The sequence below is a fragment of the Gracilinanus agilis genome, chromosome 6 (genome assembly GCF_016433145.1).
Source record: "Gracilinanus agilis isolate LMUSP501 chromosome 6, AgileGrace, whole genome shotgun sequence".
NCBI lineage: Eukaryota > Metazoa > Chordata > Mammalia > Didelphimorphia > Didelphidae > Gracilinanus > Gracilinanus agilis.
The window spans coordinates 12,195,617-12,267,705 of record NC_058135.1 but is presented as its reverse complement, the minus strand read 5'-3'; positions in this window follow the sequence as shown (position 1 = coordinate 12,267,705).

Below are 72,089 nucleotides of genomic sequence, written 5' to 3'. Positions count from 1 at the left end.
GTTTTGCAAATCTTGTATCATGACAAGAAGTGAATTACAGTACTTCGTAGAGCTTTTTCCTTTCCCTTCTCACAAGAAGATGCATTCATAAAATTCATGAAACTCATTTTTAATGTCCTTTTTTGAAATCCTTTCCATGTTCAATACAGATTTCTTGACAGAGTTGCCCCATTTTCTTTCCCTGCCTTCCCTCCAACTATGCAAATTCTCCACCAAGAGAAGGCATTTAGAATAGCAATTTTATCCAATCATTTTCCTCTGGGGAAATAAAGATTTGCCGGTGTTTAATCGAGTCTAGGAAGTGTCCTTGGGTTGGAAACATTGGCCTGCAAGAAAATCACCACCTTTTTGGGGTCTGTCTGGCCTCAAACTCTTAATGCTCTAAATGCAGGGAGCTGCACACAGAACTGAGGCGATCAGCGAGGAGGAAGTTGGAGACATTTCTGGAACTGAAATGGTTCCTTTCAGGGAATGTAAACTGTCTGCTGGCAAGATAGGCGAATGGATGTAATGTTCTGATATGAGGCAAGGAGGAAATGATGTGGAGAGAGATAGAGAAAGAATCAACTTCTCCTTCCAGTAGCAATAATCATTTCACAGCACAAGCCAAATTAGGAGGTCTGGGGAGGTGTTAGGTTGAGGGAGAATGAGGAAGGAGTGTAGAAATCTAAGCTAATGAAGATAAGCAGGTGGGCTTCTAGCCAGTTCCATTCCACTTGGGACCAAGTTCTTGTCAAGGGCTCTTATCTTTCTAATATTCTTTCTTGCTCTTTTACTTATTTTAGTGCCGGGTGTGGGGTAGGAAACAAATTGAAGCACAGGGACTCTAGGGCTCTGGGTTTCATTCTTATCTCCTATACTAGCTACATTGTCATAATGTAGTCATTGAATCTCTCTGAGCCTTAATGGCTACATCTAGATTGTTAGGCTAAAAATAATTAGCATTACTTAACTTTCTAGGGTTGCTATGGATGAGCATCTGCACTTGATAAAGTATTCTAAGGATCATGGAAATATGAGATGCCATAATCGATCTTTGCTGCTGTTACTTTAGGCAGGCTGCTTTATTGAAATAGTTGTAGGATTGTTTATTTTCATTGTTGTTTTACCATTTGGTTCTGGAACTATATGGAATCTGGAGAGCAAGAATCCCAGATGCTGGATGAAGACAATATTACCTTCACCGATAAGAACACCAATTATTAAAGGGATCAACACTGAACAAACCAAACGGGACAGAAAATGATTAAAACTGAGATAGAGTTGGCAGCACAGTCTGAATATAAGAGGCCAACTATGGACAAGGTCATAAATGTTGGACTCTTCCTTCCTTCATATGCAAGTAAAAGGGAAGAATCAGTAATGACAAACCAGTACATATGCTTGATTGGTTAATTAATGAGACTGGTAATAGATAGTATGAGTTTGTAATAGCTTATTTAGTCATGACCCACTCTTCATGACCCTATTTGAGATTTCTTGTCAGATTCTGGAATGGTTTGCCATTTCATTCTCCAGAACATTTTTACAGATGAAACTGAGACTAATGGGGTAAAGTGACTTGCTCAGGGTCACACATCTAGTAAGTATCTGAGACATGACTTTTAAGGTGGAGGAATAAATCCTTTGGAGTTGAAGTTTCTTGATGGTATAAATACCTTCCATTTAGGCAGTACATAGAAGCGAGGAAACACAAAATGCCAAGCTCCTACATCTAACGCCTAATATTTAGGAGGGGCTAGATCTTAACGTCAGCGTACACAGAGGGATTCTGATTCATCATTTTTGCAGACATCATTTTGCCAAGCCTTGGAAGATGGACATATAAAATTGGCATTCCATGATTTTTAAGTGAAAAATGAGCAGTTTTGGAGAGGGTCCAGTGGCATAAGCTCTAGTATGGTGGGGAGTGATTGAATTTGAGAGTGTGTTTGAATGGGTCAGTGAGAGCACCCATATGGCATTGGGGTTTATGGTTGCTCTGCTATTCAAGAGTCTTTTAATTTTCCTTTTTTAATAAAATAGTCATCTACAACATAGTGATCTTTGATCATACCAAATAGGGAGTTGGCATCAACACGATGGGGGTCCCATTATTACATTTTTTCAGGTTTTCTGGGTAAACAGTATAATTTGAGGGAGAGGCAAAATGGAGACCAAGTCTTTCATATCCTGAGATATGACAATATAATAATCGTTCATTTATATACAGTGCTTTGCAATTTGCAGCAAGTTGATAACTTGCCAAGGAAGAAGAAATATATTAGATGAGATGCTACAAGGAAGGAGGGTGTTGAGATGAACAAGTTATTTTTCTTTACTTTTCCAATTTGTGTCTTTGCATACTTCTATACAGATGTCATGGTTGTGATATGCCCTTAGTCAGTCCATTACAGTGCAGGTCACTCCTCATTGCTTTTGGATTCCTAGCCTCTCTCTCTTTGCTACTCCAATGAAGCTCACTTGTGCTCAGCACCATTTCTCCATCTTCTTATAGCACTTTGGCACTGGCCTTACTCTCCCAGTGCAAGGTAGGGCTCATCTCTCCTCTCAGACACCTACACATGTCTTCAACACACTCCTGTTAGATTGAGTCCTCATTATGTTGTGTTTTCTCAACATGCACACACAATTAGCTGGCAGTGATTAGCAACCCAGCTTCATTTAACCAATTAACATTAATTAGTTTTTACAAAGGGATTTTACCTACCAACCCAGTAAAAACAGAAGTTATAAACACTTAATCCCCAATCATTCACGGCCACTCTCTCACTTGAACAACCTCAGAGCCTGTTGAAAGTGGGCTTGTAGATAATTTAGGTTCTACATTGATTGATCCCATCAAGTTCATGTGTAAATGCAGCATCATTTCTGAATGATCCCATTTCTCAGCTCCCCTTCCAACATAGATTAGCTGGCTACAAAGCTTGGCATGACTTCAACTCCCAGCCCTCCTGATAGCTTGTTTCTCTAAACTTTTAAAATGTACAAAATCAAATAAAGCCATGAATCCCCTAAACCAAATTGCAAACATTGAGATGAAGAACCAAAGCCCTCATGAACCGGCCACATGTCAGCCTCCGATGATGAGGACTCAAGGTCGCTCCCTTTTTAGCAATATCTCTTTTCTCTCAATGGGTCAGTATCAGTCAGGAAGAAGATGGCTCCATAGAAGGAGTGCTCGGGGCAATTCATTCCTCCTGAATGTACCTCATGTTCTGGCTTCATGGTCTTTCAAAGTGCTTCAACTTCACCACATGGATCACAGATTGGAGCCTATTACAAAAGATCTCTATATGCTCAGAAATCCAAGTGTATCCAATTACGTCAACAGACAACTGTGCACATTCTTACTAAGCTGGATTCATTGGCAGACCTCCTGCCATATACTTGGCATGTGCTCTCAAGGTTCATATTGGCTATAGACGAGAGAAGGACCATCCTCATTTCGATTTTCCCACACATTTTCCCATTGTCCCTGAAAGAAAAATTGCATTAAAAGATTATATTAAACATAACACATTATACATTAATATGCAATATACTATATAATAAAGTATATAATGAATATATATTAGTATTGATAAATATCATGGTATATATATCTATGTAATGTATTATATTTAGTAATATAATATTTAATTATATAGATATGTATATCTATATACTGTATTATATTTAGTATTATGCACGCATATGTGTTTATGTGTGTGCACGTGAATGTGTATAATTGGAAGCAGAATTAGGGAGCTAAGAAATGGAGAAAACTGTGCCCAGCCATGCCCTACCATTTGAATGGTTAGGTGCTGTCACATTCTTGGGTTCTCACTAAGAACATGAGAATTTCAAAGGACCATCCAGGTCCTGAACCCTCATTCATTCAGGATTGAGCACCCCATGTCTTTCAAGGTAACAATTAGCAGCTAGGCGGCATAGTTAGATAGAGCACCAGGCCTGGAATCAGGAAGACTTGGGTTCAAATATGGCCTCAAACTATAAAATATAAAACTGTATAGATCTTCTGACCCAGCAATACCATTAGGTTTATTTCCAAAAGTGATCAGGGGAAAGGAAAAGAACTTCTATGTTCTAAAATATTTATAGCAGTTCTCTTTGTGGTAGCAAAGAAGTGGAAATTGAGTGGATACCCATCAATTGGGGAATGACTAAACAAGTTAGGGAATATAATTGTGATGGAATGTTACCAGGCCATAAGAAATGATGAGAAGGTTTTTTTAATGGAAAGACTGGCATGAAGTTATGAAGAGTGAAATGAGCAAAACCAGGAGAACACTATACACAGCAACAGAAATAATATTTGAAGAAGGACTTGTGTATGTTCACCTATAGAGAAAGAACTGATAAATAGAAACAAGCAAGGTTTGATAGCAGCGGAGTCAGGAGAGATGCTAGTGAGGCTGGCTGGAAAGCGGAATGCCTAACCCAGCCCAGTAGGATATTGACTTTAAAAAGTTATCTTCTATTGGAAGAAGGGATCAAATCTATCCATGAGCTCTATTTGTTGTTGTTGTTCAGTCATGTATGATTCTTTGTGAAACCAATTGTAGTTTTCTTGGCAAAGATACTGGAGTGCTTTGCCATTTCCTTCTCCAGCTCATTTTACAGATGAGGAAACTAAGGCATACAAGATTAAATGACTTGCCCAGGATCACATGGCTAATAAGTATCTGAAGCCAAATTTAATGCAAGAAGATGAATCTTCTTGACTCCAAGTCCAGCACTGAGTCCATTATGCCACCTAGCTGCCACTTATTACATGGGCTATGCCATATTTGAAAGACCTTGGTGGGGTGGATGCTTTATAGCAGTGGTTCCCAAACTTTTTTGGCCTACTGCCCCATTTCCAGAAAAAAATATTACTTAGCACCCCTGGAAATTAATTTTTTTTAATTTTAATAGCAATTAATAGGAAAGATAAATGTACCTGTGGCCATGGCCATCACCGCCTCCCCTGGATCGCTGCAGCACCCACCAGGGGGTGGTGGCACCCACTTTGGGAATCACTGCTTTATAGCAACTGATCAGGTGGGAATCCACCATCCCCAAAGACCCAAGTGGTCTAAGCAAAAGTATATCCCAGATTCAGAGAGATATTCTGTACTTCTGTTCATGCTGTATTCTCACTGAAGTCAGATTTTTTTATAAACTAATTTATATAAACTATAATTTTTTATAAACTAATTATTTTTATAAACTAATTAATGTTAATCAGCTAAATGTTACTAAAATGCTAGCCAATGCCATTGATTGTACTACTACTGGCATTGGTTGGATGATACTGAAGAAATAACTGGTGACTGATATGGGGTTATATATACCAGAATGTGGGCTTTGGCTGATTGAATTGGAGAAAAATACTCCACATACTCAAGGGTACCACTACAACTTTATGGGGGACACATAGCCTTTGATCTTGGGACCCAAGTTTCCAGCCAGAGTAGGAGTTGAGACAAAGTTACTCTGAGTCTATAATTAATACATCCTTAGATTATTTGACTTACCAGTGAAAAGGGCAATTGGGATAGATTGGCCAGATTTTATAAAGACTGAATCTAAAGGATAGGCTTGCAAGTAGAGGCAGTCAGTTGCTATAGCCTAGGGAAGGGGATTGGAGGATGATGTATCACGTATAGTTTCCTAGATTTCCCAGGAAGGAACTTTGAAACAAGAGTAAGAAAATCCCTCAAAACATACCAAGGCTCTTCAAGTCATGGTAGAATCTCTGGCACAAGGTTATAGGATCAAGAAGAGTTGATAAATTATGGCTCTCTTGGGGGCTCCAAAATACTTATATAAAGTAAAACATTTCGAGGTTCAAATAAAACAAAACTGAACAAATTATCTAAGGAAAATATGCCAAACCAAGCTGATTTTTTTTATTCCCCTGGAAAACTTACTCTCAAAATTTCCTTTAAACCCTGCTTTGGCCACATTCTTTTCCAATTACAATATACTTCTCCAAAAGTGATGATTTCATTTGTGTGGATAATTAGCTTCACTGATGCTGATCACAAACCCTTTGAGCCTTAGGAGATGGCTTCATAAGTTTCTACAGCCACAGAATAATTTCACCACACCACCCACTTGCTGACCTACTGATGATGAGATATCATCAGCTGAATATAGCTACAAGGGGCCTCAGGTGACGGACGTTGTGTCAGTCACCTAGTCCATGTAAATTATAGATTCTAATCAGTTATTGTGCATTTATGCTCCAGTAGACACACACATTCAAATAATTGTACATACACACACATACACACAGAGGACTTAGAATAGTTGTGGCAAACTGGATGAACAAGTCATCATGACAAAGCTGAGTCCCTTCCCTTTTCTAGCTCCAGCAGGAACAAAGGCACCAAATAAAGTAAGGGAACAAAAGAAAGATGTGGAAAGAGACCCTATCAAGGAAAATTGCCATAGAGAAAAACAAGAAGTCTGCATGTAAAAAATTAGTAATTTTTAAAAATCCTCATTAAAATTGTTAAAAATTTTGATGAAAAGTCTCCAAAAGTATAGAGTGATCAAAGGATAAGAAACCCAGAAGCCAAATGGAATTGGCCATAAGAAGTTTTACAATGGGCAGTTCCAAGAAACTGGGCTTAAAATACTAGTGATCCTTGAATCTCAGGAGCTATTTTGGTAATTTGAGGAGTTAAGGATGGAAGTGTAAATCTGAGAGTGATATTACTTGAACCCTTGGGAGTTAATGAGAGAACCCAAGAGTCAATATATAGCTAAAGAGGAAAGATTTCAGGATAGAACAGGTAAGATATGGATGATGAATGTCCAAAGAAAACCTGAAAAGAATGATCCAAAAGGGAAGAAGAGAATGACAATAGACAAATGTCACTAAAATTCAGAGGAAAGAATATTCAGAAAAGGAGATAATCATCCTGACTGAAAGGCACAGAAGTCAAGAAGGAGAGGTATGAGGAAAAGTCATTGGATTAGCCTTTTAGAGACCCTTGACTACCTTGGAGGATGATGTTTCACTTAAATGATAGGAACAGAGCCAGATAACATAGAGCTGAGGAGTGAGAAGTCAGGTAGTGGGGCCAATTAGTGCAGACAGTTGATGTTCCCTCTTCTCCACCTTTGATTCTGGAAGATAGGCAGAATTTGGGCAGCTGGAGGGGAGTGTAGGAGCAAGTAAAATCTTTTAAGAATACAAGACATCTGATCATGTTTGTGAGCAACAGTATTTGCCTCCTATTTATTATATATTTACTTATCTGTTGTCTCTCTAGAGTAGAATGCAAGTTTCCTAAGGGCAGAGGCCATTTGATTTTTGCCTTATATCTCCCAAGCATCCTACCTCCCCTGAGCACATGGGTTTGCTTTATAAATATTTTATGATTTGATTTGACTTCAAGATCAGAAGGAAGAAAGAGTCAGAGGGACTCATTCAAAATCCCTTTAATTTTATGAACCAAAATAATCCTGGCTGCCCACTATTCTCTTATATGCATTGTCAGATCCTCTTGAGGGCAAGGTCCTCCTTTCCCATTATATTTGCCTCGCCAATACTTAGTATAGGGATTGGAACATAATAAACTTAATAAATGCTTTTTTCATCCCTTCCTTTCTTTGTGTGTGTGTGTGTGTGTACATGAGGTAAAGTGAGTGGTCAAGGTTAGGAGAAGGGTATGGACAACACTTCCCGTAGGTTCTTATCAGCACCATAAGTAACCATGACTCTGGAGCATGGATGGTGAAGAATAGTATCCATGACTTGACAGGGAGATGATACATTCAATAAGTAGAATTTGAAACCCATCTTCACATATGGCCAAAGAAGGAATTTGGTTTTCTTGTGTATAATTAGAGAATTTTGTAACTTTTGAACTATGTTCCCCAGAATTCCTTTCATCTCCCAGCATCCTTTTCCCTTCCCCCCATGTTTGCATCTTCACATATTCTTTATAAGTTCTGGGACTCCACCTCTCTCGCGCTCTTCTCTCGAGACTGGGGCTGGGTTAGCTAGCTTTTTTACTTTAGCTATTGTTAATAAACTTTAAAAAATATAATACCTAGAGTTTGTATGTTAATTTTTATCTTCACACTTGACTATGCTTACTTGTTAAATGACAGTTTTTTGTTCTTTCTTTTGGGGAGTGGGAAGGCAGGTTATGGGAGGAAGAAAATCATTGAAAGAAATTAAATTAAATTAAAAAGAGAAAAGCTTTGTTTAAGAGATGGGACCTGATCTGATGGTGGAATTTAGTTCTGATTTGGATAGGCAGAGAATAGGACAGAAGTTTTTCCAGGGGCAAGGAGAGCTGAAAAGGTTATAGGTATATCCATGGCTTGGGGAGCTTTGTACGGGAGCAGTTGGAGTAGAGGATAAGTTTGGAGTGCTAGATTGGAGCCACGGTGGGAATAAATATCCCATAATTATCCTTTAATGATTTAGGATTGCACCCATGGAAGTTTTTCACTTACAATCTTCTCCATTAAAACATTCCTATTTTTTCAAGCTTTGCAGATATAAAATCCCCATAGGGATCCAGGTAAAACAAAAGTAAAATTGCCCTGAACAAAAGAAAATGCTAGTTTTCATTCCCATCTATAGCATCAAGAAAAACCTGGCTACCTCAGTGTGATTACACTGCATGGCCCCAAGTCCTCCTGCTAAATGGTGACTCTTTAATAGGTGTGAACTTTTCTAAGTGAGCCATTTTAAAGGACCAGAAAGAGGATGGGAAGGAGATCAGGCCAGAGGAGAAGGACCTCCCACTCCTGCAGGACCTTCATGGAGAGGTTCAAAAAACCTGAAGCCATGGATCACGGTATTAAGTACATCCAGGTGTTGGTAGGTGTTTAGCAATGCTATTCTGTCTGTCTCTGCAGTTAGCTTTTCTTTGTTTCATCAGAGGAGCCCAGTAAGCTGTCCTGTTTAGAAGTTTCTATGGATTATGTGAGTGCATTGAAAGACAATAGAGATCTGGTCTCCAAGTCAGGAACACTTGGGTTCAGGGTACATTTTGGTTAGACGGAGCAAGTCACCTAGCCAGTCAATATTGCAGGCAATCCTCTGAGATTATAAATTGCAGAGAAAGTGCTATCCTGAATCAACAGAGGGTGTTTCCTCACCTGGGAATTTCTTAAACCAATACCTTCATAGTCCCTACCCTGCAGATCATAGAACAATATATTTGAAAGGAATTTACAGTGCTTAGAATTAGAAGAGACCTTGGGAATCACTTCAGTGAATCCCATTACTTTACCAAAAAGAAAACTGAGACCCAAATTGGGGAAATGACCTATCTATAGACACAGGGTTGTTCATTAAGTAGCAATGTGGGGGAAACACAGGTTCCCTGAGCCCAAATTCCAGGGTTCTTTCTGTTCCAACAAGTTGAGGCCATCTAGTCTTTCTTCAACTTTTCCACAGTCTCTGGGAGATGGCCAAGCACTCTACTTTGGGTGAATAGGCTAGATTTTCGGGAGACTAAGGAATAATGTCCCTATCCGAGGCTATAAATGATAGCAAGAGAAGCATTGTTTGTGTTCTCCCTCAGGAGTACTGTATCTTGATATCTGAATGGCTAAGAAATATAATGTACTAATTGGTTAAATAACTTACAGACTTAGATAGGAATGGCAATGCAATATGAAACCAAGAGTACTTTAAGAATACTAGATTTAGAACCAGGAAATCTTGGTTCAAAGCCCAGCCCTGCAACTTACTGGGAAGCCTCAGCTTAGTCATTTAAGATTCTCCAAGTTTCAGGTGTTTCATATGTAAGATGGAAATAATTCTATTTCCATTACTTTTCTTGTGAAGAAAATGCTTTTCCAGCAGCTATGGAAATGGGAACTGGTCCTTTTAATCTCATCAGAAATATGTGTGGAAACAGAACTCTAGGATGCTTCTCAGGGCAAAGGAAGGCCACATTGAAAACTTGAGATCCTCATACCAAATCTAAGGGAAATTATTCAAGCTAGATCATAGATTTGTCTGAAAACTTAAAGCCAGGAGAGACTTGACAGGTCATTTGGTCTAACACCCCCAGTGCTCTTCACGATTTTACAGATTGGGAAACAGTCTCAGAAATGTTGGGTGATTTTTTTCTGTACAGGGGTTTTGGTCTGGAATATGGGAGTCCCTGATTAATACAAGCAGAAACCCAATTGACCTGATGAGTTGATTGGGAACTATCCATTGTTTGGCAACAATGATAGGACATAAGGAACTTCAGCTCTTTGACTCCTGGTACTGCTCCCTGTCCAGACTCCCCATCTTGGAAGCCAATAAGAATGAGTGAGCTATGCTTCCTAAGAAGGGCTTTTGGTTCCTAGCACTTTGACATTCCTGAACAGTGCTCCATATGTGCAGGGACCATATTGTCTTTGCCTGTGATTGGTGGTGTTCTTGTGATTTTTGGATGTAATGTTAGCAGGATGAGGGGGTATCTCTGAAGCATTGTGGAGGGGAAGAGAGCCAATTGACTTCTCACTTTGGAAGACCTAGATTCAAATCTTATCTCTTACGTATTCTATGTTATACTAGGCTAGTCTTACTCTCTCGTTGCCCCCAGATAACTGGCACAATTTCAAGAGTTCTTAACCACTGGTCTGGAAACTCATTTAAAAACACATTTTGATTGTATGTTGATATGCTTGTAATCTTCTGTATTTTATTTTATGTGATTAAAAACATTTTTCTGAGAAGGGCTCCACAGATTTCATCAGACTGCCCCCAAGAGTTCTATGACACAAAAGAGTTTAAGAAGTCCTGGCCTAAGGCTACATTTCAGAATCCATGCTGATTTGGACTGATAGAGAAAATGTCCTCACCAGGAGTTTCTTCTAACAACAAAATCACAATTCTAGGTTTTTAAAAATAAAGTTTGGTTATAATGAGTTTTTAGAGAAGCATATTGTTATAGCCTGGAGTCATGAGTGGGGTGGTGAGGAGGAGAATGTGTTGTTTAATTTTATTTGTTTATACATGTAGTTTCCAATTTTCCTTAACTTTGGGAATTCGGCCAGAAACAACAAACACATGGATCAACTCCCAGCTCAGAGGTTATGGACCCAAGCCTAAAAGTGAAGGGGAAAGCTTGGTCAAGGAGATAGGGCCTGGGTAGCAGCTAAGGGTCATTAGGACAGTGAAAAGACCACAGTGCTGCCAGCCATGGAGGGAACTGGAGACAGAAAAAAGGAGTCCTTCTAGCTCCTTGACTTTTCCAATAAACTGTTGGGGTATGTAGGGGAACACTCTAAGTAAAGGCTGAGGTGGTTACCACTGGTTTAATTGGGAGGAGATTAAGCTGAGGGCAATTCCATGATTTAACAGTCCTCAGAATGCTCTAGCCTTGAAATGGTGATTCTGCAAAGTAGAAATGTGAGTTTATTTGCCTACCCAGCATATATTGATGTGACAAATTAATGTTTTCCAGTCTCAACTGGGATCTCATTGCGACTTGCCAATTTTTTTTTCTCTTCCCAGATCAACTTTCTATCACACCCACTATAGCAACTACACTAACCCTTCTCTTCTCAGACCACCTACACCAGCTCCTTCCCCCTCTTCTTCTCAGAGGAGGACCTTACCTCATACTTCACTGAAAAAAAAATTAATCCAACTATCCTGAGCTCTTTCCTCTCCACTGCCACACTTCTAAACATTCTCAGCATCATCTTTTCTCTCCTCTTCTATTTAATAACACAGACTTACCTTTTTTCCTTGCCAGTGCCCTCTTCTTGTGTCCTTTATCCCAAACCCTTCAGTCTCCACCAGGAGCTTGCCACACTGATCATCTCTTCTCTCTCCCTAATTTTCAGGCTCTTTTCAACTGTTTATGCCTTCCTTGTTTCCCTTAAATCATGCTCAAACAATAATGTGAGGGATGATAGCTTCACTTGACTGTACCATCCCCTCAAGTTATTGTCCTAGATCTGCCCTCCCTTTCCTAGGGGAAAACAATAACAATAATAACTGTCTACACTCAAGCCTTCTACTTTCTCACCTCCCACTCACTTCTCAAGTCATTGCAATCTGGCTTGCATCCCCATCACTTTAGTTATCTTTACAATTACCAGGGATCTCAATGGCTAAATCCAGTGTCCTTTTCTTAGTCTTCATACTGCCTGCCACTTCAGATTCTGCTGGCCAGTCTCTCCTTCAGATACTTCCATGGGTTTACATGATACTATTCCATTGTTGTCTTCCTACCTGGTTTGTTTATTGTCTAGACTTAAAGTGATGCAGAAAATATCAACAATGCAGATTAAACGTAAAAGTATCTCAAACATTTTTTTCAGAAAGCCAGTTGTTAAACATCTACCAGAATTCCACTGATCACAAGGCTCTTTCCTGGACCTTCTTCACCTTTTCCTGTATACCAGTGGTTCCCAAACTTTTTTGGCCTACCGCCCCCTTTCCAGAAAAAAATATTACTTAGTGCCCCCTGGAAATTATGAAACTATTTATTGAACTCAGAATAGAATGTAATACAAAAAAAGTTGGCCATCACTGCCTCTCTGGATCACTGCAGCACCCACCAGGAGGTGGTAGCACTCACTTTGGGAATCACTGCTCTATACTTTCTCACTTGGTTTTCATTAACTACCACCATTTCAGTTATCATCTCCATATAGATGATTCTCAGATCTATATATCCAACTTTATCATCCCTCTCGACCTTTAATCACTAAGTTCCTATCAGATCACCATATTAAACTCAATACATCCAAAACACAACTTAATTTCTTTCTTTCCAAGTCCTCCTCTCTTTCAGCTTCCCTGTTATAGTCAAGGGCACCACCATCCTCTTGGTCACTGAGGTTTTCAACCTAAGCACAATTTTTGACCACTTACTTGTATTCACTCCACTTATCTAATCTGTTGCCATGGCTACTTGTTTATGTCTTCACAACCTCTCTTTTTTATACCTACTTCCCTCCACTCACATAGCCACCACCCTGGTTCACCCTAGACTATTACAATAGGTTTTTGGTTGGTTTCCTGCCTCAAATCTCTCCCTACTCCAATCCATCTTCCACTCAGCTACCAAAGGGATCTTCTTGGAACACATTATTCCCCTCCTCAGTTATTGGCAGTGGCTCTCTATTACCTCTAAGAACAAATATTATATCCTCTATTTAGCTTGTAAAGACCTTCACATCCTGTCCCATCCTTACCTTTTCAGTCTTCTCAGACACAATTTCCTTCTAAATGCTCAGCGTGCAGTAACAATGAATCTATTTATGTTTAGAGCACAGGACGCTCCATATTCTGATTCTTTGCTTTTCCCTGGCTGTCCCCCATGCTGAGAAGGCATAGCTCTTCCTCCTCACCTCTGCTTCCCAGCTTCCTTCCTTCCTTCCTCTAGCACCACTCCCAAATGCTGGATTCTTCCTTCTAAGATTACCCCAATTTCCATTTGTGTTTATCTTGTATGTGTGTAGCTATTTGTGTGCTGTCTCTTTCTATAATATTGCATGCTCTAGGAGGGTAGGGATCAAGTTTTGCCTGTCTTTGTATCTCCAGCACTCAGTCAACAATCATTTATTATTTACCTACTACATACAATAATGTACAGTTATTGGGCTATTTTATGCATTTAAAATCATTATTCTGAGAAGGGAACCATGGACTTTACTAGATTGGCAGAGTGGTCCATAATAACAAAAAGGTTAAGAACTCCTGGATTAGAAGATCTTAAAGATTCTTTTTTTTTTCCAGTCCTATTATTTTTCCTTTTTTCACAGAAAGTAAAATGGGTCAAAAAAGTCACTAATCTGAGTCTTAGAATCACATATTTCCAGGTCTTAGAGATCATCACGTCCAATGTCTCATTTTACAAAACAAAACAAAAAAGCTGAAAAAGACATATAATGATCTATTGTGAAGAGCTTAGTCCAGTAGTTCCCAAACTTTTTTGGCCTACTGCCCCCTTTCCAGAAAAAATATTACTTAGCACCCCCTGGAAATTGAACTCAGAATAGAATGTAATACAAAAAAAGTGTGGCCATCATCGCTCTCCTAGATCGCTGCAGCACCCACCAGGGGGCAGTAGCACCCACTTTGGGAATCACTGGCTTAGTCCATGGAATCAAGAGGTACTCAACATATATCCTGCCTCTGGCATTTCCTACCTATGTTACCATAGGCAAGTGACTTAGTATTACTCTGCTTCATGTTCCTCATCTGTAAAATGGGTATAATGAAAGCATCTATAAAACTTACTCCTCCAGGTTGTGGTTAGGCTTCAATGAAAAATTCATGCAGGGAGATTGGTAAACCTTTAAAATGATATAGAAATGCTAGCTAGCATTAATTTATCTCATCTGAATATTCTACAGAGAAGGCACTAACTTTTTAGTGACTAAGTGGTTGGTTGTTTTTTGTTTTGTTTTTTTAAAACCAAATAGCTGGCTATAAATACCTGAGTCAGGATTTGAACCCACATCTTGTGTGACTCAAAATCAAATGTTTGTTTCATTGCACCAAGTGGTCAAATGGCAGAAATACATTCTGGGTTTCACAGAACCCTTGAATATCAGTTAGAATAGACATCAAAGACTGGGCCATCTGAAAACAGGCAAAAGAATCCCTTTGGACAAGAAAGATGCCTGCTCAAACCCCACTGCTGTCTCCATTTTCATGGTGTGCTTCTTTGGAGTTCTGTACACTCTGGAGGCGCTTTTCTCTTTGGTCTCACCTGGCTTTTTCCATGGGTGCCTGCTGCTACATATGTTTTCATGATGCTGAGGCTTAGTTTTACAGGGTTTCACTTTATTCCCTCATTGATCTTAAAAGCAGGACAGGAATTATTTAAAGGCGTAGAGAAATTCTCATCTCAATTTAAGAGTCCCCCTGGAGAACAGGATATAGAGGAAGTGTCAAGAGTACCGCATTCCTCCTATTGAGTATGACTCAAAAGCCACCCTCATTTTACACTTCCCTCTCTTTATGATATTACTCTTTTCTAAACGTTCTTGGACATGCACAACAACTAATCCCTGTAAAACAGAAACCACACTTGAGATATAAACCTCAGCCCTATTGTCCTGGTTGGCTGAAGTTCTCATGAACAGAAATGAAAAAGATTGCCCTTGCTTCAGGAGCACAATAATGTCATTCCCATTCTACTCCATTCTGTTCAATCCAGTGCAATTCAGCAACTGTTTATTGGGGTCGGGATTGCTACAAATCATATAATAGTGGGAACATCTATTTAAAAAATCTGTCTTGGTAGTTGGTACCAAAAATATAATACTTTTTTTCCAATCACTAATAAGTGTACTCCATTCATGGAAGAACTGACAAGTCTTGATCTTGACAGTTTTGTCCTCAGTGAAACCAAAGGAAGAAGGAAGCTCAGCTAACTCATAGGATGGTTCACAGATACTCCTTATAGAGCTAAAGAAAGAAATTCATGGAGTACCTTTTATTATATGCTTAAATGTAGCAAGAAACATTTCCCAAGCCACTTACATAATGCTTCTAGGAAGTATTTACAAAATCTGGCCTCAAGTACTTCCTAGCTGTGTGACTCTGGGTAAGCCACTTTACCCTAATTGCATATCCCTTGCTACTCTTCTGATACTAAGGAAACACGGATTAAAAAAAAGAGTCATTTACAAAAAAAAACCCTTGAAAATAAGTATAATTAATTTGTTCACATCAGTTGCACAGAATAAAGAAGGAGAAATATTATGGGAAAACTTGATTATTCTTTTAAAAAATTTTATCTTCTTAGAATCAATACTATATATTGGTTCCAAAGCAGAAGAGCAGTAAGGGCTAAGCAATGGCAGTTAAGTGACTTGCCCAGGGTCATACAGCTGAGTAATATCTGAGGTCAAATGTGAATCCAGAACCTCCTCTCTTTAGGCCTGGCTCTCAATCTATTGAGTCATCTAGCTGCCCCGTGCTTGATAACTCTTGGAATTAAACCAGCATTTACTTGAATAAACAATGACTTAAATCTAAAGGTAGAAATAAATGAGCAATCATTAGTTAGGAAAGAGGAGCAAAAGAGGCTATAAGGTGTATATAATATAAAAGCCTTAAGCCTTTACATCAGAAGTGCTTTCATTGAGAAAAGAATCAGGAGTGAAGTCTTGAATAATAACATGAACAAGGAAATTGATTCTAATTTAACTGGGAACAAAAGACTCATTATTGACTATGTAGGAATTATCACTGAATTGGCTGTCTGAGGAGAATCAGATCACAACTGTTACAGTACAGATTAGAATTTGTGAAAAGCTAGAAGAAATAAGAACAATGAGAAAACAAGGATGCAGGCTATTAAAATGATTCAATCCTGAGCTATTTAAACAAGTAATTGATAATGAAAACATAGTAATGGACACTAGAAATGACATTGACACCAATCACAGTAATTTACAAAGAAGTGACTGGTGTTACTGAAAGACCTCAAAAAGAGCTTTAGCCATCAAGACCTTGACTTACTTTCCAAGAAAATATAGGAAAAGGAGCCAAATTGGACTGAATACATATAAGAGATCTTTGCTTGAGTTGACACAACTGTCAGAGAATTAAGAGACCAATTCACGAAGTTGAGGTGAAGATTCTAAAAATGTGTGTGTCTGTGAAACATGGACATTATTAATCCTGAAAAAGACAACCACAAGAAGATCAGCAATTATTCCTCTATTTTCCCAACTATACAAAATTTTTTTTCATATTTATTTTTTTTTGAATTTTATTTTGAATATTTTCTCCTAGTTACATATTTCATGTTCTTTACCTTGCCCCCAATCCCCCTTAACCCCCCCCTTAGCAGATGTACAATTCCACTGAGTTTTACATGTATCATTGATTAAGACCTAATTCCATATTATTGATAGTTGGACTAGAGTTATCGTTTAGTGTCTACATCAACAATAATATCACCAACAGCCTATGTGTTCATGCAGTTGTTTTTCTTCTGTGTTTCTCCTCCCACAGTTCTTCCTTTGAATGTGGCTAGTTTTCTCTCTTATAAGTCCCTCAGCCTTGCTCTGGATCCTTACATTGCTGCTAGTAGAGAAGTCTGTTATGTTCAATTGTACCACAGTGTATCACTCTCTCCCCTGCTATTATTTCAGCCAATCTGCTAGGTGTGAGGTGGTACCTCAGAATTGTTTTGATTTGCATTTCTCTAATTATTAGAGATTTAGAACACTTTCTCATGTGCATATTGATAGCTTTGATTTCTTTATCTGAGAATTGCCTATTCATGTCCCTTGCCCATTTATCAATTGGGGAATGGCTTGATTTTTTTGTACACTTGATTTAGCTCCTTGTATATTTGAGTGATTAGACCTTTATCTGATTTTTTTGTTATAAAGATTTTGTTCCCAATTTGTTGTTTCCCCTCTAATTTTGGTAGCATTGGTTTTGTTTGTACAAAATCTTTTTTAGTTTAATGTAGTCAAAATTATTTATTTTACATTTTGTGATTTTTTTCTAACTCTTGCTTGGTTTTAAAATCTTTCCCTTCCCATAGATGTGACAAGTATACTATTCTGTGCTCACCCAATTTACCTATAGTTTCCTTCTTTATATTCAAGTCATTCACCCATTCTGAGTTTATCTTGGTATAAGGTGTGAGGTGTTGATCTAGGTCCAATCTCTCCCATATTATTTTCCAATTTTCCCAGCAGTTTTTGTCAAATAGTGGGCTTTTGTAGCCAAGGTTGGCTTCTTTAAATTTATTGAAAACTGTCTTGCTGAGGTTGCTTACCCCCAAGTCTATTTCACTGATCCTCCTTTCTGTCTCTTTGCCAGTACCATATTGTTTTGATGACTACTGCTTTGTAGTACATTTTATGATTTGGTACTGCTAGGTCACCTTCCTTCATATTTTTTTCATTATCTCCCTTGATATTCTTGGTCTTTTGTTCTTCCAAATGAACTATGTTATAGTTTTTTTTCTAATTCAGTAAAAAAGTTTTTTGGTAGTTTGATTGATATAGCACTAAACAGGTAAATTAATTTGGGTAGGATGGTCATTTTTATTATGCTAGCTCATCCTACCCATGAGCAATCAATGTTTTTCCAGTTGTTTAGATCTAGTTTTGATTGGGTGGAAAGGGTTTTTTAGTTGTGTTTGTATAATTCCTGTGTTTGTCTTGGCAGATGGATTCCTAAGTATTTTATATTGTCTAGGGTGATTTTAAAAGGAATTTCTCCTTCTAACTCTTCCTACAGCAATGTGTTGGAAAATATAAAAATGCTGATGATTTATGTGCATTTATTTTGTATCCTGCAACTTTGTTAAAGTTGTTGATTATTTCCACTAACTTTTTAGTTGAATCTCTAGGATTTTTTAAGTAGACCATCATATCATCTGGAAAGAGTGATAGCTTGGTCTCCTCATTGCCTTTTTTAATACCTTCAATTTCTTTTTGTTCTCTAATTGCTACTGCTAGTGTTTCCAGTACAATGTTAAATAATAGAGGTGACAATGGGCATCCTTGTTTTACTCCTGATCTTATTGGGAAGGCTTCTAAGTTATCCCCATGGCAGATGATGTTTATTGTTGGTGTTAGATATATACCATTTATTATTTTTAGGAAAGGCCCTTCTATTCCTAAACTTTCTAGTGTTTTCAATAGGAATAGATGTTATATTTTGTCAAAAGCTTTTTCAGCATCTATTGAGATAATCATGTGGTTTTTGTTGGTTTGCTTGTTGATATGGTCAATTATGTGAATGGTTTTCCTAATGTTGAACCATTCTTGCATTCCTGGTCTAAATCCCACCTGATCATAATGAATAACCCTCGTGATCAGTTGCTGGAGTCCTTTTGTTAATATTCTGTTTAAGATTTTTGCATCTATGTTCATTAGGGAGATAGGTTTGTAATTTTCTTTCTTATACAAAATTTTTAGGAAGCTTTTCTATACACAAATCAAGGGCATCCTCTAGATGGGTATCAGCGGGGATCACAGAGTTTGATCAGGTCTCAACCAATGAAACACATTGTTACCATCTTAGAAATAAATGAAAACTGTAGAGAATGTAGGATCTTACCTACATGTTTATTGTTTATTGTTTTTACATTGTTCAAAAAAGCCTTTGATTTAGTAGGATAAAACATTTCCTTAAAGATTCTCAGCAAGATATCTCTCATCCATACATTAAAACTATTCTAAATTCATTGCAAGATATGAAAGAAATAATCTAGTTTAATGACAAACATCAGGGGAAGTGTAAAAAAAAGTCTGTTCTTCAAAGGTATATGTTTCTCATTGTCATAGAAGCTTAATTAATGTGTGTGTGTATGTATATATGTATCTGGGACAGAGAGTAGACATAGACAATGTGTGTGACCCAAAATTAATGAAGAGGAGGGGAGTGGACTGGATTGCTATTAGGAAACTGCAAAGTTCCTTTATAAAATAAGAGTAACAGATTGCTGTATGGAGAAAGAATATACTTACCAAAAGCTGATGAAAATGTACATCTCTGGTATCTTGCAAATGTAATCAAAAGGCCTTTAAACTATAATGGACAGAGAAAGGGGAAGAAACACACTTTGAATGAACAAATGAACGAATGAATATTTTAAAACATTTATTAATAACTCATTGTGTATGGGTACTATGATGAATGCCAAGGATGGAAATACAATCAACTCTTTTTGTTTTGAAGAAGCTTACATTCTCATGGAATAAGACAGCAAATGATAAGGGGTAGGGGAGGCAGTGCTTGCACTGGCATGGTTTAGTAATAGCCAAGAAGTAGTTTAGTGCTTTGGCTTTGGGCCAAAGAAGGTGAAGACTTGCTTAACAAGGCCAAGAACTTCAGGAGTAGATTCCAAATTCTGCTAGGAAGGCAATGAAGAAGATGGTTAGTGTGAAGGTGGCATGGTCTGGAGAAAACTGAGAATTGGCCTGGTATCCTAGTCTTGTGCAGGAGAATACAAAAGCTTACCCATCAGAGCCAGGATCCCAGGAACAGTCTAAGTTCTAGTAGGACAGGGATGGACAAACTACAGCCCACAGGCCAGATGCAGCCCACTGAAATGTTCTATCCAGCCTAATAATAATAATCCAGCCATAATAATCTATGACAGTATTTATAATCTGATGAATACAATGAGTAGGATACAATACAATGAAATTTTGAAAGAGTTGCCTTTGAAAAAGACTGACAGATGAGCATTTCCTTTCCTTTGGCCCCCTCTTTAAAAAGTTTGCCCATCACTGTAGTAAGAAGATGATGAGGTTAATCATAGCTCAGGCTGCTATTGACAGATAAAGAAGAATAATAGCTGAGACTGCCCAAAGTTGACAAGAAACAAAATTCAAGAAAAGAGTTAGTAGATATATTCATGGCTATGATGGAGGCCCAGACTCAATGTTTATGCCCAAATGCCCAAAGTTTAGATAGCACATGAAAGGAACTAATGGCCCTAAAGCAAAGAGGGAGTTTTCACCTCATAGGTATTATTTGATATTTGATATGAAGCCCATAACTCTATTTTAAACTGAATGTGTAGTATATGATATCCAAAAGAAAAAAATATAGGCATAGAGCTGGGGTGGGGGGGTGGGGGAGAGAATGACATATTTAAGAAAAAAACTTATTTTTCTTTGTCTGAGCTTTTCTTTTTCCAGATTTCCTCCTCATACATTAGCTGCAGTCTGATCCTGGGATCTCCCTCAGTGCCTCATCCCCCTGGAACATCCTTCCACTATGCTAGCTCCCTTCTCCTATTGGTGAGTTCCTCTAGGGCCCTCCATTTTGATGAAAGGCTCTGACTAGCCAAACTTTATTCTTCTCTTGGCTCTGTTAATGACTTTCTGGACTTGAACATCATGTCCTTGTATGAGTATCTTACTCTCCTATACCTACCTTTTTTTTCACCCTTTTGGTGGATAGTCTTCCCCCATTCAAATATAAGCTATTTGAGGACAGGAACTGTCTTTCTTTTTGTTCATGTTTATATGCCTAATGTGTAGCACAGTACTGGTACACAGTAAGTACTTAGTAATATTTACTAAGTAATAATTTGGCGTCTCACCAAAGATCATGTATCTCACTTTCCGACTCAGAACTTCTAGCTCTAATATGAGGATTCTTTCTGCTATGCCATAGAAGACTGATGGAATAGATTGTCATACCATTTAGACAGCTGCCGACACTGCCTAATAATTACTGATTGTGAATTTTATAGACTTGGAGACTTGCATAATGGAAAATTCCAGGGATTTGAGATGACAAGAGACTATTGGACAGTCTGTTAAAAGATGGATTAGACATTTTCTGTTTTTTGGCTCCAGAGGGCAAAACTATTAGCAATGAGTGGAAATTGGAGAGGCAGGTTTAAGTTTAATGTCAAGAAAAGCTTCCTAAAAATGATTAGAGCTGACTAGAAATAGGATGGACTGCCTCTGAGATCAGGGGTTTCTTCTCCCTGGAACTCTTTTCACAAAGGCCAAATGACTATTTGTCAATTCTGTTGAAGAAGGGATTCTCAGTCAGCTCAGATTTGGACCAGATGGTTCCCAAGGTCCCTTCCAACTTGGACATTCAGCAATATTGTGATTCTGATAGAAAGGACATTTGCTTCTGCTAGTTATGTTAGTGCTTTAGTTACTCACAAATTTTGACACATCCTAAAATCTTGGGTGGTTGCAAGTCCTGACTCAAGTGTCCAATAGTTTTTCCAGTTCCCTGTATGTCAAAAATTAAAGACTTACAGAGGCCCCAGCTTTTAGGGTCATTGAGCCATTGGATATTAGAGCTGAGGGAAATGTAGGAATCATCTGGTCTAATCCCTTCATCTTACAAATGAGTAAACTGAAGGCCAGAAGTGGAAGTGATTGCTTAAGTCACAGAGAAGTTGATATTAGAATCTAATCTCTCACCTCCATTTCCAGTGTTCGTTCAGTAAGCAGAGGCTCTATGTTCTGAGGATACTTTGATCCCTGCTAGGCTCTGGGGTGAGGTTTATGTGAAATCATGTTTGTAGAAGAGAAAACTATATGACTTGATTCTAATAGATTCCTAGACTAGCAGGGAAGGGGATCATATGGATTTTCTAGACCAATATTGTCAAACTCCCACTAAATCATATATAAGCATCCCTGCAGGCAACATATTGACTTAGAAAACAATGTATTCACATTATCTATGTTTTATTGTATTTTTATTTATTTTATTATATTTTTCCCATTAAAAAAATAAAACCTGGGAGTTAAATTACTTTCTCAGTGTTTGAGGCCATATTCTAACCCAGAACCTTCTGTTTCTAAGCCTGGCTCTCAGTCCACTGAACCATTTCACTGCCCCTCACAATTAAATTTGAATATGGTTCACTGAACTCAGAATGTTTGGGGTTCATAGGTTATACATTTCACATCTCTCATCTAGATTGATACCATGATTTTACAGATGAGGAAAAAGGGTCTAATGCAGTGATTCCCAAAGTGGGCACCATCGCCCCCTTGTGTGTGCTGCATTGATCCAGAGAGTGGTGATGGCCACAGGTGCATTTGGGGGTGGTGAATAACTGTAAGGGGGCAATGATAGTATGTAATAGGGGGCACTAAGTAATATTTTTTCTGGAAAGGGGGTGGTAGGCCAAAAAATTTGGGGAACCACTGGTCTAGTGGGAAGAAATTACTAAGCAGCATCACATAGCTAGCATGTGGTAAAACTAGGACTTAAATGAAGTGTCTAGCTCGATATAAATTAACACTGTAACATAACACCCTGCCTGAGGGTAACAAACAAAGATGAAGCTAAGGGTGTCAAGGACAAGAACTTTCTGCTGATTCTAAGCTAAGGCTTGCTGTCCTAGCTGAACAAGCTCTGTAGTTCTCCATTGAGAAGAACACAATACCATCCCAGCAATCCAGTAGCTAAAGAAAAAATGGCAGTTGGCCATCAAAGAATGAACCCAACAGATCAACCTGGGGAGGTTGCCAGATTCATATGGAGTTATCTTAATTAGGCATTGCTATCCTCTTTGGATTAGAGAGGAAATTCATAAAAATGGGACAATAGTGTAAAAAGAGGTTCAGGAAATCTTTGTGGTACAGTGGGAATAGTCAAGGAGAGTCAAGAAGAGACCTGGGTACATCTATACCAACCTGAACCAACTCTTTACCATCGAATCCAATCCCCAGCCAGTGCTAGAGGAGTTGTTAAACACTTATACAACTCTACTGTTGTAGAGGCAAAGGCTTGGCTAAGCTGATCTTCATAAGCCCTGGGTTACTGGGACATTAGGTAACCACCTAGGCAAACACTTCACTCACAAGCCCAGATCCATCCAGTGCCTGGGATTCAGAGTTTCTTGGCAGACTCAGCCAACAGAGCCTGTCAGGCCCTAGTGAGGCTTAGCAGCCCTTCTTATTACCAACCTTCCTCCAATTTATGAACAACACTCCCACCCCTATATGCACACCCAGGATAAAAATGTCTAATTGCTTTAGCTGATTTTTACACAACATAGTCTCCAATGCCTTTTCCATCCTCGTCTCCTTTCTCTGACAATCCAGTTTGGCAAGGACAATGGGTGGATCATGATAATGGATTTAGGAGATTGACAGAGAAAATAGGGGATTGAATTTGGAGGCAGAGGACTTAGCCTTGGATCCTGGTGTTGTCACTCACTACCTGTGCTAATGGGAGTAAGTCATTTAACTAACTTCATGGACTTCACTTGTCCTTCTACTTGAAGTAGAAAGATTGGAATAGATGCTCTCCAAAATGCCTCCCAACCAAATCTATGACTTTAGTATTGCTGCATCCTCAAACAGAATATGCTAATATACCAATCTCTACTTTCCATTTAACAAGGAGCCATAAAAATCCATTATGGAGAGGGGGATAGTTCCAGCTTCCTTTAGAAATCCTTTGGCATCAAAGATGATTTGTTTGATTACATGACCAGGTCCCTTTATATCCTGTAGGGCATATCAATGTCCTTTCAAAGTCAGTGGCCACACCAAATGTGACCTGGCCAGATCTCATTAAAATGGAACTCTCCCCTAGTTCTGGGTACTATAACTATCTTAATTAAGCCTAATCAATTAGTCAATGGATATTGGATATTTATTAAGCATTTGTTATGGGTAAAGCATTTGGGTAGAACCTTCGTCATTCAGAAAGACATATGGAGCCAAAACCTTGGAGCCAGTAAGGCTGGCCTCCTTGTCTCTTGAGTTGAACCCCCATCAGTCAGACTAACACTAGGGATACCAAGAAACAGTATTCTAATATAAATTATATTTGTTTTGCTGCCATGAACTAACAATTTGCTAAATCCTTCAGGTTTCTTTCTGCTAACTGCTATCTATCTTTTTTCCCACCAAGTTGATATATCTTGCCTTTTAATGCACAGGCTACATTTGATCAAATGGGTCTGTGCTTCCATCAGTGGCTCAAAAATGAGCATGGAAACAATTCATTGTTGTGTGCCCAGAAGGCAAGCTGAACTGTGAACTCAAATTAGATAAGTGATCATTGTCAACTGATAAACATAACAGGGAAAGGAAAAGAGCGATTGAATATTTTAGAACTTTCTAATCAAGCTGGATCTTTGATCTCCACAGCAGTGGCAAGCTGGACCTCCAGTCAGTAAAAACATACAGAATCTTCAGATATTCATTGAAAACAAAAATTGATGGGGAAAGGGGATCTTAGAACAGCTCTGGGAATGGCCTCCCAGAGTCAGAGGTTTATGCTAAGAATAAGTCAGGCTATTTAAAGGATAGGACGAGGGACCTGTATCACAGATTGAGCTATTTGGTGGCAAAGCATGGTCCAAAACTCTAATCTCCTCATTTCTTTTTTTCCCCTTTGCTATGAGGCCCCTATGTTAGCCATCAGCTTCTCCTGCAGTGCTTATGGTCGGGGGAGGAGGTGAGGGAGGGGCTTGATGTTTATGTATGTTTAATGCAGTGCAGTTTGACAGCGGTATTAAAAGGTTCATCTGAATTGTTTCAAGATCACTTTGGTTTTTTTTTTTAATTGATAGAATTTATTTACAAGAGTCTCAGCCCCTCCCTCCCTGCATCATAGAAGTCATAATCTGGGAGATATATATATATGCGCATATATATATATATCTTTTTGTGTTTCCATTTTTCAGTTCATTCTCTTAAGATAATATTGACAGTTATTCAAATATTAAATCTTTAGTTGTGTATGGTGTTCTCTTGATTCTACTCATTTTATTATCCTTTGTAGTTCTTTCCAAGTTTTTAAAAAAATTATTCTATTCACTGGGCAGTTAGGTGACAAGAGATGAAAGGTCTTGGGTTCAGATCTGGTCTCAGACACTTCCTAGCCCTGTGACCCCGGGGCAAATCACTTAGTCCCCATTGCCTAGCCTTTAACACTCTTCTGCCTTGGAACCAATACATAGTGTTGATTCTAAGATGGAATGTAAGGGTTTTTATTTTTGTTCATTTCCCTGTTCATCATTTCTTATGGTTTAATAGTACTCCATTATAATCATAAGCCACAATTTATTTAACCATTCCTCAACTGATGAGTATCCTCTCTATTTCCAGTTGTTTCACCACAAAGAGAGGTGCTATAAATATTTTGGAATGTATAGATTCTTTTCCTATTCCCCTTATCTCCTGGGGAGAAGGAGGACATACACAGTTTTATAATTTGAATTGCTCTCCAAAATGGTTGGGTCAGTCTACAGCTCCACCAACAGTGTATTAGTGTCCCTGCTTTTCCACATCCCCTCCAAACATTGTCATTTTCCTCATTTCTAAATCATTAACTTCCTCCTCCATTCTATATAGCCTTTCCTAAAAGATCTCTGTGAATTAGCCAGGATATTCCATATATTGAGATCACTTGGCATCCTGACCAATCAAAATTTGAAGGGATAATATTTAATTTGAGAGCTCTGAAGGTTGTATATACCCCACTACTGACAATCTAATATTGGCATTAGTATGTCCTTTATTCCAAGTTTAGTCCAGTGACAAAAATCATACCTACTGCCAATTTGGAACTGAGGTCAGAAATACTGGGTTTAGTCAAAAAGCTAGAGAATTCCTTTAGAAAAAAGTCACAAAGAAAAAAGAAAATGTTTCCAACAATGCCATAGTTTCCCTAGTCCCTGAGCTAGAGGGGCCCCTTCATGCTCAGTAGGGGATCAGCATCCTGGATATGCATGATAAGGGTGAAGTTGGCTTCATTTCCTACCATAAATATGATAAGGAACTCAACATGAAAAAAAGTGAAGCAGACTTGACAAATGCTAGTGTTCTATTATTCCTATACCTTGGGTACATTTCACATCTATTGCATTTAACACCATGCACAATATCGGGAACAGGAACCTGAGCCAAATCTGGGCTGTCACAGCTATTTTATAATTAGTGATAGTGGGTAATATATGGACATTTGTGCCTTCATTTTGTAAGAGCCTATAATTTGGAGCCAAACTAAACCCCCAATTAGTGCACATTTGAGTTAAGTCAGCAGCTTGCACATTAAGGAAGGAGAACTCAATGTCAAAGGAGATTTCCTAATTCAACAAATCTGAAGTGTCTCTCTCCTGCAGTGATGATTGCTGGGATTTCCTGGGGTTCATATTTCACTGCACAGAACTTCTGCTGCATTTCTCCTCTGTCACACAAAGCAACACACACACACACACACACACACACACACTCACACTCACACTCACACTCACACACACAAATCAGCAATACTTCCCATTAATTCCCAGAGTCTTGGTCAATAGGTTACTCTACTTCTTCCTATATGCCAGTTTTTGAATTAGAATAGGAAATATATCAGTGTGTCACTGCTTAGTATGTTGGAAGGAGGTCTGGATACAATCAGTTGGCCTGACTTCAAATTCTGACTGCCATATTTTATCTGTATGACCTTAAAAATCATTTCCCATAAGTAATCAAAGGATAAGAAAAAGCCATTTTCAGGGGCTAACCCTTTCCTCCTAGCACACATGAGCTATCAAAAACATGAAAAAATGTTCCAAATCACTTATAAGAGAAATATGCATTGACCTCAGACTTCTCTGATTGGCAAAGGTGACAATAAAAGGTAAATAACAAGCAGTGGAAGAAATGTGGGAGAAAAGGTACACTAATATACTGTTGTTGGAACTATGAAGTGCTATAAACATTCTGGAAAGCAGTTTAAACTATAACTGAAGACAGTAGTCTGTGCATACTCTTTGGTCTACTGATACCAATACAAGGCTTACATGTCAAAGATCCAAAGAAAAAGGACACATCTGTACAAAAATAGCTGTCATGGTGCTTTATGTTTTTCCTTAAAATCTGTAAAAAATAAGGAAGGGGCCATCAATTGGGGAATAGCTGATCTAATAATTACATGTGAATATAATAAAATATTACTGCACAGCAATGGAAAAAGTGACATTCTTTCTTTTTTTAATGGGAAGACATACAAGCTGATACAGATTGAACAATTCATACTTTGTCTAAAACTTTGAAAAATCTTTGAAACATTTAAGAACTCTCATTGTCACGATCAATCCAGATTTCAGAGTACTCAAAATACCACATGTTACTCACTTCCTTATAAAAAGATGATGGGCATTAAATAGAAAATGGGATATATGAATTTGTTTCACTTGACAGGGCTTCCTTGACACGAGAACAGGTGTTCTTTTAAATATTTGAGAGAAGGTTCTTTGTGGGGAGAGAATGATACTGAGCAAACATATACACATAAGTTCAAAACAGCATAGATAAATAGCTAGAAAGGATCCCGCAAGTCACCTAGCCCAAAATCTGATTTTATAGGTGAGGACACTGCAGCAGAAGGAAGTGTGAAAGGAACCAAAAACAAGCAGGACAGCCTTGGAAGTAGTAAAATGAAACCATATGCTTAGGCAAAAAGGGGACATATGTAGTATCAGAGGATGGGCTCTCCTTTCCTCTCTACCCCTCCCCAGAAGCTCCTCCTAGATTCTGATAGTAGCAGTCGAATGAATGGTGAGAGTTAGAAGAACAATAATCTCCCTTTCTGGGATGGCTTTTGCCCTCATTGGTCTGCAAATCACTGGAGCAATTGTCAAAGAAAGTTCCACATGATTTGTGGTTTAGTACTTCTGACTCCTTCCTTCTTTATTTTAGAATCTTTTTCTTTTACTTTTTCTCATTCAGTCTTGTGTTTCTCTTCTTACCTAGATAAAATCTTCCTGTGCTCATCACCCTTGGAATAGTTTCTTTTCATATTCTAGATCCATCCAGCATTTGAGACTTAGTAGGGGTTGTAGCAGATGATATTCAAAATTGAATTCAGATTTTTTTTAGTCACAAAGTTGTTTTTTATTTCAAATCTGGGTCAGGGAAAGGTATGGGAGAGTAGGGTGGAGTGGATGAGAAGCACAAGGAAGGGGGTACTTCAGACAAGATTTGGTGCAATGCCAAGAAGTAGAGATTCCATGCCCACTCTCCCCTGAGGCCAGTAAAAGGATGGCTCTTTCCCCCCCCACCAAGGCCATGGCTGCAACCCTTTATGGGGTGATTTCCAGTTTTCCAATGTGGATGTGGAAGAGAGAAGAAATTTGGGATGAGAAGAGGGAGAGGGAAGAAGATGCCTACATCAACCCATGGCACTGCTTCATTACAGATTTTGTGGTTGAAGATTAGCTATTTAGTCTGCTTGGCCATATAAGGGAGAACAAGGCATCATGGATAAAAGCTACAGAGGGGGAAATGTCAGTTCAATGTAAGGTATAACTTTTTTTAATTTTTTAAAATTTAATTAATTAAATTAGAATATTTTTCCAAGGTTACATGATTCATATTTTTTCTCTCCCCTTCTCCATCCCCCCTCCTGGAGTTGATGAGCAATTCCACTGGGTTTTTACATGTATCATTGATCAAGACCTATTTCCATACTATTAATATTTGCAATAGAGTGATCATTTAAAGTCAACATCCCCATTCATTTACCCATTGAACCATGTGATCAATCATATATTTTTCTTCTGGGTTTCTACTCCCACAGTTATTTCTCTGGATGTGGATAGCATACTTTTTCATAAGTCCCTCAGAATTGTTCTGCATCATAGCATTGCTGCTAGTAGAGAAGTCCATTACGTTCAATTGTGCCACAATATATCAGGTTCCATGTACAATGTTCTCTTGGTTCTGCTCCTTTTGCTCTGCATCAATTCTGGAGGTTGTTCCAGTTCATATGAAATTCCTTCAGTTCATTATTTCTTTCAGCACAATCATATTCCATCACCATCAGATACCACAATTTGTTCAGCCATTCCCCAATCGAAGGGCATCCCCTCATTTTCTTTTTGCCACTACAAAGAGCATGACTATAAATATTTTTGTACAAGCATTTTCCCCTATTATCTCTTTGGGGTACAAACCCAGCAGTGGTATAGCTGGATCAAAGGGCAGGCATTCTTTTAAAACCCTTTAGGCATAATTCCAAGTTGCCTTCCAGAAAAGTTGGATCAATTCACAATTCCAACAGCAATGCAATAGTGTTCCAATTTTGCCCCAACCCCTCCAACATTTATTACTTTCCTTTGTCGTCATATTGATCAGTCTTCTAGGTGTGACGTAGTACCTCAGGGTTGTTTTGATTTACATTTCTCTAATTATGAGAGATTTAGAACACTTTTTCATGTGTTTATTGATAGTTTTTTTTATTTCTTTATCTGAAAACTACTTATTCATGTCCCTTGCCCATTTATCAATTGGGTAATGGCTTGATTTTTTGTACAATTCATTTAGCTCCTTATAAATTTGAGAAAATAGACCTTTGTCAGAGGTTTTTGTTATAAAAGCTTTCCTCCCCAATTTGTTGCTTCCCTTCTAATTTTGGTTGTATTAGTTTTGTTTGTACAAAACATTTTTAATTTAATGTAATCAAAATTATTCATTTTACATTTTGCAATATTCTCTATATCTTTCTTGGTCTTAAATTCTTTCCTTTCCCATAGATTTGACAGGTATATTATTCTATGTTCACCTAACTTACCTATAATTTCCTTCTTTATATTTAAGTCATTTACACACTCTGAATTTATTTTGGCATAGGGTATGAGATGTTGATCTAAACCTAATCATCCCATTCTGTTTTCCAATTCTCTCAGCAATTTTTTAAAATAGTGGGTTCTTGTCCCCAAAACTGAGATATCTAGGTTTATCATACACTATCTTGCTGAGGTCATTTACCCCAAGTCTATTCCATTGATCCTCCATTCTGTCTCTTAGCCAGTACCATATTGTGTTGATGATCATGACTTTATAGAACTGGTACTGCTAGGCCCCTATCCTTCACATTTTTTTTTAATTAATTCCCTTGATATTCTTGATCTTTTGTTCTTCCAAATGAGCTTTGTTATAAATTTTTTGAATTCTACATAAACGTTTCTTGGTAGTTTGTTAGGTATGGCACTGAATAAGTAAATTAATTTGGGCAGGATTGTCATTTTTATTATATAAGCTCATCCTACCCATAAGTCATTAATGTTTTTCCAATTATTTAGATGTAGTTTTAATTGTGTGGAAAGTGTTTTGTAGTTGTGCTCATATAATTCCTGTGTTTATCTTGGCAGATAAATTCCTAAATATTTTATTTTGTCTAGGGTAATTTTAAATGGAATTTCTCTTTCTATCTTTTGCTGCTGAGTTGTGTTGGAAATATATAGAAATGCTTATGATCTGTGTGGGTTTATTTTATATCCTGCAACTTTTCTAAAGTTGTCTAAAGTTGTTGATTATTTCCACTAGCTTTTTGGTTGATTCTCTAGGATTCTTTAAGTAGACCATCCTATCATCTGCAAAGAGTGATAGTTTAGTCTCCTCATTTCCTACTTTGATCCCTTTGATTTCTTTTTCTTCTCTAATTCCTACCACTAGCATTTCTAGTACAATCTTAAATAATAGAGGTGACAATGGGCATCCTTGCTTCACTCCTGATCTTATTGGGAAAGCTTCTGACTTATCCCCTTTGCAGATGATGCTTGCTGATGGTTTTAAATATGTACTGTTTATTATTTTTAGGAAAGGCCCATCTATTCCTATAGGTACAACATTTTAACAATTAGAACAATCTCAAAATGGAAGGAGCTACCTCAGCAGACAGTGGGGAATCCTTCAGTGGAAGGCTTCAAGTTGAGACTTAATGATGACTTTTTAGGCAGGCTCTAGATGGAATTCTTCTTCAGGGACAGATATGACTAGTTAGCAGCTGAAGTTCCTTCTAATTCTGAGATCTGTACTTTCTGTGATAATCAAGGATTCTGTCCTTTCCTGATACAAATCTTATGATCCTCTGAAATTCTCAATGAAGGAGGAAAGTAGATAGAGACTTGGAGGGAAGAATCCTGCATTGAATATTTTCTAATTATGTAAGCACGAGCAAAATACATAGGCTCTCAGTTTCCTGATCTGTAAGATGGAGCTACCAAAGCACCTACATCACAGGGATCTTTTGAGGCTCTAATGATATGAGGTTTTTTAAGTGTTTTTTAAACTTTCAAATACTACATAAATACTATTTATCATTATTATTTTCATTATCATTGTTGTTGTTGCTGTAAGATGGAATATTAGACTCCTTTGTCCCACTATTATTTTCATGATTTGTGAAAACTACACCAAAATGAACTTAATGAGGAGAGAGATAGATGCTACTTTTACCATCTGTTCTTCCCAATCCTAGCAACATAGGAATGGGGAAATCAGAATCTAACTGGTTGTATGGAGGCCCAGATTCCTGATTTCAGTGACTTGGCATCAGTTTCTTTGCCATTTTCTCTGCCTTAACACTGATGTTACAAACACCTAATGAGACTAACAAATTGTGGAATATAATGAGACTTAGCAAGGCGCCAAAGCTGATTGCCAATGCCGACTTGAGTTTTCAAAGGAACAAGCTAGTCTGAAAACAAAGCAGGAAAATCATTTGATTCCTTAATGGCATTGGAAGGATGAGAGTTGAGGGGAGGGCAACAAGGTTGCCTTCTCTATATTTCAGCCAAGTTCAGTATCCCACCCACTTCAACACTTTCAGAATATCCATGGTCCTCTCTCTACTGACTAAGATTACTACCACACAGTAACTTTAGAGATGTTATTATCATTGTCTTTCCAATTGTGTCTGATTCTTCATGATCTCATTTGAGATTTTCTTAGCAGAGATAACTGAAGTAGTTTGCCATTTCCTTCTCCAGTTCATTTTACAGATGATGAAACTGAAGTCAACAGGGTGAAGTGACCTGCTCAGGGTCACAAAGCTAGTAAGTGTCTGAGCCAGATTTGAGCTTAGTTCTTCCTGACTTGAGAACTGGTACTCTATCCATTGAACCACTTACTTGTTACTTCAGCCAAAAGAAGTCATAATCCAAAGTGTCCAAAGTGGCAATGAAGCTCTCTAACCACAGCTAGACTGGTCTTCAGATGATAGACTCATGGTCTGCCACCAGGCCTATACTTCTAGTTTGGCAAGACTTGTCTGAGGGAACAATACAAATGGAAAACTCAGTTGGAGCTAGATGCTAGAGGAACTGGAAATCAGGTCAATGATCACTTATTTAATGCCTACTATATGGCAGGAGGGACAGCTGGGACAGTCGATAGAGAGCCAGTCTTGGAATCAAGGAGACTCACCTTCCTGAGGTTCAATTCTGATCTTAGACACTAACTAGCTGTGTAACCCTGGGCAAGTCACTTAACCCTATTTGCCTTGGTCTCCCCATAAAATAAGTTGGAGAAAGAAATGGAAAACCACTGCATTTCTTTGCCAAGAAAATTCCATGAAGAATTGGACATGGCAGAAACAACTGAACAACACCATGGCAGGTTCTACATCAAGTGCTAGGCATGCAAAGAAAGATAAAAATAATCTTTGATCTCAAGGGACTCAAGGAACTTCGGAGTTCCTCCAATATTTAACCTCTGGCTCATGGTCTGATAGGAAAAACCATACCACCTGTGTATTCAGAAGATATCTTTGACAACTTACTATGATTTTGGATGTATTGCTAGTCTCTGGTTTCCAGTTCCCTCCTTCGTAATGTGAGGGTAGTTAGATAAGATGATTTGTAAGGCCCCTGCTAAATCTAATATTGTGATTATATGATGTTATGCTTATTTGACTCCGAATGATTTTTCATTCTTATTTCATATCTTTTTTCTTCCTCACATTGGTGAACTCCTTAGGGCAAGGACAATTCAACATGTATGCATGAAATGCCAACTATGTACCAGATTCTATTATTGAGCACTAGGAGTACAATAATGAAACATTCCCTGCTCTCGAGAAGCTTGCATTCTAACATGGACACAGAGACATAGCAGAGAAACATGATATCACAGAGCTTGTAAATTGGAAGAAATCTCTGTAGCTATCAAGACCAACCCATATATGCAAGAGTTTTTCATAGCAGAGACTATTTTCACAAGAATATATGAAGTAATTGATGGTTCCAATCATAAAATCCTCTTTGTTTTAACCATTATATTAATAACTTACATAAATTTTATGAATCCTCATCCACCATCTAGAATCTAGAGCAGAGAGGAGCAACTGAAGCTCTTACAGGGCTTAGGAATCACCATTCTGATCTCTTGAAATCATACCATGAGAATCCTGGAAATAAATCTCTAGGGCATAAAAGATCCCTATGTGGGTCCAGGGTATCCTGACCTCGGGACACACATTAGGTGGAAGGTAGTTGTTTGTTTGTTTCGTTTTTACAAATCCTATTTCTGGGATCATTTGATTTTCTTCTAGATCTCTTTCCTGAAAACTGAAGGCTGCCTTACCCATAATAATAAAACAAAGCAAAGAAACCAAAATTGATTTCTAGACACAGCTTTTGATATGGAAGGCACCTTAAAGGCAACCTTGTTACCCAATAAGGCAGATTTAGAGTGTGGAATGCCCTCAGAGCCCATCTAGGCCAATGTCCTTATTTTACAAGCAAGGAAACTGAAGCTTAGAGAGAAGGAAGAACTTGACCAAAGTCCCAAGGACAGTAAGTAGCAGAGAAAGAATATGCACCCAGGACTATGATTCTAAATCTGGGGATCTTTCCACATGATGTGTCCAATTCAGCATTTGGATTAGTGGAAAATTCATTCTAATTATTCATGGTTTCTAAAAGCAAAGCATATCATGAACAATTCTTTGAAAAAATCTTTGTTTTTGCTATCCACCTCCAGATTTGGGGTGCAAATTGAAGTCTTTCACTTTGTGATATGGTTAATATGGAAACAAGTTTTGCATGATTTCACATGTATAATTGATATCACATTGTTTGCCTTCTCAGTGGGTGGAAGAAAAGCAGTAGGGAGGGAGAGAATCTGGAACTCAAAATTTTAAAAAGAAAATAATGTTAAGAATAAATAAATAAGAAAAAAGAATGGTAGAATTCTATTTTATTGTAATCAGAATTGTAGTTATTTATTCAGATAAAAGCCTCCCAAATTGTTTGTTTTTTTCCATAGAGGGTCATGGTAGGAATGAAGGGAAAAAGTTCATCTGTTAGCATTCTACTCAATCAGCTTGAGCCCACTGCTCTAGAAACCACAGACCCTGCATATCTCCATTCCTTGTAGAAAGGATCTTGTTTTAAATGATCTTTTCTGTATATCACTGCTATCTATTCTCATGATTACCCTCTACCTCCACCTTGATGATGTCAGTTGGAAATTCTGGTGTATGATGTTGTATTCTTTCATATATATCAAGGTGATTGGGTCCTCATCAGGACCTGCCATTCCCTCTGATCAAAAAATCTTCTGTACCAGCAGCGATGCAAAGACCCAGGACAGCTCTGAGGGATTTATGGTAAAGAACGCTACCTACATTCAGAGGAAGAACTGCGGGAGAGGAAACATATAAGAAAAACAACTGCTTGAACGCATGGGTCGGGGTGGACATGATTAAGGATGTGGACTCAAAACCACCACACCAATGCAACTAACAACAGTTTGGAAATAGGTCTTGATCAAGGACACATGACAAAACCAGTGGAAATGTGCATTGGCCATGGGTGGGGGGAGTACAGGGGGTGGAGGGGAAAGTAGGAGCATGAATCATGTAACCATGTTAAAATGAATATTAATAAACGTTTTTAAAAAATTGGGAGTTCTGTCATTTCAGGTCTCATTTCTGTGTATTGTGAACTGGAAGCTGGAAGCCTGAGTGACTTTCAGGAACTGAAACCATACTTCTGGGAAGGAGGAAACAGCCTGGTGCACAGGGCTAAGCAGCTGGCAAGTCAATGAGTAAGAGAGAGAATTCCCAGAGCAAACAGAATGAGATCTTCTTCAGTCATCATTTTCCTTGCTGGCTGTTGGGTTTTGCAAAATTGTATTTCTATTGACCTTCATAATTGTTCCTCTCTGCAAATCACACGGTCTGTAGTAGATCAATGGGAGGAGGAATGATAATCAGATGTTGCTGTGATCTAAAGATCAACAATTGGCCCCAAATGCCTTATCTGTACTCTCTCAGCATAATTCCAAACATGATAGATTAACAAGATAACTAGACAAAGACCTAAGGAGAATTTTGGTGGATAGGACATATGACAAGGTGGGGGTAAATGGAGGAGATGTTGAACAAAACCTAAATCTGGAGATCAGGAAATAGTGTCAAGACTTTGACCATCCAGTACAACTTTTATTCAAGATTTGGGTTTAAGCCAAGGATGGAATCTACATTCACTGATGATCAAGCAGCAGGATATGGAAGACAGAGCACTGGTCTTAGAGGTTGCGAGATGCTCAATTCAAAATGTGCTTCAGATACCTAATAGATGTGTAACCCTGAGCAAGTCCCTAAAACATCTCCATGCTTCAATTTCTTCATCTGTAAAGTGAGAGGATTAGAGTGGATGCCAACTATGGTCCCTTCAAAGAGCTTTAACTCTATGATCCTGAGAATGTGGTAAGGACACGTCTCATGGCAGTCATAGCTGGCAGGTCAACAAAAGAATATTTCATCATTACAGCCCTGCCAGAGAGTGGTACAACCAAGAGTGTGCTGTAAGCAGGTCCAAGGGGATTAGCCAATTGTTAAGTTTCCAGTATGAGCATTTATACCTCAGAAATTGGCAATCACTACAAATAAAGGACTGATTTATTATTTTGCTGATTGTCTAGACTTAAGAAAGTTAAAATTATTGATTTAATTTGGACTTGGTGCTTAAACTTTAAACGTAAAAGTGTGGGTGCATACATTTCCCTCCCCTCCCCCGCAGTGAGATTGGGTGTTAAACATTTATTCAGCACACATCTGCATTGCTCTATGAGCTTTGCTTGAGCTCAGCAGGAGTCTAGTAGAAGGCTCAAGCAATGAAATTATCATCATACTGGATGACTGTTGATGATAATGATGATGATGATTTGATAAAGTTGTCATGTTTATAGGACATGACAGATTGTGAAATGCTTTATATGTACTATCTCATTTGAGGTGCTAGGAACAAAGTGGTTCATGGAGGCTCTTTGATCAAGCAGAATGATGGGTACTATTTGAGTCATGCAGCATCAGTCAACATCCTTCACCAAAATCCTTGGAGTTTCAATCCAATCCATTTACAGCATTAAGAATGGTGGTACAAGTAGTACAGGCCTGGAATCAAGAAAACCTAAGTTCAAGTTCCACCTCTGATACTTACTGCCTGTGTGACCTTGGACAAGTTACTAAACCTTTAGTGCTCTAGGCAATTCTAGAAGGTTCCAGAAAAGTTGCTAATCCACCTTAATAATAAGATCACAGGCCCAGTCTTTATCTTTAACCCTATGACATATTGAAAGGAATACAGGACCTGACTGAATCTCAGCTCAGTTATTCACTACCTGAATGGCCCTGGGAAAGTCACTTTTCCTTGTTGGGCTTCAGTTTCCTCATTGTTAAATGAAGATGTTACACTAGAGGTTTAAAACATGAATCTCTGGAGGCTCTAATTCCTGTGATCAGCAAAAGAAGCCCAGCCCCTTTGAAGGACTGCAGTATCTTGGCCACAAGAGCAACAGAAAGCCTGGTGTATCATTCTGGGAAATTCATTGGTTGCGAAGTTCATTGTCAAAGCTTGCGATCTTTGTCAGTTTCTTCCAGGCAAATAGGAACAGAGTAAAGGAGCAGAATCTTTATCATCACTGAAGAAGGGGGAGAGGTATAGAGGATGGAGCCAAAATTCCATGTGAAAAAGTACTGAAATTTACAAAGTGGTCTCCAGTTGCTCTTTTTTTGCCTTCCATAGAACATGTTGAAAGGGAACAAATTGGATCAAGAAAGAACTCAGCCCAAAGATGGAACTTTTCTTGTTCTTCCTCCAGAAAATGTAGAATGTAGCTCTGATAGCAGGAAAAGGTAGACACTATAGAATAGTGGGAAACACACTGGAGTAAGATTTGAGGGGTTCTGGTTCAGATCCCATTTCTGGCTCTTACAATGCATGTGACCTTGATAAAATCATGCCCCCACTCCTTGAGTTATTTGTATAATGAGGGAATTGTGCACAATAATCCTTTCCAACTCTAAGACCCAGAATCCTAAAACAAATTTCATGACAACAATAGAAAGGCATGTTGCTGATGGAAAAACAATAAACATCAATAGCAAAATTTAAAAAGAAGATAAAGGAGTTCTGAGGATTATCTTGTCTCCTTACACATCTCACTGACTTCTTATCCTCTACACATACCTCTTAACAAACACAGACAATAAACAAAAATCTGTTCCCCGTATCCAATGAGACCTGTAGAAGATGTGAAATTTATAAACCTATAAAAACTACAAAATAGTTATGTTGTTAATGTTAATGTTCTAGCCAAAGACTAATGTCTTTCATTTAGATTTCTGAATGAATGAATGAATGAATGAATGAGTGGAAAAGGCCTTAAGTGTTTTTGTACAAAACACTGTGCTAAGTGATGGGGATACAAACAGAAAAATGGAGAAGGTCCTAGCCCTCTATGCACTCTCATTCTAATGGAAGAGACAGCACATCTTGGGTCTTACCTAAAAGGCATATTATATAAAGGAGAAGTCAAACTAAGCAATAATAAGCAAAAAAAAAAAAAACCCAAACCCAATAATAATAACAACAACGACAAATACTGATGGGGGTCATGAGGCTTATTTCTCTGTGAAATAGCTGACAAATGCCTAAACAAACACTTCCATATGGTGTACAATCCAAGGCTTCACTCTGAGGGAAGCTATGCAGATTCCTCCTGGTTTCTTTCAGGAGCATATTAGGGTATATTTCTTTATCCAGTTTACAAAATGCCATAATTTACCAAAGCTTCAAAGAATTAGAGGATTTCAGAGCTACAAAGCATCTTAAGGACTATTGGGTTTCTGAATGGTAATCTTCTCTAAAACATTCCCTATAAGTGATAGTCCTATATTCACTAGAAGACCTTGTTTAGGTAGAATCCATGACCTGCCAAGACAGCCCATCCCACACTGAAATAGCTCTTATTATTAGGAAGTTAGACATAAGTAGGAACAATAGGTGGAAACTGAGGGGTGGAGGAATTACATGTCACAATGAAGATGAAGAATAGCTTTAGAAGGACTGAGCCATAGGGAGAGATGAAATGATAGGAGGTTATAGTCAGAGAGAAAAAGTTTAGAGTTCCTAATCATGGACATGGAACATTCATGGGGGGGTGGTGTAACATTCCTCGTCTAATGTTAAAGTGGAATGAAGAAATGGGTTATGGGAGTTGACTAATCAACTAAGAGTCCAGGGTATATGGAGGGATCATAAATATCCTTTTAAAATCTACTAATGGAAGCAGGGTGGAAACAAAACTTTAAACCATATTCGGAATCCTCAAGAATAGATGAACTGGTGGTCTGTACATAACAGCATTAGGAAATGAATGAAGTGAATCTATACACAGAGATTTAACAACAAGGAATGATAGTTGAAGAAAGGTCTGGAAATCCTGGATCCATGTGTCAGGAGGCATGAGAGGAGGTACATCTGGTATTAGTCTTTGGGGGTAGAACCAGATCTACATGAATGTCAAGAGATGGGAGAAGAAGGAGAAGAAGAGGTGTAAAATAAAGGGTCATTTGTTAATAATAGAAGGGGATAATGATAGAAGAGTCACAAGGGTAAGGTAGAAAGAACTAGAGTGGGACTTAGCATGGGTAGAGATAGGATGAACAAGAATAGGAAGTCATGTTCTTGTCGATGATTTTTGCTTAAATAGGAGATTCTGAATCACTGGTATTGCGGATGAAAGAGGCTGGCGAGTAACAGGAAGGAAAATGGAAATGATATTCCAAGAATATTTGTATCAAACATTTTTCATGAACCATCAAAGACAATAAAAGCACCATTCTAACATTGTAGTCCTCGATGAGCTTATTTTCAAGGCAGAAAGGGCAGTAAACAGGAAAAGTAACCACATTAGAATGTGTATATAAAGGGGATCAATGGAGTATGAGAATCTGGGTAAAAGTCCTGAGTCTGATGCTTACTACCTGTGTGAATCTTGGGCCAGTCAATGAACCTATTTGGGCCTTGATTTTCTCAGGCTCTAAAATGAGAAGGTTGTATTAGAAGACCTGTGAGCATTCTCCTAATATTTACTCTATAAACCTTTAACAAATTTTGTAGTCTAGAAATCTTTTCTAACGGACCTTAAGGAAATTGGTACTCTGTTATTGGATCATAGAATTATTGTATTTCATAGCTTGAGGACATCTTAGAGAACCCAAACCTATAAATTTTAGGGATGAAAAAAACAGACAGGAGAGGGTTTGTGAATTGTCTGTGGTCACACAGCATATCCGATATGAGAATCCATGGCTCTTAACCACTCTAGAATTTCTCATTATTAGGCTAGTATTTTCCAATGATCATCATAACCATGAAAGTAAAGGTCTCTCTTATGGTAAGGACTGAAACAGGCACTTATAACATCAACATATGTAGTACTTTACTCTGCTCACTCTTTAAGCAGTGGAAAAACTCATTCATTTTAATTCACCATCATACCCATTCAAGACTTCAATTCCTTCAGCCATATCTTTTGGACTATTCTTTCTTTTGGGTCATCCCTCCTCTATATTTACTAGAACAATCTTTCTGATATAAAGAAGTAATGGTTTTGCTTCCTTCATAAAAATTCTTCAGGTTGATTTCTCTCTCTGAGTGGACTTATACATACCCAAACTTCCCTCTGTCTGAAGCTGTTCCCAGACAGAAGCAGCCATGATGCTGGCCACAATCATGTGTTTACAATTCAAATTTGATCTCTCCCAAGAATCATCTTAATGGGGGGGAGGGGTGGGGACATAGGGAGAAGGTACATTCCTACTACTCATCAATATAACTCCTTAGCCCTGAACATTGTGCTTCATTTTTACACATCAGACACCATAATACCACTTACTCTTATATAAGAAATATTTGCCTAATTATAAGGCAAAAGCAAGAATACTCACATTTATTCAGCAAAAAAGCAAAAAAATCCCCATCATATTTATTCAATAAAAAACCAGAGAGTATTTGTATAGCAATCAAAATATAATAATCTAGGCATAAACCACTCCCACCAATATATAGATTATCTGTGGAAGAGAGTGAGCACTCTTATAAGAACTTATCAGGGTGGCATATGAATAGTACAACCCATTTAGAGAACAATTTGAAATATGAGCTTTGCAGAGCAAAAAAAACCAATGTACTCCCCTGGTCTTCATAGTTCTCCTGAAGCCACTTGTCTGCTATTCAGGCCACTGAAGCATTCCTTTAGCACATAACCTCTTAGCAGGATTCTCAGAAAGTGATATTCTTTCAAGGGCAATCAGTTCCCAGAAGCTGAGGAACTTCCAGTCAGCACAGCTCCCAGCAAAATAGCTGTAAATTGGTCGTGTGAGTTCAGATCTTTTCAGCTCCTCTATTTTGCCTTTTGTAAAAAACTTTTCTCTTAGCTTCCTGGCCCCGAAACCTTCTGTGTTCAGCTTTCTCTTCTTCTATCCTACTCTTCATCTGATTTCTTCCAATAGTTTCTTCTCTGACTTTAAATTTCTCAAATCAGTGCCTCCTCATGACCATTCCTAGCATGATTATCAGACTTAATAATTCCACTTTTCTATTTCATAAAAGCCAATTATTTAATGCATAATTTCATAGTTGTAGCCTTTTAAACTACTCCTTTCCAAAATCCAGTCATTTTCAAAAGAGGAGACCACAATACCATGCATGATTGCCTCCCTAATTATCCTATCTTCAAACAGGTCCTCTCTAAACATTAATCTGAAGAGCCATTCTCTATTTCAAACTAAGAACATTTTTTGTCTCAACATTTTATCTGAAAGACTATTTCTTCTAAAGCAGAAGCATCTAAAAACTGTTGTGCTGTAATAAGATGAATAGAATGGTTTCAGAAAGATCTGGAAAGATCTATACAAATTGATGGAGAATGAAACAAGCAGAACCAGGAGGACATTGTACACAGTAACAACAATATTATGGAATGATCAACTATGATCGATAGTTACTGTCAACAATACAATGATCTAGGATAATTATACAGGACTTATAATGAAGAATGCATCCACCTCCCGTAAAAGAACTATTGGAGTCAGAATGCAGATCAAAGCATGTGATTTTTTATTTGTTTATTTGAAGTTTTGTTTAAGGACTTTGGTTTCATATAACTATTCTCTCATAAAAATGAACAATATGGAAATATGTTTTGCATGACAATACATATATAACCCAGATTGATTTACTTGCCATCTCTGGGTGTGGGGAGGGAAGAGAGGGAGACAATTTAAATCTAATAACTTTGGAAAACTTATGTGGAAATTTGTTTTTACATGTAATTGGTAAAACAAGATATCTTTATAGTAAAAATAAAAAAATAGATAAAGAGAAATTATTTACTTTCTTTACACAGATTTTCTTTTTTCTGCCCCTTTCAACAGCCAAGCTGTTCCTATACAAAGGGGGCAATGCCCTGCATAACTAAAAAGAAAGTAGTTTCAAGAAGAAAGCAGTGCCAATAACTGGGACATGGAGTCCTTGATCAGTACCTGCCAGGTATGTGTCCATCCAGCTACAAAGCCCACAAAAATTCTCTCATCAGACCCAGATTTCAGCATGATTTTCCACCAGAATAATCAGAATGGGATAGGAAAAAATCAGAGGAGGGTGGAGACAGGAGGGGGCTGCAAAAGCATTACAAAAGGAGGAACAAAGAGTACCACCAATTCAAAATAAATAAATGAAATGAGACTAGTGGTGAAAGGCAGGAGAGACTAAGGAATTTTATCTTCAGAAAGAAGGAAATTGGGAATGTGGTTATCTTGTCTGAAGGTCAAAGAGTGAGAAGGAGTTTATTAAAGAGGGACTGGGGGAAATGAAAGGCTGAAATGGAAAAGTAGAGCTGAATGTCCTTTCTGAAAAACTTGGGATGGGACAGTAGAGAAAAGAAAGATCTTTGGTATCAGGACAGATACTTAGCAGGAGAAGTTCAACTGCAAATATTCTCATGCATTAATGAAGGATCTGAAACCTTAAGAGGCTGACCCTAAATCTATCCTCCATCCCCATCCCATTCTGGTTTGCTTCCTGAAACTTCCTTCTGTACCTACCTAGCAAGAAAGATAGTAGATAGCACTTCTCCAAAGCTCCATTGGGGGACTGCTTGTTCAGGAAACCTGGAGAGTGTGGGGACTACATGTTTGGGACAGTTATTAAAATTTATGCTGAGAAAGGTAATTTATTGTCTCTATATCCTCTCCACAATGGATTTCTTAGCCCAATAATAATTCACATTTATATAGCATCTAAGATTTGCAAATATTTTTATCTCCTTTATTCTCTCAATAGACCTGACTTATAGGTGCTATTGTTATTCCATTTTATATAGATGAGGAAACCGAGGCTTCCAGAGATCAAGCAACCAGCTCAGTTGGTCACACAATAAGATTGTCAAAGGCAGGATTTTAATACAAACTGTTCTGATTCCAAATTCAATGTTTTCTCCATCCTTTACTCAAGTTACACAGTATAACATGTCAAACCTGAGATTTGAACTAAAGTCCTCTGATTCCAGAGCATTAAGCAAATAATAAGATGCTGAGACCATCAGTTGTACCCTGGTCCACTGCTAGTCATTTTCACTTTTGCCTTGCCAATGGATTTTGATGATCCTGAAAGAGAGAGTGAGGCTTATGACTTTGCATAATTCTGCCTCACTTAAATCCAATTCATGTTTGAGTCAAGACATGAGGAATTATCAATAGGAAGCAAATGACATGTAGTGGAAAAAGTTCAGGAGTTGAGTTTGAATCCAACTTTTGGAAAAGTCACTTCAATTCCCTATAGCTTATATGAAAATAAACTAATGGACTAAATCAGAGGTTCTTAATTTTATTTATATCATAGACCCCTTTGGAAATCTCATGAAGCGTATGGAGCCCTTCTCAAAAGTATGTTTTTAAATATATAGAATCAGAAGGAAATTTAATTATGGTAAAATGGAGTTATCAAAATATATTTTTAGATAAAGAAGTTCAGAGAACACAGGGTAAGGACTCCTGTCATTAGATGATTACTAAAATCATATTCCATCTCTCAATTCAATAAGAGATACAATCATTTACAGGGTGAAAGTTTTATTCCAGTCCCTTCTTGTCCTACTACTCTGATCTTGATGTAGTTTTAACCCTGGGTTATTTTTTTCAAAATATGGTTGAAAGACCGTGTGCTGAGTGGCTAGAGTTCTGCCTCTGACAAATACTATTTATCTGAATTTCCAGTGGCAAATCAGATTCAGTTAACAGCTGATACAACTGGCCAATACTCCAAACCTCAACATTTCCTTCCTCACTTCAGACTCTTTGTTTTTCTGGCTTCCTTCAACACTAAGCCCAAATCTTAACTTCTCTAGAAAGCCTTCCTTAGGCTCTGTACCACTCCTTTCTGCCCATGAGCTAAAGCCTTTCAACTATCCTGTAAATCTGTTGTATGTTCTTAGTTATCTTCCTGTTTGTCTCCCCCAAAAGAATGTGAACTCTTTGATGGTAGTGATTTCATTTGGATCCTCAAAGCTTAGCACATTGCCAGGCACAGTGCTCATTGACCAATTGACTATATGAATTGTTTTACTGAAATGGAATCTTTCCTTTCCTTCCTGACTCTTCTGCCCATTTTATGTGCTCCATTAAAGTTCTATGTGATGTTTCAAACTACCAAGAGGTCTTAAAAAGTGATAGGAAAAAAATGGCAAACATAAGGATATAGCCTATGAAGTCCTATAGTCCTCTTGTGTCTATTAAGGCTGTTTGTTGATGCTTTCTCCCTTGAACCTGCTGGAAAATACTGCCTTAGAGATCCTGTGAGGTCTGGTTTGATGAATATTCTGGGAGAGGCCACCAGGAAACCTCAGCTTGAGCAAATTTTCATGAGTGCATTCTTCTCTCAAGATAATGTCTGCCGAGATCCATCTCTGAAAGCCCTTACAATAGCATGCTTCAGGCTGATGGCTGATTAGCCTGGAATCACCACAGGCTCCTGGCATAAAGCCATGACAAACTGGAACATCTTTCATTGTTTTCATCTTCAGTCTACATCTATGGGTTTAAAATAGACTTATTTCATTTATGGGGATATCGTGTTTATTGAAATGTCCCACATGGTGTGTTTCTTGCCACTCTTACTTTCAAAGGAGTGGCTAAACATGGAAGGACATCAGGGGATAAATTGAAGGAAAATTATTTTAATTAGTGCAAAGGGCTTTTGAATCTTGGATGATGTCATAGACTCCCCTTTGAAGACAAAGAGACATGAGTTCTAAGAGCCTCATGGGATCTGCATACTATAATGGATAGAGTATTGTACTTGGAGTCAGGAAACCTAAGTTCCAAACCCACTTCAGATATTTTTAATGCTGTGACCCTGGTCAAATCTCTGGGCCTCAGTTTCCTCCTCTAAAAATAAGAATATTGGATTTGATGGCCCCAAAATTCCTTCTAGCTCTAAATTACTGATACTATAATCTTCTACCCAGTCCATGGACCACCTGCCCCTCTATGGCTCTGTGGGCAGATTTAAGGAGTCTATCTGCTTAGATATGGACATTTTTACTTTCCCTAACTATTGTTCTTCCAGTGTCCTCTTCTCCTTAACCAGAACAAACGAAAATGCATGACTCAGAAACACCGTCAATCAAAACTTTTATATGTTATGCTTTTGAGGGGAGTGATTTTATTTCAGTTATTTGGGGGGATGAAGGTGGAGATCTAGTTGTGGTTGTCATCTGTGTGGTCAGTGCTCAATACTCCCTCTACTGATGCACATGAGCAACTCTTCTGTAGCTTATGGTCTGAGAAAATTGCCTGCAGACATGGAACTTAAATGCCTTGCCCTGATCTTGTATTTGTCAAAATTAGGACTTGAACACAGATCTTCTCAAGTGCATGCCATAATCTTTAACCATGTCATCTCCAGGAAAAAAATTCTCAAGTTTTCATGGATTTTATTTCTGTGTTTTAAACTTTTCTTAAAGAGCCATAGACATAAGTGTGAAAGTGTAAAAGAGGAAGTAAGGCTTAATTTGGTGAAAATAAAACTTTTCAGTAGTGACAGGTAGAACCTGAAGTAGAGATTAAAATATAGGGAGATTGAATCTCAGTTGCCCAACTTGTTTTGGAAAGTCATTGGAAAAATATCAGCGACAACCCTTATTAACTACTCATTTTAAAGAAATGAAGTCTGAAATTTTATTTCTTTTAAAAAATGCATGACTAATTTATAGCTGTGCTTTTTGTGGTGGCAAAGAATTGGAAACTAAAGGTACATCCCTCAATTGGGGAATGGCTGAATAAATTGTGGTAAATGATAGTGATGGAATACTATTGTGCTATAAGGAATAATGAACAGGATGATTTCATAAAGAATTGGAAAGATCTATGTGAACTGATGCAGAGTGAAATGAGTAGAACCAGGAGACCATTATACAGAATAACTGCAGTATTGTGGAACTATAGAATGTGATAAACTTTGCTACTAACAGCAATGCAATGATCCAGGACAATTCTGAAGGACTTATGAAAAAGAATGTTATTTATCTCCAGAGAAAGAACTGTTGGAGTAGAAATGCACATGAAAGCATATGGTTTTATCAATAGTTTATTTGGTTATATGATTTGGGGTTTAGGTGTTATGAGATTATTCACTTACAAAAATGAGTAATATGGAAATATGTTTTGCACAATAATAAATGTATAATCCAGAAACAATTAAAGAATTAAGTAAAATTCCCCTAATAGATCCTTCATTACCCTTAGTTTAACTGGAGTGGAGAAATCACTGCAAAGAGGAATATTTTGCCCCCATCTATGACCTTCCTAAACAAAAAGGAAGATAAGAGTTCGTTTGTACTTAGTTCATACTTCCCTGGGATAGGATAACTTAATTACTTATATTGTAGCACAGATTCCTATTCAAGTAGGTTGTACTTGTGGTTTTTGCCATGAAAATACAGCTTTCTGTGATATTCTGAATTGTTGTTGTTGTTGAGTTGTTTCAAACATATCCAACTCCTCATGACTTCATTTGGGATTTTCTTGGCAAAGATATTAGAGTGGTTTGCTATTTCCTTCTTCAGCTCATTTTATAGATGAGGAAACCATTTTGGAATAATATTGCGCATTCCTTTTGGGGTAAAAAGGAATACCGTTACTGAGTCTATATCCCAGGGAGATAAAAAAAAAAAGATGGAAATGGAGTCTGGAGCCAAGATGGCAGAGTAGAAGCCAGGAAGCTTGAAACCACCATGAGAATACTTTCCAATTAATCTTAAAATAATACCACCAAAGGAATACAGGAATGAAGGAACCAACAAAGAGACAAAGCAAAACAATTTTTAAGAAGATAAAACCTAAAAGTTAGGCAGAGAACATCTGGGAAACTGGAATGAGAGGGGAGCATAGATAGCAAGAGGCTATAGCAAGGAATGAGGAGCAAGCCAAGAGCAAGCCATACCTTGCTGCCCCACATCTGCTGTGTCAAGTTCTGAACCTGAACCCAAGTCAACATCTAGTCCCTGAGACCTTGCCTGGCAAATAGTGGTCCAAGCCAATACATATCCCTTCAAATTCCAAGAAAACCTGCAGCCAAGTTTGAAATTCCAGCCCTAGACAGGCTGTGCTGAAGCAACCTGATCTATATTCCATAGGGAAAGCAGGAGTCCTAGTCTGGGCCTGTGGTGAGGACATAGATCCTATTTTGGGGTAATTGAGCCCCCTGAATCTTTTGCCAAAAACTCAAGGCAGAGCCCCAAGGCAGGGAAATCAGCTGTGTGCCTGATCAGATCAAGCCAAGAGTGAGACTAAAAACCTGCACCTCAGCCTAAGGCTAGAATTTGAGAGATGCCTGACCTAATCAAGTCTGAGGCAAGAATTTCTGCTATCAGCAGCCTCAAGGTTTAATTGAATCAGCAGTAGGAGCTGACTCTCAGAGCTTCCAGCCCTCAGGCCATCATACCAACTTAGAAGAATTGAAATTGGCAGAAACCCAGAAATAAAACTAAGATTAGCATCAAGGAATGACTGAAGTTTAAGAGGATACCCTAATCTCCAAGAGAAGAAAGCCTACCTATAAAAAGATTGGAAAAATGAAACTACAAAAAAAGCACCTAATCATAAAGAATTTTTATGGATACAAAAAAAGCAAAGTACAGTGAAAGAAATGGACAGTGAAAGCAAAGCCAGCAAGGCAAAGTCCAAAAGAAAAATACGAATTGGACACAGATTCTGGAAGAGCTCAAAAAGGACTTCAAAAAAACAATTAAGAGAGGCAGAGGAAAAGTAGGAAAGAGAAATGAAAGTGACACAAGAAGAAATTAAAAAGGAAGCTTAAAAGCTGATGAGGAAAATCAGGCCATAAAAATTAGAATTGAGCAACTAGAAGCTAATGGTTTCATGAGACATCAAGAAATAATAAAACAAAAGAAAAAAGAAAAAAGAAGGAAATGAATTCACATGCACAAAAATATTTGTAGCAGTTCTTTTGATGGTAGCAAAGAATTAGAAAATAAAGTGATGCCCATCAATTAAGGAATGGTTGAACAAGGTGTAGTATATGAATGGGATGGAATACTATCATGCTATAATAAATGGTGAAGGGGATGGTTTCAGAAAAACCTGGAAAGACTTATATGAACTGATACAAAGAGAATGAACAATCAGTAGGATAATCTGCCCAGTAATAGCAACTTTGTAAAAGTAATAAACTATGTGAAAGATTTAGTGGCTCTGTTTAATACAGTGATCCACCACAACTTTTTTAAAGGCCTCATGATGAAAAAATACTATCCACATTGAGAAAGGAAACTGATGAACTCAGTGTAGATTGAACTTTTTTTCATTCCTTTATTTTTCTTGCTTTTTTTCCTAGAACATGACTAATGTGAAATATGATTTGTGTGACTTCATTTCTTGCTTTCTCAGTGTGTGAGGGAAGAATGTAGGAGAATTTGGAACTAAAAAGAAAAGGGAAAAAAAAAAGAAAAAAGCACTTAGCACTGTGCTTAACACAGTGCCTAGCAAATAGTAGGCATTCTATAAAAGTCTATTGTCTTCTTTCCTCTCCTCCCAGGATTTCACATTAACAGGTCTAGTTAACAATCTTTAATCAAACATCCACTGATATGATAAGCACTGGAAAGGCTTGGTGTCCTCAGGAAATTCTCTTAACCATCATTAACCTCACCTTCCTCTACTGTAAAATAGAGACTAGCTCTATTTTTTTTCTTAAAGCTCTAATATTCTATACTGATATGATATGAAATGTGACTTTTTTTATGCTTCCTTCAACCCCCAGATTAGGGTCTCTCCAAACTATTCTTATTGCAAATTCACCTTTTTATCTATACCTTTAATATGAACAGTTTATTCCTCACATAGATATTTCTTAAATTTCAAAGTTTGGGGGGACCATGGAGAATGGTTTTACACGAGAGATTGGGAAATCAATTTCCGAACTTTTCCCCTTCCAGTTCCAGTTATGTGGTCCCTAGCAAACACCTGGGCTGAAGGTTTTACAACTAAATTCGATTTTATTCAATAATCTTGTATGAAGCACCTACTATGTATCAGGCAGTGGAGATGCAAAAATAAAAGCAAAATGCCCCCTTCCCTAAGGAAGTTGCATTCTATATGCAGAAATAACACATGCACCAACAAACAAATTAAAAGTACACCCAATGTTTTGGAGAACACTGGTCATTGTTGTAGGGCAATTAAGGAAAATCCATTCCTAGGAAGTGATGTTTGATTTAATCCTTGAAGTGACTTCAGAGGTCCAAGAGGGAGAGTTGAAAAAAGGCATAATTCTAGGTGTGAGGGAAGGCCATAAGGAAATCAAGAGGGAGAAGATAGAATTTCACATTAGGTAGAAATTTTTACTGTAGCAAAAGAATTAAGGAGTGGGAAGAGTAATATGTAATCAGCCCTGACCAGCAGTTTAGAGTTCAAATGTAAAAAAAATCTTAATTAAATACTAAACATAGGAATTTGTATTTTATTCTAGGGACAGTAGGAAGCTGCTAATGGTTCCTTCACTTCCTCTTTCATGGGGTACATTAAAGTGGCTCCTTCTCAGGGAAACAAGTTGTTCATTTCCCCACTTCTCTCCTCTTTCTAGTACTATAGGAAAAACCCTTGCTTATTTTGTCATAATAGACTTTCAATCACTAAGAACATATAGTGTTCTGTGGTCCTAGTCTTGGAGAACTTTCTTTAAATCTATGCATTCTCACTATGACTCTGAGAATCATATTTTAGATTTTTTTAAAAATGTATTTCAAGTATGAAGAAGAACGATCTGGAAATCATGACAGCAGCACAAGGCAGCCAGTTGGAATAGAAAGGGGCCATAAATTTCAATAAGATCTAAAGAAACAGCTTGCTTGGGAGAAAAAATATTTAAAAGCCTATAACATGTAGGTCTCAATCATTTTAAACTATCACTTCTTTAAAAATGAGACTCAGATCAAAGAGAGCTCTAAATCAGGAATAGCCTGCCTGGTAGTCAGCCATTCATCTGTGTAGTGAGGACAGCCAGTGCAGACTGTACAGAGTGAAGGGTGAGGGGGAGTAGGGAGAAAAGCAAGCAAAAAGCCAAGGGGAGGGAGTCCCGATTTGTTTTCTAACGAGTGTCTTCACAGCTTCAGGTATACAGATTAAAATCAATAATAACCTTTGGATAAAATGCATCCATAGCGTCTTAGGATTTAGGAACTACCTAATGTAACCTCCTAATTTTCTAGGTGTAGAAACTGAGGCCCAAGGTAGGGTGCTTGCCCAAGATCAAACAGATAGAAAGTGCCAGATGTAGGATTTAAACAAAGAAAGATCTAGATTTACTTTATCTCTCTTTCTTAGTTACTTGATTTCTTTTTTCTCCTTTTTGTTTTTTTGTTTTCCTTCCTCATTCCCATCCTCTCCTCCTTCCTGCTGTTCTTTCTCTTTCTTTTAGTCTTATTTTCTTAACACTCACTTATTTCATTATCATTTCCCACCAACTCCCCCCACCCCCTTCTTATAGAGACCTTTCTCCTGTAACAAAAAAGTATAATCAAATGAAAAAAATCAGCATAATGGAAACATTCTGCACATCTCCTATACTCCCTTCTGCCTCTTGGCAGAAGCATTTTCACCAGCAATCTTAGGGTCTAGAGAGTCTTTGTGAAGTCTAACTCTCTGATAAGTCTCCTGTCACACTGTCCCTGCCAGGCTGATTTGGATGGCTGAACAATGTGGACCAGTTCATTGAGCATACTTGCTCCTCAATAAATAGCCTCAGGAGCGTTTTCTTTTCCTCATCATGTAGAGTGTGGCTGATGTGCTCTTTTCTCTATAGGTATATCAGCATATACTAACCCAGCTATCAAATCTCAGGTCAGTCAGCATTTCACAGAGTTCACATGGTCCTAGATTGAGAACTGAAAAGACCCTTAAAGGTCTAATCCCACTCTCTTCTTTTATAGATGAAGAATAGAGAGGTAAAGGGAAATAAAGTGGCCCCTCCCCCAAGACAACACCTGTTGGAAGTAAGAAATCTGGTATTTGAATCCAGACCCTTGGACTCCAAAGCCAGCTCTCTTTCCAGGAAACCATACTGTCTAACTTTATCTTCTGCATATAATTGAAATGTTTGGTTAGGCTTAATAAGTAGAAAGAGTTATATTAATTGGCTGGAAAGGAATGGAGATGAAAGAATATCCATTTAGTTATTCTGCCTCCAAGAAGAGCAAGAAGTCACACTACTCTGCAAGTTCAATGCTTCTTGTATTATGTGTATGTGTACACACACACACATACAGAGAGAGAGAGAGAGAGAGAGAGAGAGAGAGAGAGAGAGAGAGAGAGAGAGAGAGGAATATACAGCCTTCCCCCTGCTAGGTTTTTGGGGGCATTGATTGAAGAAGGTATATCTGAGTAATAAAATACAGGCATACATAAAAAGATATGTGTATGTTTACATGCAGAATAGCCTTACCCCAGCCAAGGTAGACCTGAAGGACAGCCATGTGCCGCCCTGTAGAATATACATCAGACTTCTGACTGGCTCAGATATCTCTGAAACAAGGTATAAATGGCAAGACTCAGACTTTGTTCTGTATAAATTTGGGAAATTAGACTGTTATCAGAGAAATTTGTTATAAAAATGTTTAGGAAAAGTACATTTTGCTGAAAAGTACTCTAGATAATGAATTAATTTCAGTACTAAACATACATGTAGCAAATGAGATAGTGTCTAAATATAGGAAAAGCTGAGTGAGTTACAGGCAGACATCTAGACATCTAGACAAAGAATAAACAAAATGATAATTAAGAGATCTTTACACAGAAAAAGAGTTTTAGAAAAATTAGATATGCTGAGTCAGAAGAAGTATAAACCTTTTGGAGTTGTTCATGGAACTTTTGATAATATATTAGGGCATAAAAACCTCACAAACTAATGCAGAAAACAGAAGTATTAAGTATAGCTTTTATAAACAACAATGTAATAATAATAACTTCATTTTGGGAGAGATGAATGAATCACTAAATAACTTAATCATAAAGATTGAATGTGTCAAAGAACAAATCATAGGAACAATAGATCATTTCATTAAATGTAATGACAACAATAACATAGCAAACAAAACTTTTTGAGATACAGCCAAAGTAGTCTTTAGAGGAAATTTATAACTCCAAAACCTTTTACCAATAAAAGAAAAAATTAATGAACTGGGCATTGAAAAACATAAATATGTGGATTGGGGAATAACTGGGTGCCAGTAAGGAAATGAGACAAACTGGGGACACTCCTACACCTCACAAGGGAAAAGACTGACAGGTAAACACAGAATAACTAAACAAGGATATGAGGACTGAGGAATGGCAGTTTGTCGATTAAACTGACCACCTATCAGCCAGGGATGTTAAGTAACTCCAAGTTGTAGGATCTTGATGGCTTAGAGGGGTCTCAGGAAGTATTAATAAACAGGTTTATTGTTAAATAAGGGAAGTGGGTGAGAAGAGTTAGAAAACACTAAGAAATAGCCCAACTGTCTATACTAAGCTACAGACAGCTGGAGAGGGCTGGAGAGTTTGGATTCTCGCTGCACTTGTACACGGTACTCCAAGGTGACACAGGAACCAGGATAAAATCCTTGTACAGTCAGTTAAGTCCACAAAATCTCTAGGGAGTAAAGGCAGACTATTCCCCAGCAGTTGGTCTGAACCTTATCTCTACCTAGGCTGAGATAGTTGATAGATCGTTTCTTCTCTGTAATCCCAACTTCTTAGCTCCTTAGATACTTAGCAAAGCTGGACCACACAGCACACCCTCCTACTCCAAGCTTGGCCAAAAGAAACTCCTCTCTTTCAAAACCCTGGCTTCATTCCATGATGGAATGTCCATGCAACCAGTTCAAGGTTTCTTCAAGCTGTCAGCAATTTCTGCCTTATCTTAAGTCTATACCTATACTATAATTTTTCTATAACAGCATGCAATAAAAAAGAAAACTAGAATTCAGAAGTCATACTGGTGGGTTTTAATTTTTGCCAAAAAATTAATTAATTTAATTTATGCCAAAAAATTTAAACTGCTGATCAAATGACTCGATAGAAATTCTGAAAAAAAAAACAAAGAAGAGATTAAAAAAATTGAAAGCAAGAAATGGTATTAATAAGTGAAACAAGGCAACTAATTCTATTTTTTAAAGAGAGAAAACCAAATTACCAGTATTGAAAATAAAAATCATGTTCATCTCCAATGAAGAAGAGATAAAAAAATTCTGAAGAACTATGTTGATCAATTAATATGTAAATAAAACTAACAATCTAAATAAGATGGATGAATTTTACAGAAATGTAAAATGTCTAGACTATCCCACAAAAATAGACATTTAAATAACCATATTTCAGAAAAATAAATTAAACTAGCCATATATGAACTCTCAAAATGGGGAATAAAACAAAACCAAAACCAGGACTAGGTGACTTTGAATTCTATCAAACACTTAGAGTACAAATAATATTTATATTGCATAAGCTGTCTTTATTTCAAATGATATGATAATGAAAATATATTGAAATAATATAATACTGAAGTAAAGCATATTTATATATACATATATATTAGGTGTTACTTTTGTCATACATAAACTAGAAGGAAGCAAAGAAAAGAAAGGGTTCTACCAAATCCCTTACATTATATAAAAATGATCTTGATATCTAAATGAATGGAAGGAAAAACAGAGAAAAAAGATATAAATTAAATATCATTAAACATATTGATAAAATATCAACGAGACTACAGTGACATTAAATAATAAAAAAACTATACACAAAATGACTAGATAGGATTTATAGTAGAAATGAATGACTTGTTCAATATTAGAAAAGCAATAACAAAATTGAACATATGATTAAAAATAACAAAAATCATGGGACTATATCAACAGAGGTAGAAAAGACTTCTAACATGATAAAATAAACTGTTTTCAACAAAGCAAGTATCCAGGACAGCTTCAAGAGACTCATGATGAAAAAAATTATTCACCACCATAAAAAGAACAGAAAGAGTCTGAATGCAGATTGAAACATACCATTCTTTCCATTAATTTCTTTCATGAATTTTTCTCTGATGTAAACAATATATGTCTTGTTTCATGACATGATGAACAGGAAAATACACATTATGTAATAAGATATGTACAACCTATATAATATTGCCTGACTTCTTGGGGAGAGATGATGGGCAGGAGACAGAGGGGAGGAAAAGAATGATACATAAATTTTTGAACATAGCTAATGTGAGAATTTGTTTCTTTTGGATAAGCATATTTATTGTAATTTATTATATCTTTATAACAAATCATATGTATTATGTGATTGTTTTGTTACTATATTACATTATATGTAAAAAAGACAAGAACAAAGGGTAGCAAAAAGTAGGGTTAGGATAATCATATAAAAAAAAAAGAAAAGAACATTGATAAATCATTAAAAAATGCAAATAAGGGAGAAAAAAATGCAGAATGGTATCCAGACAAAGAAAGCAGTGTTGGAATTACAATGTTAATTTTGAAATATATGTTTTAAAAGCTTAATGTCATGGAGATTCACAGTTTCATATGTGTCCTTTTTTCTGTTCTTTAAATATGGAAATGTTCATATTTGTTAATGCATATCAAGTTCATGGTCATAAAAGAGAATTAAAAAGAAGATATAATACTGATTTTTGTGTGTATTTTTTTTTAAACCACCATCCATGAGAATAAATGGATCTTTCCTTAATATAGTAAGAAGCATGTATACAAGAGCCAACATTGTTCATAATGGGGATAAACTAGAGGGCTTTCCAATAAGATCAGGGTTCATGAAGGTATATCCATTGTCGTTATTACTATTCAATAAAGTGCTAGTGTGCCCACTCTCAGTCTCTGTCTGTCGGTCTCTGTCTGTCTGTCTGTCTGTCTGTCTGTCTGTCTCCATACACACACACACACACACACACACACACACACACACACACACACACACACATCCACTTTTGCATCTGTCTTTCAGACATTTCCAACTGGATGTCCAGTAGATATCTTGAGCTCAATATGTCCAAAACAGAATTCATTATCTTTCCCCATAAATCTTCCCTAACTCCTTTCTTCCTTCTTTATATTGAGGGCAAAAAATCCTTCTGATTACTCAGGCTCATAATGTAGGAGTTAGCTGGAGTCCTCACCCTCTCACCCTGCCACATCCAAACTGTTGCTGAGGCCCACAGATTTCATCTTTAAATATCTCACAGAGATGCTCTCTTCTCTCTACTGCCATGACTGCCAATCTAGTGAAAGCCTTCATCAACTCATACCTGGATTATTATAATAGCCTCCTGCTAAGTCTACCAGCCTCAAGTCTCTGTACTCCAATCTATCCTCTATTCAGCCACTGAAATGATTTTCCTAAAGCCTAGATTTAATCCAGTTATACCCCACCCCAAACCCCCTGAATAGACTCCAGTTGCTTCCTTTTACCTCAAATACAAAATGTTCTATTTAGTATTCAAAGTCTTTCATAACCTAGCCCCCTCCAGTCTTCCTATACCTCACTTCCAACATTTACTCTTCAATCCAGTGACACTATCCTAACTGTTCCAGGAACAAGACTCTATCTTTTGCCTCCAAATATTTTCTCATAGGGGACTTGCCTAAAATATTCCCTCTCCTCTACGCTGACTATTGACCCTCCTGGCTTTAAGTCCCCAATCCTACTTTCAGGACATTTTCTTTAACTCTTAATTGCAGTGCATTCCCTCTGGTAATTATTTCCTATTTATCTTATATATAATTTGTTGTGAGTCTGTATACCTACATGCATACACACATACATACACATATACACATACATACGTGTGCATATTTTTTCTGCATATGGTATCCCTATTATATTATAAATTCATTTGGGGCAGGAATTGTCTTTTGCCTATTTTTGTATTCCTAGCCCTTAGCACAGTGCCTGGCACATAATACGTTTATCAATTTATTGATTGTTGGGATTCTAAGGTATTAAGACATTAAAAAATTCAAAGATAAGCACAGGCAAAAAGAAAACAAAATTATTGTTGTTAGCAGATGATAAGTGATGGTTTTCCTATAATATTCCTAAAAAGTCAAACATAAAACTAGTTGAAATAATTAGCAGCTTCAGCAAGGTTGTAGGATATTATCATCATTTTTTGTGTATTATAAACAAAATCCAATAGAAAGAGACAGAGAGATTATATTTTTAATGACTACAGAAATTATAAACTATTTCAGAGCCAACCCGCAAAGATACAGAAAGGAATGATATGAATATAACAATGAAACACTCTTCACAGTAATACAAATCTAAATAATTGAAGAAATATTAACTGCTCATTGATATTGCTGAGCCAATATAATAAAAATTACAATCCTACCTAAATTAAATTATATATTCAATGCCAAACCAATCAAACTACCAAAGGAATTCTTTATAGAGCTAGAAAGAATAAAATTCACTTGGCAGAACAAAAGGGGAAGAATCTCAAGGGAAATAATGGAAAATAATGGGAAGGAAAGAATCTTAACAATAATAGACCTCATATTACAAAACAGTAATCATCAAAGCAATTTAGTTCTGATTAAGAAATAGAGAGGTTGATCGGTGGCCCTATTAGGTATATAACATACAGAAGCAAAATAAGCACAGCTGCCTAGTAGTGTTTGATAAGTCTGAATGTATCCATTATTGGGGCAAGAATTCACTGTTCTACAAAAATGTGGGAAATACTGGAAATCAGTATGGCAAAACAAGAGGTAACATCTAACATACTCTACCCAGATAAGCTCCAAATGTGTACGTTATCTCAACATAAACAAATTTGTAGACAAGGAAGAAATTTCCCATGAGATTCATGGATAGAGGTTGAGTTTAACACCAAACAATTTGATAGAGAGGATCACAGAAGGCAAAATGGGCAATTACATAAAATTTACTTGAACAAACAAAACCAATACAACTAATTTTTTCAAACAAATAAATGGGAGTGAGGCATTACAGAAAGCCTCTCAGTAAAAGGTCTCATCTCTAAGATATATAGGGAACTGATAAAAATTGATAAATGGTCAAAGAATATGAAGAGGCAGTTTTTTAAAAAAGTTATCCAAGCTATCAATGTCCATATGAAAAAGGCTTTAAATCACTAACAATTAGATAATGTCAAACTAAACCACTCTGAACTTCCAGCTGACATTCATAAGATTGGCAAAGTTGACAAAAATTTAAAATGGTGAATTATGGAGGGGCTATGAGAAAATAGGTATATGAATGGAACTATGACAAGGTCCCAACCTTTTGGTAAGAAATTTAGAACTAGATCCTAAAAAGTTATTACATGATATATATCTGGGGCAGATATATAGGTGGCTTAGTATATACAGTGCCAGCTTTTGAGTCAGGAGGACCTGGGAACAAATCTGGCCTCAGATACTTCCTAGCTGTGTGAATGTGGGCAAGTCATTAACTCCATTTGCCTAGCTCTTGATCTTCTGCCTGAGAGTTGTTACTAGGAGAGAAAATAGAGGTTATTTTTAAAATGGTGTATATCCTTATATCCAGTGTTCCCACTAGGAAGTCTATCCCCTAAAAAGATCAAAGGAAGAGGGAAAGAACATATGTCTACAAAAGTATTTATAGCACCTTTTTTTGTAAAAGCAAAGAAATGGAAACTGGGGAATGACTAAACATATTATTTGAATATGATGGAATGTTATTGTGCTGTCAGATATGTTGAAGACAATAGTTTTAGAATAAGCTGGGAATGCTTACATGAACTAATGCAGAATGTGAAATGGCCGAATCAAAACAAATTACATAATGATAACAATATTTTAAAGATTAATAGCCTTGAAAGACTTGGAAAATCTTACCAATACAATGGCCAACCATGATTCCAAAGGACTGAAGGCAACTTAAGGAACAGTAGATAGAAAGTTGGGCCTGTACTTGGAAAGGCCTGAATTCCAATGTGGCCTCATAGAGTTATTAACCACGTGCCCCCCACTAAGCCATATAACCTTTCTTTGCCTCCGTTTCATTTATAAAATGGGTATAATGATGGCAACTGCCTGGCAGCAGGGTTTTTGTAAGAATCAAATAAAATAATATTTGTTAAGGAGGATAGGGGAAAGCACTTAGTTCAGTGTTTAGCACATAGTGGGTACTATGGAAATGCTTATTCCTTCTTCCTCATGATATACACATATATATCACATAAAATATAAATGCACACACACACACATACATATATATATATACATATATATATATATGTATATATTCAATATGGCCATGTGGGAATTTGTTTTACCAGACTATGTATATTTATAACAGGAGTTTTGTTTTTCTTTCTTTCTCAATTTGGAGGGTGGGAGGAGGTAAAGGCAGAAGAATTTTTTTTTGTTATTGAAAAGAATAAATTTTAATTTTATAAAGAAAAAAAGAGAATAAGCTTGGTCATTACAATCATATACCTTTCTGTTTCATTTAATTTGCCTCTGTTATTCTTTTAATTTATATTGTTGCAGTCATTGTGGATTTCTGAGTCTGCATACTTTATATGGTATCAACTCATATGTATATCTTCTCCAAATTTCTAAGTTTTCCTTTCATTTCTTAAAACAGAGTAATGTTTCATTTGAAGATTTGAGTATATATAAGGGCTTTCTGTCTTGTGGAGGTATAGTTTTTTTATTTTTGTTTATCTATTTAATTAACTAATTAATTTGAAATATTTTTCCATGGTTACATGAATCATGCTCTTTCCCTCCCCTCCTCCCACCCCTCTCCTGTAGCCAATAAGCAATTTCACTGAGTTTTACATGTGTCATTGATCAGGACCTATTTCCATATTATTGATACTTGCATTAGGGTGAATGCTTAGAGTATAGGTCCCCAATTATAACCCTATCAACCCATGTGGTCAAGTAGTTGTTTTTGTTCTGTGTTTCTACTCCCACAGTTCTTTCTCTGGATGTGAATAGCACACTTTCTCATAAGTCCCTCAGAACTGTCCTAGATCACTGCATTGCTGCTAGTAGAGAAGTCTATTATATTCAATTGTGCCACAGTTTATCCGTCTCTGTGTAGAATGTTCTCCAGGGTTCTGCTCTTTTCACTCTGCATTAATTCCTGGAGGTCTTTCCAATTCACATGGAATTCCTCCAATTCATTATTCCTTTGAGCACAATAGTATTCCATCACCAGCATATACCACAATTTGTTCAGCTATTCCCCAACTGAAGGGCATCCCCTCATTTTCCAATTTTTTGCCAGGAGGTATGGTTTTAACAGGAGGATTCCTAGGTTAAAGATTATGCTCATTTTCATTACTTTTGTAGCATAATACCATGTTTCTTTCCAGATATGTTGAATCCATCACAGGTCCACTATAACAGAGGTACCAAACACACTCCTCACTGCCCTAGATGTAATTGGAAAATATTTAGCAAACTAAATAAAAATGCAATAGAACATAATGTTTATATGTGATTTTCTAATCAATATGCAGCATATATATATATATATATATATAGTTTACTGGCTCTATTTCTATTTGGGTTTGAGACTACTGCACCAAACCAATCATAGTTCTGCCAACAGTGCATTAGTGTGTCTATTAAAGTTAGCCATTCCTTTGAGGACTATTTATTCATATCAATTGAGCACTTATTTACTGGAGAATGACCTTGGTCTTCTATATTTACATTAGTTACCTATAAATGTTGGATGATTGGCCCTTATCTGAGATATTTCATGCAAAGATTTTGTCTTACATGATAGATTCTAGTCTTATATGAATTTTATTGATCATGCCAATTTCATGTCATCAGTATTATATATCTATCTATATATACATATATATATCAGTATATATCTTTTGTGATCACCTCTAGTCATTTGTTTAAGAAGTCTTTCCTAGTCTTGATAGAAAGTGTCTGCTTTGTTGTAGTCTAGTGAAAGTCACTTCTCTGATTCTGTTCTATTTTTTTTAATGTCATGACTTTTAACATTAAGTTCACATATTCATTTTGACCTCATTGTAATAAATTATGTAAGACATTAGTCTAAATACATTTTGGCAGATTCTTAGAAATTTTGTCAACAGAAAAGAATAGAATTCTTGCTCCAAAGATTTGTAAATCTTTCAGGTTCATCAAACTGAGTTATTGAATTTGATTGTTTCTGATTCTTCTTTATTAAAAAGTTATAAGCCTAATTTCAATCAAGAGGCTTAGATAAGTAGATCAGATCATTTCCCAGCTCCCAGTTTTGACAGGGTTAATGTGTTTGTTGACATATAATTCAATTCAATTCAATTTTGCCTGCATTTACAAAAATCATTTGTGTACACAAAAGTGATAGGCATTAGAAACCTTAGGGCTATAAAAATTTGGATGGGCTGGAGGCAGGGGTGGAATAAAGAATAATAGAGTACAAAATTATTAGGAAATATATATATATTATAACCCAAAGACAGATTATGAAATACATAGCATATTACACATTCAGGTTGCATATTGAAGCCACATTGTATAGATTCTACCAATGGGCTTTGGCTGACTACATGTACAACCTCTTATCCCATCACTCCTGGAGTACCACATGTCAATCTATGACTATTGGTTAGATATTACTGGTAGTCTGTGAGTAATAGGACAAGATAGTTTTAATTCTTATAATCCTGGATACAAGTCTTGAATCTGGTGCTTACCTACTAAGTGACTATAAACAAATCTTTTCATGTTTCAGTGCCACCAGGCAATTCTAAGAAAATATGTTAATGGTTACTGTTGGCAATTGTAGAAAGAGTTTCTAACATATAAGTCCTTACCCTCTCACCTCCTCTGAAATATCTTCTGTTTATTTCTCTACTAAAAGATGTACTTTTGTTACATTTCTATTTTAATAAAGAATTATATTTTTAGAGAAAAATCAATATTGACTACTATATTAGCTAATATATTAGCATGGAGCACTAAAAAGGGAGTTTAGCCAATAGTAAACTTAAATTCTAGTTCCAATCTTGGGCAAATTGGTTATCTAAGTCTATTGGTTTACATGGTTTTAGTTATTGAGAACATCTCCATTCCATTCTTTGGTTTCCACCATAGGCCTAGCAACATAATTTTGGCACAAGGGAGACTCTTTTCCCCATCATCCACCAGTCATCAAAAGTTCAGAGACTCCCTCACAACTCAGTGTGAAGGAAAGTGAAGAATATTTTCTCCTTTAGAGACTTCTATATGCATTCTCTCTACTAACTCTCCAGCCAATTCAAAGGTTTTCTGCCATCATTTAGTAATTGGACAGGAAATAGTCACATTCTACTTGCATTTGTTCTGAAGTGAAGGACAAGGTCCTCCACTATGCAAGCCCAGAAGCAGGTTTCCCACAGATCCATATAGATTACATCCCACAGAATAAATTGCTCCTGTTCAAAGTGCTGTACTATCATTGACCAGTCTCCATAACATTGTCTTAGGTCTAGGACTAGGTTTTTTATGAGTATATCCAAAAGGGTCCTCTGATCTTATATGAGCTTTTAAGCTACAACTGTAGATAAGCAATGGGACTGCCTTTATTTCATAATACAAAAAAAAAAAAAAAAGAAAAAAAAAGAAAAGAAAAAAGAAAAATGCAAGATTCCTAGAGCCTTCAAACAATCAAGAGAATGTTCCTTCCCTCTCCAGAATTTCCTCCTACTCTTCAGGGTTTTCAAGGCATTCTGTGGCTAAACTTCCTTTCAAAGAGAAATGAATTTCATCATTGCCAATGAGGCAATATCTTACTTAAGACATTAATTTGCTCAACAACCCAACTAGTAGAGAGTTAAGACCAAGTTTTTCCAATCACATCATAGCTCTGTTCTTCACTATTTCTTCTCCAAAATCATGTGAATGTTTCTCTTCTCTTTATCCAGAAACTCTCCCATTATCCTCTAGGAGACCATATTCAGGTACTTTCCTTTCTTTCTTTAAAAGACTGGGTCCAGGGACTGACCATTCCAAATGTCCCAGCTGCTTCCATTTTTCAGACACTGTAGGTCCCCCTCTGGGATTCCCTTCATGGTTTAGCTGCTGATTTTTTATAGTGGCTATCTCTAAGGTATAGTTTGTACTTCCCTGAGGAAAGATCAGGAGACTTTCCCTCTTCTGGGACCCAAATTCAGTCTCTAGTCACTAGTTCCTTATTCCTGTTTAAAATAAATAAACAAACCTTACCCTCTGCCTTAGAATCAATATTATTTCAAAACAGTCATATTTGAATGCAGGAATTCCCATCTCTAGGCCTGGTTCTCAAGCCACCAAGCCACCTAAACTGCTCCCTTGTTTCTGGTTTCAACACATATTCTTGTCTCTCTAAAACTGTTTTTCTTACAAATATTTGTTCTCCTTAATGGGCCAGAATCCCACTTTATGTACACATATAATTCCCTAATCAAATCCAATCAACTCTGAGTGCCAAGACTCAACCAATCATCTTTAAGGAGAGATAAATGGATCAGTAAGTCCCTTGGCCAAGAATTCTTCCCTTACCCAAGGTCAATGCTGGCATTTGTACTTATCAAGAAGACAAATCTCCAACAAAGGCTGAATTTTTTTTATCCTGCAAATTCTGTCATGCTAACTTGTAATCAGACCCTTGGCATATAAAATAAGGGAGACAGATTAGATGACCTCCTAGGGCTCTGAAATCCTATGATTCTGGGCTTCAGTGACTATGAATTATGGATTTTATCTCAATATTTCCTACTAGCCATACACAGCTTTCCTGACTAGTCTGTGCTCCATTATTGATAATTCAACAAACAGATATTAAGTTTTTTTTTATGCCAAAGACACAAAATGAAAAAAGGAACAATCTTTGCATTCTATCAGGGGAGACAGTATTTCTCATTTGTAAGTATATATAAAACACAGACAAGATTATTACAAGGTCATTTTGTATCGACACCTTTCATTTCCAGATCATCTTCATTTCCAAGTACAAACCCCTCTCCCACATCATTTTGAACCATTTCTTTTAACAAAAAATTAAACTAAGAGGGAAATTTTCAGCAATATTAGCATGTGTATCAACCAAATCTGATCATATATGTGTAATGAAGGCCTGATATTATGTGCAGAGCCCTCAGGTTACTTAGATGATGATTCCTCCTTCCAGGAGAGTTGTGATGATTTATAAGGGAAATTAAATCTTAAATTGTAGAGAGTGCCAACATATTCTGTAACTGGTTTTGTTAACCAAAATGGGAGAGGAGGAATGGAAGGCTCTTTAATTGGCTGAAGGGGAATTCAGAGGCCTTAGCTTCCTCTAGGTACCCCTTGTCTCAGTCCTATTGGATGCTCCATTAGCATGGCACCTGGTGAGAGCAAATGGCATAAGGGGAAGGGGTTCTTGACCTTTCCAGTGAGACCACATGACCTTGAGAAAGGTCTTAACCATTGGCTTCTGGTTTTGGTCTTTTCAATTTTAGGTACAGCGAGTGGAGTTTCAGATTTTCTGAGGTTAAAAGTTCTGAAGAGTGTGTAAGCATCCCTATCTTCCAGAGTCCAGAATCTGGATTTGCAGCCAGGGTAGCATTAATGATCCAAGAGGGAATGAGTGACCTTTGAGAACTGTTTTCAACACAAACCCATAGAATCCACCCAAGGGGAACCATGAGAAGCAAAGTTAGCCAGACTGGTTCTGGGAGAGTGAGCCAGAGGACGCTTATTACATATATAATATTCCATATAGTTAATACCTCACCTGTGCAAAGAATGTATTCTACTACCTCTTCTTACAACAAAGCTTAACAACAATCATTACAGAATGTTCAGATTATTTTTGTTGTTGTTCTTTCCATTTACATTGTTATTATCATCAGTATTCCATTCTATTATTATTACATTGTTACTATTCTGTATATTATTTTATTGATTGTACTTGTTTCATTTTGTATCAGTTCTTTTGTGTGTTCCTGTATTTTTGTATTCATCATATTCATTGTTTCTTGCAACTGTATGTATATATGTATAGATACATATGTAGGAAAACATACATACATACATAAATCTGGAATTACCTGAAGGGTTGTTCTCAAAGAGTGGTTCTTAATGGTACAGTGTTAACATGTAGGAAATCTCCAGTCAAATACTCCAAGAATTCATGAGACTTGTTTCATGAGAGGCCTGTGCTCTTTAAGGTTTTGTTAAGACCTTGGATAAGGTCATAGGTTGTATGTTCAATAAACTTGCAGATGACTTAAAGTTGAGTGCAATTGCTAATGTGTTGGGTGACAGGACACAAAAGGATCTTAACAGCATAGCTCATTGCAGTCAATCTGATAAGATGAAATTAGTATGAATAAATGTAGTCTTTCTCTTGGGTGCAAAAACTCAATTTCACATTCATAAGACAGGAGTGGCATGCTTAAATGGCAGTTGTTCTGAAAAAAGATCTGAGAGCTTTAGATGTAATGTTTAGCACCATGGCCAGCATATGGTGCTAAACTTAATAAAGGTTAATTGACAGATTAGTCAATTTTTAGCTCAGTATGAGTCAGCTGTGTAATGTGACATCCAAAACAGGTAATATAATACTAGATTACATGAAGAGGGTCCTAAGGGGACAACTAGATGGCTCTGTGGATAGAGCACTGAGCCTAGAGTAAAGAAAACTTGTATAGAATTTGGCCTCAGATACAACCTCATTATGTGACCTTGGGCAAATCACTTAACCTTTGTTTGCCTTACTCCACTGGAGAAGGAGTTGGCAAACCATTCCAGCATCTTTGCTGGAAAATCCCAAGGGCATATGGCCCCAGGGTTATGAAAAGTCCAACACATTGAACAATTGAACAACAAGCTTCTAGAAAGAGAGAAAAGATGGGTCAACTGTGTTCTTCTCAAGTCAGACCTCAACCAGAATAGAGGGTTCAGCTTTAGGCACTACCATTTAAGAAAGCTGACAAACTAAAGAATATGCTGCAGAGGAGGAAGGTACTCAGGAGGCTTTTGAGTCCACTATATATTAGGATTGTCTGAAGGAACTGGGGATGTTTATTCAGGAGAAAAGAACTGATTCAGGGGAAACTGGAGAATTGTCTTCAGTATTTCAAAGGCTGTCATGTGGAAGACTGATTTATCTGGTCTATTTGGTCTCAGAGCAATGGGAAGATAGTTTCAAAGAGGTCAATTTAAAATTGATGTCAAGAAAATCTAACAATTTGAGTTATCACAAAATGCCATGGGCTGCCTAATAAGGAAGTAGATTCTCTTTTATTATAGGCCATGATTCAGAGGCTGAACTACCTATGCTAAAGTGGAGATTCTCTTTAAATATGGGTTCAAGTAAATAAGGGGTTCTAAAACTTCTTCATATCACAGACCCTTCTGGTGATGTCTAGGAAGCACTCCTTGGACTCCTGGTTTTCAAATGAAGAGAACAAAGAAAGCAAATTGGATTAAAATACAGTTATCAAAAGAAAAAATTAAGTCCACAAATCCCAGATTAGAAACCTCTGGTCTAGATGGACACCGAGGTCCCTCCTAAGTCTCAAATCTTGTGCTCTTATAATTTTTTGATTCTTTCAATGACTACCAATCTTTATTATTTAAATATTAATATTCTGCCAGTGTTGTTATATGGTGTCAAAATGTTAAATCCAGTGGCCTCTGAAGAACTGAAAACAAAGGCAGAGACAAAGCAGGGAATTACCTGACTTCAGGCTAAAAATTAGATTTACTCACTGAACTATATTAACTTCATTATCTTGATGGGACTATTTCTGTCCTCTCTTAATAAAACCATTGGACTGGTTTCTAAGACACCTTCTTCCACAATTTCCATTGCACTCTGGGCAATAATTTTTTTTAGTTCACCCCTTTTACTTTTCTTAAATAAAACTAGAATGCTTGCCAATTTCTAATTCCCATGTGTCTCTACTGTGTAGTGCAATAAAAAGCATAAAAGAGAGGAAAAGTTATGTCTCCTAAAATTAGCCAGGAGTTCTTCATGGAAGTGTGTCTTCTTGAGACCAAAGGCCAAAGCCTCCAAGTTCCTAGGAGGCACCACTTTCTGAAAGCCTTTGCTATGGCCTCTGAATCTACATTTTTTCTACTTTATTCTCCTAAAGAAATAAGATAACTTGATATTTATAAATGCAAAATACTCTGATACCCCTACACTAGCCACACTCTCTTTCTTTTCCCATCTTGGCCCTTTGTTGTTTCAGTCCAATTCCTTTTTTTTAAAACCTCACCTTTCATCTTAGAACCAATACTCCATATTGGTTCTAAGGCAGAAAAGCAATAAGGACTAGGTAATGGAGTTTAAGTGACTTGTACATGATTATATATAGTTAGGAAGTATCTGAGGCCAGATTAGAACCCTAGACCTACTGTCTCTAGGCCTAGCTCTCTATCCACTGAGCCACCTAGCTGCCTACTCCCTAGTTCAATTCTATATTGCCCTTTTCTTTGAGTCTTTTTGCAGGCCCTTAATAAATCATAGGTGGCTAGATTTAAAAGGAAAAATCTCTGTCCAAGCTTTCATCCTGATTAGGAGGCAAAACTCAGGGCAAAGAGAATTAAAAGGAATTTACTAAAAAGTATATCAAGGTAACAATAGGAAGTCAGTTCCTGGAAGTCAGTAAGGGATTCAAAATGGAGCCCTCTTATTGATAATGTTCATAATGACATAAAGTTAGTTATGATAAGTCCATGACAATTGCCAGGTACATGAGGAATAGCAGGTATTTCAAAGCTACAGACTGTGTGACAACCCCTCTAACATTGACTAACAAGCAAGTATGGGAACACTGGGTCACTGAATCAGCATAACTTTCAATAACTACATTGTAGGCCCCAGGTTCTAAAACTTTCCATTTCGAGTTCCTGAAGAATTCGTGGCATTGAATACACTAATTATATTAATAATTTAGTGTCCCCCCTCTCACTCTGAAATGACTTTGTATTTATTAAGGCTATATTTTTGTACTTATTCATCACTGGTACTTTCTGAGAGAATTTTAGTTCCTTAAGGGCAGGGATTGTTTTTGTTTTGCTTTGGTATCACCACCAAGGAACATGGTGCCTGACACATATTATTCACTTAGCAAATATGTATTGAGTTAAAATGAATGGAGTAACAAGAAGAAATAACATTAATTAGGCATCTAGAATATGCCAGAACTTTTTCCACTATCCCCCTGGTGGCTCCTCCTCTGTCTCTTCTTGACTTCCAATTAGAATGTAAATTCTTTGAGGGCAGGGGCTATATTTGTATTCCTAACTCATAACACAATGCTTGAATTGATACATGTTGAATTTACTTATGTTAGGTCTTGGGAGACATCAAGGTAAAATGAAGACAAGTGGTTGCCATATACATACAATGTGACCAGTGTTCAATAGGGGCAGAGCATGCAGCATTGAGGATACAAAGATTAAGAATATGCAGACTATACCTTCAGGGACCTTGTAGTCTATGAGGAAATGGCACCCCCACAAATAATGTACATATTATTTTGGTAAGTACAGAAGAGTTCAGAAGGTGGAAGGTAAAATCATTCCCATTGTGGGGATTAGGAAGGTTTTATAAAAGAGATGCCATTTGAGTATTATACTTGAAGTATTATAGTATTCCAGCTTATAAAGATTGGAGTGGGAATTCCAGGCATAGGAAATAGTGTGAGCTAAAACACTTAGGCAGAGTGTGGGACATGTGTGGGGAAATAGGGAATTATATAATTTAGAACAGATTACATTGAGTCCATAGAAATAGGAAAGAAACTATTGTGAAATAAAAGTTGGAGTCCATATAGTTTGGAGGCAGCTTATAGAAGGCCTTGAATTCCAGGTAATGAAGCCTGAAATTTATTTGTTAGGCAACTGGGAGAATTTTTTAAAAATTAGATTTGTGCATTAGGAAGATTTTTCTGGCAGAAGTATAAAGTGTGTGGATAGGGAGAGAAATTAAAAGCATGAAGACTAGTAAAAGTGACACGAGTGAGGAGAGAAGCTAAAAGTTTGGAAGCCAGATATGAGCCAAGAGCCTATCCAAGAAGTAAGGAGACCATGAACTAGCATTTTGGTAGAAATACCAAAGGAAGGAAAAGCATAGAAATGAGAGACTTCCAAGAAATAGAACCAACAAGAGTTGATGACAGATAATATATGAGGGCCAAGGAATAGAAAGGAGTCAAAGAAGACCAGGAAGATACAAGAATAAAAAAATCCTTTATAATAGAGGGAGTTGAGGACATTTTTGTGGCTGAGGCTACCAGGACGGAGAGTAGAACAGAGAAAAGAAAAGGGTCAAGGACACATGAATGGGAACATAATTCTTGGTTCCTTATTGTAAGTCAGTGATGGGCAACCTTTTGAGCTTGGTGTATCAAAATTCACCAAAAAACTGAGCATAACTCGGGTGGTGTGTCATTTCAAGAAGAAAAAAACAAAATTTCATGATATTTATATTTTACATATCATAATTCTCTGTATGTGGCCACATGCGGCCGTGGTGTCATAGGTTAGCCATCAGAGTTCTAAGTGAATGGAGGCTACTTTTGGGCTTTTGCATAATAGAATGGCAAATCAATTACTTGGGAAGTAGGGAATCTTGCTCTTCAACAATCCAAATAATAGTTGTTATGCAAGCTATGATAAAATATATAAATTTACTGAGCCTAAAATTGAACTTAAATTTCTTATTTTACTGATGAGGGGGAAAGGGTTTTTAATCTTAAACAACAACAACAACTTGGGGGCAGCAAAGGTGGCTCAGTGTATTGAGAGCCAGGCCTAGAGACAGGAGGTCCTAGTCTGGCCTCAGATACTTCCTAGCTATGTAATAGTGGGCAAGTCACTTAACCCCATTACCTCACCCTTACTGCTCTTATACTTTAGGATCAATATGCAATACTAATTCTAAGATAGAAAGTAAGGATTTAAAAAATAGTGAGAAATGTATGCTGAGACAGTTTAGTCAGACTTTTTGTGACCTCATTTGCAATTTTCTTGGCAGAGATATTGGAGTGTTTTGCCATTTCCTTCTCCAGCTCCTCTTCCCAAGAAGGAAACTGAGGCAAACAGTGATGTGCCTAAGGTCACAGAGCTAGTTAAGTCTCTGAGGCCAGATCTGAACTCAGGAAGATGACTCTAGTCCTTGTACTCTATACACTACATTCACTAGTTGCCCCCCATCAAGATATAGAATACACTCCATGCCATGGACTCACCCCTATTGGAGATCTTCATAGAAAGACTGGATAATCTATCAGGTGAGAAAGTCTAGAGGTGATTCTTACTTAGATATAATTTTGACCATAGGATTGCTGAGATCCTGGCAAGCCCCAACTTTCTGATTCCTCTTTAGCTTTATGTGAAGTCTTTTCTGATTCATAGAATAGAAGCCCCAAGGGCAGAGGACTTTTTTTCTTGTTTTTCTTTGTATCTTTAGCAAATAGCACATTCCTTGCATTTAGTGAATATTTAATAAATGCATTATAAATCAAATAAAATCAAACCTACATATTTGAAAATGCTATCAAACAAGAACAAAATTAGAACTTCAGAATATTCTCTGACTAAATTAAATCAATGTTTCTCATGTTTCATGCCTAGAAATTCTATGAATTGAACTCATGGAATTTCTTTGATTGCTTGCTTTTAGTATTAAGAGAATCATTTACTTCTTAACAGACTGGATGAACAAACATTTATTAAGTATTTACTATATGCTTGACTTCTGGGCTTCAAAAACAGCTTACAGCTGTCTCATTGTGGAACTTCCATCTGCACATGGGACCTCCTCATCTTGTAAAATCCAACCATTCTTGTACCTTTTCAACTATGAATAATCCTCAATATGGCCATTGTTGAGTTCCTTCTAGAGCCTCCTTCTTATGGAGTGCTCAAGGTAGTATTTATTCCCTTCCCAGCTTCTAAAACCATGACCATGTGACAGGTACCTTCATCTCCATTATATCATTTTCACCTTCCTTTTATGTGTTACCTTCCCCTAGAAGATGAGCTCCCTGAAGGCAGGCACTATTTGCCTCCCTAGTACTTAGCACAGTCGATGGCAAATAGTGACAAGTGCTTGATTACTTCCTCCTTGTAGCGAGATAGATCTATGCTCACCAATGATGCAATCCCTTCGAGGCCCAAATATTAGCATGAAGTAGGATTAAATTTGATGATTTTCCAGATTCCTTTCTGGTTAAATATTTTATGAGCCTGAAAACCATATAGAGAGGTCAAAAGAAGAGGCCTCTAGCCATGCTCACAAAGTTCTATATGTGTCAGGTATGGGGATTGATGGTCCATTGGGAAACTCCTGTGAACACTGTTTTTACTCCTTACATGATAGTCAGATCAGATAAAATACACAACAAAAGTTAGAATATAGGAAATAAAGTATTAGATCACATGTTTCTAATTAAGGAACTATAGGAATTCAAATTTGAGGACACTAACTGACATTGAAATAGCCTTGTAAAGTATTTAAGTCTTTTTTTTTTAACCCTTAACTTCTGTAAATTGACTTATAGGTGGAAGAGTGGTAAGAGTAGGCAATGGGGGTCAAGTGACTTGCCCAGGGTCACACAGCTGGGAAGTGTCTGAGGCCAGATTTGAACCTAGGACCTTCCATCTCTAGGCCTGGCTCTCAATCCACTGAGCTACCCAGATGCCCCCTGTATTTAAGTCTTTTATGGCAGTTGGTGACCTGATGGATAGAGTACTTGACGCAGAGTCAAAAGGACCTGAGTTCAATCTGGCCTTAGACATTAAACTAGCTGTTAATCCTGTCAAAGTCATTATGTACTTGTCTGCCTCAATTGTAAAATAGGGATAATACCAAATCCTATTTCCCTCAACTGTAAAATGGGGATAATAAAAAATCCTACTTCCTAGGATTGCTGTATGGCTCAAATAAGATGATATTTAAAAAACACTTCTCACAGAGCTAGGCACAGAGTAGCATTTTAAAAATCCTTGTTCCTTCCCTCTCCCTTTAAATTGAGACTCACAACTCTGTTGAGTAGACAAACAATTTTACTTATTTCTGTTTTGTAGACAAAGAAATTATAACTGAGGTTACAAGGGTTAATTGACTTATCCATGGTCATATATATATATATATACATACATATATATATATATATATATAATATTATAGGCAAGATATGAATTATCTTTGTTGTTACAGGGGACTGTTGTTATGCAATAGGAGTACAGGGACAAAGTAGGTCCTCAAAGGACTTAGTTTCAGATGTAAGGGTGGGAGAGGAAATAGCATAAGTAAAGACATAGATGTAGATATATACATAGAATGTCTCAGAGCAGTAAAGAGATTGATTTGATTAAGGCCAAGGATTTGTTTCAGAAAAGCTGAATTAGTGACTTAGCAGGGCCAGATGATGACAAACTAATGCCTGAGATGTTTGGAATGCTGGGAAATAGAGGACCATATGAATTTGCCATCATTGGATTGATATAATCAAAGTTGGGCTTGAGGAAGGATATAGCTCCTTGAGGTCGAGATTATTTCATTTCCATCTGTGAATCTTCAATACCTAGTACATTGTAGGCAACTAATGAAAACTTGTGGATTGTGGAATCTTGTGTCATCCTAAATTCTCATTTTTCTCTCACCTTATTCATATCCAAAAAGTCACCATGTCCTATGTTAGGCTTCACTACATCTCTCATATGTATGCCCTCTTCTCTCTTCAGACACTGCTGTGACTCTAGTATAAGCCCTTATGACATCAAACTTAGATGACTGAAATAGCCTTCTGGTCAATCTCCCTGCTTCAAGTCTGTTCCCACTCTTATTGACCAAAGTCATTGCACTAAAGTGTACATAAGTCAGGGTATATCATTGCCTTTAATTAATAAATTCTACTGGCTTTCTATTCCCTACAGGATTAAATAGAAAATCTTCAGTTTGACTTTTAAATTCCTTTATAAACTGGCCTTTTCCTAATATTCCAGTCTTATATTTGACTCATTTCCAT